The 72089-nt window shown below is 38.6% G+C and overlaps 1 protein-coding gene across 1 annotated transcript; it reads left to right on the top strand.

Moving 5' to 3' along the window:
- The first annotated feature begins 24731 nt into the window (after positions 1 to 24731).
- Positions 24732 to 48787, top strand: LOC121296928 (reticulon-4 receptor-like). The gene is made up of 2 exons (XM_041222862.1): positions 24732 to 25795; positions 47010 to 48787. The coding sequence occupies exons 1-2, from the start codon at positions 25774 to 25776 to the stop codon at positions 48416 to 48418; spliced, it is 1431 nt and encodes a 476-aa protein (XP_041078796.1). The 5' UTR covers positions 24732 to 25773; the 3' UTR covers positions 48419 to 48787.
- The last annotated feature ends 23302 nt before the right edge of the window (positions 48788 to 72089 follow it).

Here is a 72089-nt window from a genome sequence, read left to right as displayed (position 1 = left end):
ACATAACAGATGGGACAAAGTTGCAAAACCCACCCAGGGGAAAGCACCACAAAGAGAATTTTAATTACCCTTGATCCCTGGGAATTTCTTTCTAATCAGCCAGCGTGATCACAAAGCCATCACATCAGCTCCACCTACGGCTCTTTATTCAAGTGATTGGTGGCTTGGCAGCAAATGAAACGTCTAACCAGCTTGTCAGGAACACATCTGGCTGTCTGTTTGCGTTCAGGTGCAATGTTTACCTCCTGGTATTACAGCTCCTCATTGCAGCTTGTAATGGCTTGTTATAATGATTAGCGAGGCAGGGTTTAGGCGAATTGGAATCACCATTCAATACTGTTGCTATAGTAACTGTGTTTCAATTGTGTAATGACCAAGTCTCTTCACTTACCGCTCTCAACAACTGACTTCGTTACTTGAACATTAGCAACCCCACTGACAGCTATCTTGAACTTTACTCTAACAAAGGACTGCAGTGGCTTACCCATCAATGGCATTGCATAAGGAAATTGCATTACTAGAGCAGCTGTAATGGGATATGCCATTGGTATAATATAGCTACAGTGTTACCCATGGCATTTCAGCAGTATGAACAGACTGCAGTATTGCAGTACAATGGTACTGTTAAGCACTGCTGTGCAGTGTGTGTTTAAGTTGCTTTTTGTTGCCATTGCTGTCAGTGTTGAGGTCCCTGCGGGGCAGTCTGCCCTGGTATTGCTTTCACATTCATCTGCAAAGACTGTAATACTGCAGCCTTGCAAACAGAACCATTACAATCAAATGATTTCCAGCCTCATTTATTTGTTTTGTTTGGTAGCACTGTATGCAATCCCCTTATGCATTAATAAAAGCAGATTTGGCAATGGCTATGGCAGCAGAGGGCATCAGAGGGAGGAATGAGAAGAAGCCAGAGGGGAAAGCAAAGGGAAGGACAGCATTGATTTCCATCCGGAATTGATTATCATGTCTTCCTCCGGGGGACAGTTAGAACAAAGACGGGTACAATCGATGGCTTCACTGTGTAGCTCAGCGAGGAAATTGGATAGGTTTGGTTCATTTGATCAGGTGCACTGAGGGGGAGTGGCGGCAGATCTCAAGGGTCAGGGACAGTAATAAACTAGGCATGGCAGCAGGCAAAGCTTGTCATAATGTGATTGAGCCATCACAGGAATGTATCTTACATGAAACGCTTCAGCAGTTTGCAAAGAAGCTTGATTGACCAGGTACTGCACTCTTGCTAAAGATCGACTAGACTTTAAAAAAAAAACTTTTTAAAAGATCTCCATAACATCAATACAAGTTGGAATTTTGTTAAAAGGAGCTGCAGTTCAAATACTGCGTCTCAACCAGACCATTCACTTCTTAGTCAACGTGCATTGGGGGATACAATCTAAAAGAAATTTGAAAAATCTGCCATGCTCTTCTCCTCTGTAGAGTTCAAGCTCCAATACTTTTATTTTGAAAACTGAGCTGAGGGAAATAGGTTTTCACATGATTTTGTATGTATTATTTTGTAATGGAAATATAAAGCCAATATTAATCCTTAGTGCCCCAGGCACTTGTGCAGTGTTCCAGACCTTCAGAGGGGAGTTTAGAAGTTCAATATAGAGTCCTGGCAGACTTTATTGTAAACAAACACTGGTAAATTCACTGTCTAGAGGGCTAATTTCTAGTTTCAAACAGAGAAAGGAGAAAATGTTTGTGTGTCTGCTATAAGAAGACAAACAGCAAGACGGAGTGAAATACTGTATATTTTCCTCCTAAAGCTTTGTAATGATGGTCAGGCTGGTTTGATGTTAATCCAGGACAGAAAGCAGTATAGGAAATCCAGACATGGATTGTGGGTACAAATGCTTTAGATCATCCACTAGTTCAACAGGTGTAGAACTGAACCTGTGTTGTAGGGGCTGGTAAACTTCTATTGAAGTGATTGCACAGTTTGGGACCAGGGGAAGGTCCTGTAAATGGGAATTCTAACAGCGTTTCATCATCTTCCCCACTGTAGCCTCTCATTTCAATAGCGTGTGCACCTCCAGTAATTAATCAAGCCTCACACTGGTTTCAAGGAATATTGAGATTTGGCAAGCAAGGTAGATGAATGAGCCATTACCAGGGATTTCAATTAATCTTGGCTTTCAAGACATGTTGTGCAATATATATGGAAAAAAAAAACAATTAAAAATCCATTATCTGTAGTCCTTAATATCAAAACTCATTTTAATACCTGGGATTCATATTCGGAGAGATAAGCAGCAATATACTACTGCAATATCAATATCAATATCAATGGTTGTTTTTTTTTTGCATATCTGAGGCTTTTTAAATCCCCTCAGGATTTAAAAATGTTTTATGTGGAAAGCAAAAATGAAACACATTTATTAATACGCTTGCTGATATTGATGAATTTCTCCACAGTTTATGACTTGCGTTGTTGTTTAGTTTCTTTGTTGTTGTTGATTTTCTTCTATATTTACTTCCTTTGATACTACCAGTAGCGTCAAGAGATTATTCTTTTATACAGGACATATATCTTATTTAATCTTTTACTGTAATAGTTTTTTTTTCCCTGAACATGTTGCTATTTTTTTCTGCAAAATTTAAGCTTGTATTTAATTATGCTACAAAATAGAAATGTTGAGGAAGAATCCAAATCCTCTGCTTAGTTCAAATGAGTTGTCACAGGCCCAAACCCAACTGACACATTGCTGTTATTGCAGATAAGACATTTTATATGGAGCATTTTAAAAGTGATTTAATTTGATGTGTTTATTTTCTTTAGGCTTCACAGTATGTTTATAAATGGCAGGTCTACGAGCATTGGCATGACTGGCTCTAAGAGTCATTAAGTATAGTCACACAAAAGCTGTCTGCACTATTGAAATTACAAGATACAAGAAGAACCATCATTTAAAAAAATATAATCCAACCCTGACCAGCGTTGGATTACAATCCTTGTGTAACGAGCACCTCTTCTGTATATAATAGGAATTCTATAGAGTACTACATAGAATACTACTTAACAGTATGGTATACACCTTGTGCATTACACGCACACCGCAGAAATTCTACAGAAATGTGTAAAATAATGCATGCTGTATGCCAAGCATTATGATAATAAACTTTTAGATTCAAGAATAAGTATGTCACCATCTTCATAGAAATTACATTTTATCATGTACTACCCACCAAAGAGACATCCAGGAACTTTATCAATGTTAGATTGGATAACTTGCAGTAGTGATGTATATTGGATCATGCTGATTGCCATGCATGTGCTGCAAAGATAAAGATTTTCTTTTATCAAGTGCAAAGCCAGCTCAGGGACTCAATATTTTAGTGAGCCTCTTTTCGGACAAAATTGGGAGTGTTTTTAATTTCGGCTCACGTTCTTAATCCCAGACCCATATGGCCTCTAAGGATAAGGGAATGATGATCTGTGAGGGAATAAAAATTATTACCAGCCCTTTCACTACCAAATACTAAACAGTATTTAGTGGCATAGGAATGATTAATGAATTCAGCTCTAAAACTTGTGTAGCTGCTACCATTGTCTCTTAGTACAGAACCATAGCACTGCCATAACATTCCAGTGACACTAAAAATCCTTTTGGGAAATGTAAGAATGATATACTACACACACCAGCACATGTTAAAAAAAACAAAACCTTATTGTGGAGAATAATCAGCACAATCTGATGGAGAGTGCTGTATACATAGACACTAGCAGCTTAAACTAAGACAGTGGTAATGCCATCCCTCCCTTCCACCACCTTCCATTTTTGCATTTCTATTCACTTGAAAGGTAATATTTACTTCACATGTGGAGCATCTATTTTTCATTTGCCCGCAAGAGACTGAAGGACTCTAGTGCCCGACCTCCTGAAAACAAATTAAATTTGAAGCAAGCATTTCAGGGGTCATTGATACGCTTGTCCTAAATTTCATTTTGAAAGGATGCAAAACAACAGTGCCCTGTCCGTGTCCCACAAGACAAACAACACTTCAGAGTGCAGAGGAAATTGACAGAACCGTTTGGAAGTTGGTTTCTGTTCCAGTGCTGTGAATATACATTTTTCTATCCATTATGTATACGTTACAAGAGGCACACGCACACACACACACACACACACACACACACACACACACACACACACACACACACACACACACACACACACACACACACACACACACACACACACACACACACACACACACACACACACACACACACACACACACACACACACACACACACACACACACACACACACACACACACACACACACACACACACACACACACACACACACACACACACACACACACACACACACACACACACACTCACACACACACACACACACACACACACACACACACACACACACACTCACACACACACACACACACTCACACAGAAATGTGTATATCGTACAGATATTAACACAGAATGTTCCCCTGCCATTAGCTGAAGTGGATTAAAGTAGAACTGACAATGATACAGCCCACCTTGTATGAGACATGGATTCATTTTTTACAGTTTTCTTGACCGGCTTTTCCTGGTGCTGTCAGCCAGGTAATGATCAGTAATGTTGTGTTTAAATGATCCGTTTAAATTTTTTGTCGCAAATATTGCTCTATTTAAACAGCACTGTTTATTTTTTTTCTATAACGCATATTGACCATACCATATATTAATAGAATTCAACAGTTTGACTTTGTTATGCAAGCATGGTTCAAACACTTCGGTTGGGAAAAACAAACTTGGCAACAAACAAAAGTAGATTAGCGTAACAACATCCAACAACCCAACAATCCTCTGCTTACAGGATGACTGGTCCCTGCCTTTATCTGGGTGTCAAAGCCACACAATCAATGGCAGTGATTTATCCCTTGAGCAAAAGAGGCTTCTGGAGCCAGCCCTCTAATTTATCAGGTGGGTCGCATTTGTTAGACAAGGCACTAGGCGCTGACAGGAAATTCAATAGAAGGCAGAGCATTTTACAACTGAGGATACCAGCCTCTGTCTGATACTGTCAGGCTAATCCCACTCTGGCTGTTAAAATAAAGGTCCTGAGCTTTCCAAGCTGCACAGGCTTTCTTTTATGTCTCACAGGTATAAAACGGCTGGCCCTCTCCTGACTGCTAATTTTCTCAGAGAGTAATTTGGAGTTATGAGTTTTATCTGGCTGCTATGTAGGCTGGATTTAGAGCTGGGGGACATAAAGACAGAGAAACACCGCCTGCTGAGCACATTCAGAGGTCACATTGCCTGGAGAATGGCACCCAGATTTGATTCTCTGTATAGGGCCACACAGCCCAGCATGAAATTCATCATGAGGAAAGATTTATTAAGGTAATAGAAGAGTTGGTCTTACACACATTGCGGTAGTACAGAGAACTTCTACCATTGAATGGTACATAGGGTTTAATGTATGCTTCTTGTAAGACACTGAATGCTTAAATACAGTATGCACACTGGTGAACGCACAAGCTTGGGAGCACAATGCATTATATCATTTGTAATCAGGGTGTTAGTGTGTCTCTTAAATGGATAGTGAAACCCACGTTTTCCGCACACCCATACAGTAGATTGGGAGGGTTTGATTGGCATTATGATTTCCATTACATGAGAGTAGGCCCTCATTTTAAATCCACACATCCCATTGACATGTTAAGACTGTAAATAGCAAAGTAGCAATGTCATACTAATTGGTCTATAATTTAAAATAGCACTTTGTAATCCTTTTGAGACTAGTCAATTCTGGAGATGGTTTCAAAATCCTGTCTCTGTGCCTGTTTCTGAAGAGGGATTTTTTGTATTATCCTTCACGTCCAGAGAAAACAAAAGAAAGGCTTAATTTGAGTGTCTGTCCTTTAATGCTAAAGCTGTTGCAAGATTTTAATGGGCTGCGTAATACATTGATCATGCTTATTCTTAGTACCAGTGTGTATTCTAAAATGCACATTTATTTTATGTGCATTTTCTCCATCTCCATCGCAAAGTCTCCATCAATACCTCTCTTTGTCCTTTATTAAAAATACTCCCCGAGAGAGAGAGAGAGAGAGAGATATTGTGATGGCTATGGTTGACTAATGCAGGTGGGTAAGCAGAAAGTCAAGATACTAACTGCACACTGACACTAGCCTTGTCAGATAACATGCAAAACAACCTTGTCTCCTTCAACCCAGACCAAAATAAAATAAAGGAAGCAATAAAATGAAATAAATGGATAATAAGAAAAAAAGCCTCAGAGAGCAGTGATTCATTGATCATGTATGATGAGAAAAGCTCAGTCCAGGGATAGAAGAGCGTGCGGCTCAGCAGGGTTAGCCCATCACAAACATCAAGACTTACTCCTGAGCAAAGACAATTACTGCAGATCATTTGATGGTTCAAATTAGCTAGCACATCTTACTTTGATCCTTTCTAATGCCGAGTGGTAAGCTTTGTATTAAATCTGGAGTTCTCAGGGAAGTGTACCTGCTGCACTTGTTTTTCAGCTTGTGATATATTCTCTAGAACACCAATCCCTAGACACACCCTGACACTAGAATTCACAGCCTCCAGTCTTTACCTTATTTCATAGTCATCAGCAGGCTCTTGTGTCTCTTGTCTGTATTATCATCATCTTTTCCTACACTTTCGTTGATCAAGTCAAGTCAAATTGTCGTTTAGAAATAATTCGGTGAAACTCAAAGATCCCTTCAAATACTTCCAATCTTCCTTTCAAAGACATCCCATGAATATTTCAAGTGGCATTTAAATATTTCAGGATATATTTCAATATTATAGCCTCTGTATTTTGAGATACGTTTGTTAAGAATTTATGAAATCTCTAAATTACTGTGCGGGTTTTCTTAACTGCTCATCAGTACAATTCCTCCTTTGAAATTGCTTTGACAGAAGGAGTACGTTTCATCACTACCAACCCTAGATTTGAAGGTTAACCCAGATTTCATCACATGGAGTCCGAAAAGTAGACAGGTCAATGATTTAAACAGCAGCAGAACTAAACAGAGCTCCCTTAAACTTCTACACCTGCTCTTTCCACTGTGTTCTGTGTTACCAACGTCTGTAAGCATTCAGAGTAGCTTTGCTCCAGTACTGTGTTCCTTTCATTCATTTTTTTTGTATCTCTAAATCTTGTATCTCTAAATTTACCTGGCTTTCAATTTGCTTTGAGCTTGTTGAGAAAATCCTAACTGCCGGGACTGTAATATGACCTTTCAACACCGCTAGCCCCACCTGCCCTCTCTCTATATAAAAGGACAAGAGAGGGGGAAGATGGGGTTGGCAGAGTTGAAGTCATTGCCACAGGGTTTGGATAGAAGGAAAGCTGTTCAGTACCAGATTCTCTAGATTTGGGCAGATTTAGAGAAACATTATAACAACTCAATAGTAAGCATAACCCAGAACGACACCATTAAATAGAAAAGGAATGTGAATAACAACCCATTCTAGAAGGTACTGAAGTTAGGCTGGCTGAGCTGGTAAAAATCTGCTATAATCTACAAATCTTTGGTGCTCTGCCTCTTTGTGAAGTTTAATCACTGAATACTTACTGAGAATGGAGCTGTGAGCATTTAAAAAAACATTTCAGAAAAATAAAGAGAAAAACTATACCTTGGTACTAATAGGATGTGCTGGTCCGTTTCCAATTGGAACTAGAGAGCAAGACTGTGAACACTGACAAGCCATAGTGAGACTTGGTTCTAATTTTAGGTACAGTAAACGGGCTTGCTTTCCATGCAGCTCTGCTATGGTGGTCTGACTTACCCCGGACCCCCAAAAACCGGAGAAAACATTTATCTCAATAATTGATCCCACTGTGATAGCGAGCTCCAGCTTCCCATCCTGCCGAAGTGGACACCTTTTCAGACTTTGCAGACAAGCTCACACTAGAAGTGTTACCATGTCAAAGCCATTAGGGCATCCCTTGATCTTACACTTGGAGGAGTGGGGCCCTAGTTCAAGAGGTAGTTTAATGACCGAGACAATGACAGTGGCAACGGTATGACTGAGACAGTGGTTCAGAGCTATTTACTCCAAACCAGTATAAAAACAATTCAGACATTTCCAGTCAGTGGCTTGTGAGGAGTCCTACACTGTTTCTTACTTGTTTTAGAATTGTAAAATGGTGTCTTTCCTTTCAGACCAAAATTTCACCAATGCCTATTTAGAGTAAAATATTTAGAGGTTTGAGAATCTAGCCTGTAGCGTTCACAAGAGCACGTCTTTCACAAACAAGAAAGAGTAAAATATCTCATGGAAACTTCATCATCTTGTTCGACAATTCTGATCATTTCAACGACGCCTCCTTTTAAAAGAAATTGCCTCAAACGTTTCTCCTTGCTTATTAACACCCTTTGAATAATTAAATATAGAGAAAGAACTCAGCTAAGTTGAGTTCCAGCAAACATTAAACCAAACCTTAAATGATCCACCAATAGAAGTGGCATGATAAATCATTAGCTGCCTGGGTTAATTGGTCTTGACTCACAAATATCTAACAGCAAACATAAAATAAAATAAAAATTCCCTAAAGGTCCAATTTGCTCTAACAAGAAATCCAAAAACTTTCTTGCTTCACCGCAGAGCCAGAAATGTTAAAAGGTTGATTAGCGACTTGCAATGTTTTGGATTGATAATGTCTTCTGGTCTTGATTTAGGCTTGTGAGAACTCAACCTTTTATGATGCATCCTGCAGTGTAAGCTAACAGGCTTCCCAAGTCAATGAAACGGCAGGGATAAGTACACAGGTGTGTTCTCTCTGGGACCTGGGGCTCAGTCTCGCTCATGCATGTGTGACAGGCATTTGGCTTGCTTCTGATGGTGCGCAGTTAGAGCCTCTCCTTATCAAAATCAATGAGCTCCCTTGTCTTTAAACCCTGGGATGTAATGTATGTTTTGTCCATGTTTCTTTGCTTCTGCACCTCTTCTCACCAATGGTGGAACAGAGGGGGACCCCTGTGCTTTAAGCATTGCTCCTGCCATGAATACATGCATTAGGAACGCTTCAGCAGTTCTACTGACGTAAGCAATAGTATGTAAGTATTAAGATCCTACTGTTAGGGTGGCCCATCTGTTTTTGGAGGTCTCTGTTTTAAGATGATGCTCATCCTGCCTCAAACTAGGGTTGTAATAAAGAACAGCATGCTTGGCAATTCACATGGGTGGATCCTATGTATTTTTCTTTATTTAATAATTAAGTAAGTACATGCAAACGTTTGAACTTTAGAACAACCGTTTAATTGAAATGGAATTACGTTTGCACAATTTGAAGTATGCATTCATTTGAGATGCATTCAATACTTATTGGTGGTAAAGTATGTTTAGTTCATTTGAATGTCATAGTAAATCCTACATGTGTTCATATTGTATATTATTACAGTACATTCAAATTACAGACACTTATTATAAAGTGTTAGCAAATAGGCTTTAAATGCAAAATGCCTCTTTCTAAAAGATACTGTACCAGAATTGCGTTTCATCAAATATGTTATTCTACCCATTCTAATGCCTGTTGAAGTTTTTTCCATCTTTTAAAAGCCACATCACAGCTTGTATAGTCTGATGAAACACACCTGAAATAATTGAATTATGTCCAGTTGGCCTCTGTTTAGCAGTAGGAATCACATTTTGTTTTTGCATAATCACAGTTGTGGAGGGCTAGTCCTCTCCAGCACGCAATGCCAATTGATATTTCAACAGGACCTGATGCTTAAACATCCACAGCATCTGTGGCTCTCTGTGTGGTCTAACCAGGATTAATATAAACACGAATGGACACCTGCACAGCAGTTGCCAGTCCTCATTAGTCACTGAATTAGAATCTGAGACTGCCAGTGTGTTCCCGGTACATGGAGACATGCCATGACGCCATTCTTTACAGGCCAGGAAGCCAAAGGGACAGGAATATCTAATAATTGAGTGAGCCCTGGATAACCTGACCCCCTTGAATTTACCAAGCCCAGCAGAGCAGAGTGACAACTGATCAATAGCTGTGATAAATGAACTTCTAATGAACTCATCTGAGCGTGTAGTGCTAGGGAGAAGAAGACACCCTAGTCAGACAGTATGACCAAGCTCTTTGACAAGCTTTTCCTTACCAGAAATCAATCATTCTACAACCCAGTAAGTATGGATTTTTGCATTTATTCAGGTGTATTAAAATTTAAAAGTGTATTATTTATTTTATTATTAGCTATTGGGTACGACATGTGATGTGACCTCAAACTGCAGACACTATCCTAATGTACTTAATGCACAGAATTGAAGGTTTAAAAACCTCACTGTAGCACTTTATATTAAGCATCTTTAACTACTCTGCAATTATACTATAATTACACAGATGGTTACATACCAATTGCATTCAAAATACATTCTGTCAAACTTTTGTGTAACTACAAAACAGGCTAGCAATTAACAACATTTTTCATGTTGTAATTAAGCATGTTCTTGCATTGTAATGGCACAGCCATGTGCACCATTACTGTGTTACTACACTGTAAGGACAGTGTGGGTTGAGACACTTAATGTAATGCGTTACCAATGTCACTCTTATTGGTGTTATAGCAAATTGAATCTTACCAGTCATGCACTTATTTAGCAAACGTGGACTTTCATTTTAAAATACAATACCTGGTGACATATCAGGTTAAAGGAGTCTTCAATGTCTTTGGCTTGTCATAAGGAGAAGACGCTGGTTGGTTAAGGAAGTGGTGGAGATCATTTCACTGGGAATGATCTATAAAGTGCAAGTGTAACCTATTATATGAAAGATAAGTCATTGAAACAGAGCTTTCTTTAAAAGGATATCATGCTTATCATCACTTGAAGTACATTTCTGCTAAAACATGTCCTTCTTTCAAAACTGCACGTGGGACCAACATTATGGAAGTGCATGAGAGGTAAGATTTATATGGAAATATTGAATTATCTACGACCCCCTTTAAAACGCCAATTAAATACATGCAGTTTGGCATTTAATCATCTCACTCACCCAGAGGTTTAAAGGTTGGCACCTAAATTTATAAATGAGTTGCAAAATAATCTCCCATTATTTCCAATGGAAACGTTCCTGATTAAAAAGGTAACTGTCTGTTATGTATCCAGTGTATGCTGCTTGATGCAGATCCTCACCATAATGCAGCTCCTTGTGGAAGGCCAGCATTAACACATGCATTAAGTGTATCTAATTACACTAATTGCAAGTTTAGTTACATTCTAATTACACAAATACAGTTATCAATACCACAAAAGATGCTAGCAACGGCCCCATGTTTTCATTCTGTAAATATCCTTTCAGTAGTGCGGGACGAACCCTGCAGTGTGAAAACTTTTATTGATGATTATGCCATGTATCTGAAAAACAATTTGCCATCAGACCGGTCTGGTTTGAGGGTCCACCACTACAATCATAGATTGTATGTAGAGAAGCTGCTGGGGCGGAGCTGGGGGAAGAGGAGGGATGAGAGTGAATCAAACGCTAGAAAGGGGTGAGATACATGGATATGTATATATGTATTTGATAGGTTACAATTAGATAACGTGTTGGGACTGTCCCTCATCCCAAACATATTAAACTCCATGAGACACCTATGAAAACAGAGACAGATCAGCTAAACTTTTGCTGTAAAGTGTGCACCATGCACCAGGTTAGGTCAACCCATAAGTGCAGGCTGAGTCACATAATCAGGAGCACTCTGGTTAAAATCCTGAGAGCTGAGTTGCTGATCTTGGCTGGGGGCTCGCAGGGAGCTCTGCATTAGCCTTCGCACTCCTGCAAGTTGGGCTAGAGAACCTTAGTTTTAGTTTAGGCTGAGTTCACCTTATCATGCTTCTGTGGCCCCAGTGGTAATGTGCCCCACAAGTCCAGGTCAAAATTGCTCAGGTTAGACCCTCATCTCCAAGGGTCAGTAGCTCGGTAACATCTGTTTTGAGACTCTGTTGGTGAAAAGAGTAGATTACCTTGACAACAGGAATGCTGAGGTCCATGAAAATTCATACCAAAAAAACAATGTCCTCTTTAACCCTGAACAAACTATCAAGCCCACCAAAAAGTTAAAATGGAAAGGAAGAAGAAGCAATTACATTGGGATTAAACAGATTAATGAGGATCTAGCTGTGCCATGGCACACATTAATTTAGAGAGTTTCAGGAGATTAAATAAGGCAACACAGGGGATTGGACTGCATGGAATTCTGTACCTCTGTCCTGTCTTTTCCAAAGGCACCAGTACTGAATTTCAATACAATGTATTATTTAATATCAACCATTGTAAATTAGAGTAATCTTAAAATACCAGTACAGCAATTGCTTGGAAACAAACATCGTTGCTCAAACATCTTTACATTTGAATTGTTTTATTTTTATTATTATTATTATTATTATTATTATTATTATTATTATTATTATTATTATTATTATTATTATTATTATTATTAATAGATTTACCTGGCTGAACTCTTCATTCTGTCCCCAGAAGAGCTTCAGATTATGTGAGTTTTGTTGAGAGGAGGCTATGCATTTTCTGGCTGTATGCATTGCATTTATGACAAATTGACATAAATGCAATTCCCCTTTTTATTGCATTACCCGTCTAATTTATAAAGTCCTGAAGGAGTCACTCTGTGCAGCAGTTGAGTAAGAGGCAGGGATGGAAGCACTTGACCTATTGTTGTGAATCATCTCTTTTTTTTGGTGCAAATAATGGAGCTTCTCTTTGAAAAGGGAAATGACCTTTGTGTGTTTCATAGTCCTTGGTAAGCTTGGATTCACAATACAGTAAATGAGACACGGCAGTGTTTTAAGTGAAAAAAAAAAACAACTTCAGCAAGTAATCTGGCAGGGTAGAATTAATACAGCCAGAAATTGGAACACTTTTCAGCAGCAGAGAAACTTAAGAATTTCATTTCTTATAATTAACAGCTCTGCACAGGGCTTAGAATCTGATCCCTTCCAGAAAGGTCCTTGGAGTTTTAGCTTGGGGCACTGGGTAATCAAAATCTAGGTATTGTGCATAGGTCTTACCAGGGGTGCAAATCATTCAGAAAATTGGTGCTAAACTTTCAAAACTATTTTTAGCATTTTGTGTTACAGTAAATATTTTTTAACAAAATGTTAAAAATCATGGTTTACCGCTTAACTTTAAGAACCCTAAGAGAGCAGACCTGAGTAGTTTGACATTAATGCAACAATAGCTCATGAATTCAGCTACATTAATGGATTACACTTACAATAGCTGCAACAACTGATTTGGTTTTAGCATAGAATCAAGCACCTATAATCTAGCGTCATAGCACCACATTTGCACCCCTGGGTCTTACGCAGGTCTTAATGGAAGTGACTTGTGGAAGGGAAGGGCTGTGATTTACAGGTAAGTTGCATAGTGACGAGGTTCACTGAGGAGAGTCAGGCCACAAGCCAATGTGATGTGTACGGCAGTGTGAAAAATGTTCTCAACTGTAAAGAAAAATAACCAATCTGATTCGTTTCCAGATCATTTTGAAGTCATATAGCATTCTCTTTGAAGGCAAAGTAAAAATAGACATTTAGACATTTAATCCTGTGTCTGCATGATAGTACATAATCAAAAGTAAGCCTCTGCATGCTGATCCTGATGAAAGCCATCATTGTGGAGGTACCCAGTATGTGGGAGGAAGGTTAATTAAATTAAAAGACTCATGAAAGGCCTGCCAATTCAGCCATCCACCACGAAGAGTGCAAACTTAATTGGGTATGCAGATATTGACATCTCCCCTAATCAATAAACCAACACACCTTCAAAGCGTTCCTCCAGCGTAGGCAGAAGAAGACCTCGGGTCAGACGTGACGCTTCTTTTCATGTTTTGTCAACACTCTGCAGCAGCTGCCAGTATATTTCTTTCAAACGGCTGAGGAGCGAGATTTCAGGTGATACACACAAGACCCAGTTTCCATAGCTTCAACTGATAAATGAACAACTTGCTGCAGCTTTCCAGTTTCTGTACATTGACTGTGCTGTGTGCACACATGTCAGATTTCAAATCTGACATACAGACAGCTGCCTTCACATACAGTAACCCCAGGTGACTATGAACAACTTGTGCTAAAGAATGTCCAAACCAAGTTTCATCAAAATTAAACAAGTGCTTATCTAGACAGGAGGACAGAGAGACTGACAGACAGGGTGCCACTATATACCCTGAGAAGCTCCAAATTCTGGCGGTGAAGAGCTGAAAACCTAATTGAACTGGCGAATTATGCCATTATTCTGAAATTGGCTCATCATATAAACAGTATACAAGAAACATATTTTTTTTTTTTGCGATTAATAACACCGTGTAACAAAAATATATATATATATATATATATATATATATATATATATATATATATATATATATATATATTTTTTTTTTTTTTTCCTGGGTAGTAAGTGTTATTTCCTAATTGCTTATGCCTCAAAAGTATAGGAAATGGCTATTATTCCCCACAAACTTTGCTTTTGTGACCAGGACAGGTAAATTTCAAAATATCACTATTTCCAATGAGAAAACGGGAGCTTTTGTGTCTTTTCGTTCACATAAAGTCAGAAAAAAACAACATATGGATCCAAATTAACATGTATTTATACTAAAGTAATAGAATCTACAAAATATTTAGAAGTGAGTAGTTTTTCGAGAGTTACGATTATACTGTAAATTTCAATCACTGGTTATAAATCGCCTAATAAGGCTGATCTAGCAGACATTGGTCTTTAGCTGTTGCCCTGTTTGGCATTCGAAATTGTAACTTGGAACTAGCCAGGGACAGCAGTGTGTGTTGCAATTCCTAACTAGAAGTACAAAAGCATTTTGACAAAAATCCTAATTTACGTCAAGCAGACAAGTGTGTTGGCTAATGTCTTCGTTGGTATTTTTGTAAAAAAATAATACACTGATGAAGGCAAAGGTTATCGTATGGGTTTATCTGATCCTCTTATACCCCACTGGGATAAGATAGAGTTGGCATTTTACAGCACTGGGGAATCACCCTGGTTTGGATCAATTGCCTGGCTATGATTATCCAGGGATAAGTGGTTGATGCAGTCCAAGGGAATTCCTTATTACTGTAAAATGCTCTTGATGTGTCAAAGGATACCACTCCAGGTCTATTTTTGTTCTTGTTCTGTAGACTTGCAATCATAGTCCGGATTAATGAACATGGAGGTTAATCTATTTTGTCATTGTTTGCATGAAACTGATGTTTTATCTGTTAATTTTTTTTAATGGAAGAAAAATTATTTTATTAACAATGTTCGCCTGCAGTAAAACAGAGATCGCTGATCAAACATCTTGCCAAAATGACAATAAAAAGGGCTCGTCGAACGATGGAAGACAAGGCAACCAAGAACAGCAAAGACTGAATATTTTTGAAAGACTGAGCCTCTGAGAATGAGATTGTTTGAACTGAAGAGTTTGGCTTATCCTGTGCTAATCTTTCATTGCTTGATGTGTCTCGCTGATCTTGTCACTGGGGTACTTCGTGTACCGAAGAGGAAGGTAGAAAGAGAACAAGCTAAGAAAAGGTGGTTGGGGGTGTTTAAAGCACAGGCTGTTCCCTGTAAACATCACATACTGTATGATTACCTGAGGGGAGACTGGAACACTGCGATACCAATAGTCTGTCTTCAAATCACTGAACATCCTGAATGTGTTTGACATCTATTATGTAAAACCTTATACTCTCTGAATTTGTATTCTATTTAATGTGTTATCACAATGAGAAGTGTTCTTAATCATCATTTACTAATGATTCAGCACTCTTGAATATTTGCAATGCTTATTAGTCACAAGGAGGGGGCTGGCTGTGAGCAAGCATGGGCAAGGTAGAATTTCTGTAATGAGACCAGTCTAAAAATTACCACCAGGGGTGCAATTGGGTTGTGCACCAGTAATGACTTTTATCAGAAGTCCATTTAGCATTAATTTGAGCTCAACGCTTGGAGAGAATGAACTTATTGGGAACTTTATCAAGTTTAGCCAGCACAGTATTCTCACTGGAATTGCTTTTGTGGGATAAACCGCAATAAATCAATGATTCCTGGAGTCCGTAGGATTCCTTCCCTTTGTATGCAAGGAGTAACTTTATGTATGAGTGTTAGATAATGCCTGCTCAGAGCCATTCATTGTACAATCCTCCCATTGAAATACCCCATGAGTGTCAGTGACCCACTTTCCTACAAGATGTGACCTGAGTTCCGCAAGACATAATGAGAAAAGAGTGCGTTCACCTTTACAAATCAAAGAGCCACACCCTGTCGTGCACGTCCAGTGTATCATCTTGTTCTTAATCCTTCACACAAATAGATATCAGGATGTTAATAATTGCATGCTTTTCCCGTTGGTGTTGCTGTTCATGACAGACACACACAGATAATAAACACTGGGAATCGAAAATGATTTCCTCCTTATCGGTTTGATGTCCCAGATAGATAGAGCACACATGTTCATTTCCGTAGATGACTGTAAATAACTGTGCTTAAAGGATTTCTGTTTTTCGATTTACTGTATATTGACCTGCATCTTATTAAGCACATTACTAAGTATAACCTTGCAGAAGGTTAAACACGTTTCTCCAAGTAACTGCCTAAAGTAACAAACATCCTTAATATACTTTTTAGGCAGAATATTCCAGCTGTGATCCATAATCTATTGATTTGAAGACAGATTGTTTTTACAGGTTGCATTAGCATAAGCTTGCATGAGCTGGGAGTTGAATTTAAAGCTAGAAAGAAACTTTTAAAAGGGAGAGGGGAGTGTGACCAACACATTCAAATAATGTATACATTTTTATATTACTTGTTGCATAGATATTTCACACTTGCCACACAGTTATGAATGATCACTTCTTGACTAAGAAAAAAAAGAAACAAATTAAACGATTGTTTAAATTAACTTCTCCATTATATTTCCGGGAATTTTTTTTTTTCCTTTTCACCTCTGCTAAATAATGCATAGCCCCAATTACTGTAATTGTTCATATTAATTAACTTCCCCCAATGCCTGAATCTGGCTCGTGCTGACCTTTCTCTGAGAGTCCTTAATCATGCACCCTACCAGCATCAAGCCAATCCAGGAGTAATCAGAGAGGATGGTAACAGCTTGAGTGAGGGCCCCTTAATAGCACCCAGGCTGTGCTATGAGGGTATCAGGAATATTAGAGATCACATCAAAGAGACTGCACAGTGTCCACAGCTCAGGCTTCTGCCAAGCAGATTTCTGCCAGTTTCTACTGACATAACCTGTTATTGATGTACCCATTGAGATACCCGTGCTGGTTACTAGTGCTCAGCCTGGTGAGGTATTAATCAGAAACTCCAAGTGACAGAAAAAGAGAAAAAAAAAAAAAACATTCCCCCTGGACAGCATGCCCAGATTCATCTCTATATCACAAATCACAAAACAGAGACTCTGTCAAAATATTATCTGTCAATAAGAAACAACACAGTGAAAACATGCATGTATGATATGCTCTACAATGTATCCACACTGGTGGGCAATGTGTTTTATAAATATACCAGAGTACTCAGGGATCTAAATCTTTCATATGTTCTATAACTTGAAAGTGTGTAGAATGAGGTTTATCAATGTACCACCTATTGTAGTAATGCATACCAAGGACAATGAAAAAGAGTAGAGATTATGGGTATATACATATTTTTAAATATACATTGTGTGTATATATCTTTAATATATACATGTGTTTATAAATGTTTTTTAATTTTGTACGCAAATGAAGTAATTCCAGTTTTATTCTGTGTATAATCAGCTTTAACTTTCACTGTAAGGTATTAAAAACCTTAATAATCTGGAAAGAGAAGGATTTAAGGACCTTGAGTGTTGGAGGATCAAGGTGTGTTCAAAACATATCCTGTTGCCCTGCATTAGTCGAGTCATATCCCAAAGTCTAATCTTTCAAAACCACTCCTAAATTTTAAAAAATCTAAATCCCAGAGGGTTCGACCATGCTGCCTGTGGTGACCAGTAACTGGAGGGAATACACCCTCTATTTAACATCAGTATGTACAATAAAAACATTCCCTGGAAACTTTTATAAGGGCAGTGGTGTTATGATGCATTCCATTATCTTGTGTTGAAATCTGTTTAATGAATAAATAATGTACTTCAAGAGTCAGCTGACTGGGGAATTCTAAGCAGAAGAGGTGACAAAACCAGCATTTAAACCATCATAAAAACCACCATTTAAACCACCATAAAAACCATCATAAAAACCAGCATTTAAACCATCATAAAAACTCCTGAACCAACAAGACCTGCCACACCGACACTGAGAGGTGCACAAGTGGATCAGAAAGATTACAAGTTAGTCTTCGATATCGTGGAGAAAACCCAGAGAAGAACGATGCTTTGGGTAGCCTTGGCTGCCACTCCCTTCCAGCACTATCACTATCACCAGGCTCTGTCCTTCTGCCGCTCAAGGCTCTCAGTGCTGTTTTCCAGCACATAAAAAACCTACAACTCTATGTTACAGTATCCTCAAAGGTGAACCTTTTTGACCCGGGTTGCTATATTGTGCTTTATTATCTTTAGAGCACAGATTAGCAGATTAGCTACTATAGTGCCTGCCTTGCCAGTGCTTGTAAGATGTAAATGGCACCAGACAGTGACAGGAGAGCTGAGTGACTTTATCAGGTTGCCAGCTTTGCAGAGTGGATTAAACGCTTCTGATAACTATCTTCTCTCACCTCGGAACTGTGCAGTTCTCTCAGACCTGCACAAGTCCTTTTTGAGCTGGATATTAAACTTGCGCTTGATATTTTTATTCTGCAGCACAGACTCATTTTAATTAAAGCCACATGGTGTGACTTGCTGAACTGAAAAGAGCAGTGTTCCTGCTCATGCCATTGCAAAGAGAGGAATCCTAATTAATGACAATGAATGGGGGGCAGCTTTAAAGTTTAAACAAGGCTTTGATTTAGGACCAGGAATGATAGGGACACTAAGTAAAAAAGTTAGGAGAGTATGTTTTTATTAATAGGAGACATTAGGATGGTTATGAATAGGATAGCACAGGTTCTGAGGTTTATAACACTGTTATATTCCCATTGGCTTGTGTTGACACTACCGTATACACACGACACAGTAAGGCTGTTATTGAAACTCTTGGAAAATCCCAGGTTCCTCAGGCATGCCGAATTGATCCATACTACAGTAGTCTAACAGCATGAATATAAATACAATGTATGAGAATGCCTTATTTCAGCCAAAAGCCTTGCATTTTAAATGCACAATACTGCTATTTTGGAAGCGATTTCCATATTGCTTAAAAAACAACACAATAGGTTTAAACGCTGTCACAGGGATTAAGAACCTTAATTATTCAGACTTTCAAAGCATCACTTTTTTAATGATAGAGGCAAATGAATTTCCGGTAGACTGCCAGAATAATTTGACATAATCTGATCGAAAAAACTGAGTTTGAATCAGACTTCCCTGGAGCTACTGTGAGCCCTATTCACAACAGTTTTAACTCACTAGTCTCTTAAAGAATAACACTTAACCCTTACATTATGTTAAACCCTAACCCTAACCCTAACCATAACCCTAAACCTAACCTTAACCATACCTCTAACCCTAACCCTTTTCTGATACAATTGCATACTCACATATATCCTTCAAAAACATTTACTGTTAAGTTAATTGTACTATGCATAATACACATGTATTTACTAAGTAACTACACAGTACTATGTAAACACATAGTAATTAGAGACACTTAAGATATATGACATTTCCAAATCAGTTAGGTGCTGGTGGATTTCAATATTGCTGTTGTTTAAAACACTATTTAAATACTGAAATATTACTAGTTACTAAACAACCTTGCTGACGAAGCTATGAGGGTGCCTTGATGTCGAGCAAAAAAACATAAAAGCGAACTGAAATGGGAGCAGAGTGAAGGCATCACAAGTACAATGAAATCAGTGTGACCAGCAATATTAACGTTACCAAGTTTGACATTTAAATATCAGTCCTGCATATGCAAACCACAAGCGATGAGAACACACAAAGACTTGAAGTGCTGTTGCGGTTAAAATCCATTAACATATAAGCAACATTTCAGAACATTAATAGAATGCAGAACACAAACAGCAAAGTGTTCCAGTGAGTTCACTAACAGAGCACCAGACATTATGAAATACATGGTTTATTAATACAGCTTCTGAAGTGACGACTGCTCAACCTATTAGACTTGTACCTATTAAATTCTACTAAATAGTGATTCCACATGAATGAATAGTCAAATACACAATAACGGTTGCTCTTCAGGTAACCTTGGTTGCAGATCCCTCTAATTAACAATTTTCATTTGAATGAGCCTCAGCTATAATCCTTCCCCTGACCTCCTGCTGTAACATTAGTGACAATCTGTTTACTATGGGAATGCTTTGTTAAAGCTGCTGTCATTATGGATTTTATTTCAGATGCCAAAACAGACAAGCAAATACTACATTTAGCTGCAGTAGTTACAACATATATTTAAAAGTCAGTGCTAAGGAGGGGAACATCTGAGTTAGGGTTAGGGTTAGGGTTAGGGTTAGGTTAGGGATAGGGTTATTGTTAAGGTTAGGGTTAGGATTAGGTTTAGGGATAGCACAGTTTTTTCCTGCAATTCATTTGTATTTGTGTTTTTAGTTTTTATATCTGTATGTTTTCCTCATAACCTGAAGTGTACAGCATTGTTTTAATTAAATATACTTACATACTTTATACAGTGTTATCAAAGATATTGCTTTTCCAGGATGTAAATTTCAATATTGATTTACATTGGGTTTTACTGAAAAAGGTCTTGAAGAAGGAATACTCCAGCTTTATGTCTATGTTTTTTTTTAGGACTACCAATATTTAAATAATAAAAAAGTATCTGTAATTTTCTCCCAGTAATAATTTGTATACACTTTTAAAAGGCACATGGGTTGGGGTATAAATCTGCATACAATAATAATAATAATAATAATAATAATAATAATAATAATAATAATAATAATAATAATAATAATAATAATAGTTTTACATGTAATAATTATAGAGAGTGAGCAGTTCTAACATCCTGAGATTTGGAACAGAAATCAGAGGTGCGTTTATTTGATCACAAAAGAACAAGCTGTGTTGTCTCTTGTTCTTGCAGCAGCACTTTCATTTCTGCTTGCATGCAGAGACCACCTCTGTGTAATTGGGCTCACTTCCCTCCCACCACTGGGCTTTGGCTTGATCCCAAGACCTCTAGTTTAACTTCCGAGCTGAGCCTTTAACCATTCAGGGTACAAGGGACACATGTGTCCCGCAAATAAAAGGATGCTGACTGTCTTATTCTTCCACTGAGGTACTGACAGGGTGGATCTGGTTATCTAAATTGTCAGTTCTCCTTGTGATACTCGAGTTGCTCTCAAATGTCCTTTAAGAAGAAACCATTTGAACAAGCGCTCAATTCCTTGTGTACCTTAAGGGGTCAAACTCTATGCATGGGAATTACAGAATAGAATGTACTGGCATTTTGACAAATCATTAACTGTGATTAGTTGATTTGGATCGTCAGTGGATTTCCTTTTTCAGTGAACTACATGTGGACACAGACACTCAGACTCTCGTCTAAGATGTTAAACGTTTTTGTAATTGATTCCACCCTAACAAAAAAAAAAATTAATAAAGCAACCACATGGAATGTACAATTCAACTTCAAAAAGGCGTATCACGGTCTTGTCATCCCGCCTGCTAGATCTCAAGTTGACAGTTCAGTTCAGGTGTTTGTTGCAATGACTTCAAAACACATCACATTGGCAACATTGCTGCTCTTTGTCATCCATCATCCACTGTAAGGCGTAATAGTAAGGGTCCTTCTTTCAAAAAGAAATCATCTGGTCCAGATTTATAGATGATGGGATTAAGAGACCCTAGGACCTTTACCCCTGATGTGTGTTTGAACTGAATTCCAAATGTGGACTAAAACCATTTAATACGAAGTTTATTTTTCAAACTTACTGATAAACCAGCCTTTTTTCCATTTACATTGAAATATGTCACGTATAGTGCATGCAAACCATGTTAAGCACTCTAAATGCAGGCAATGAGAACCCTGTATACCCTGTGATCCAATTCTAAAGGCTTTTCCACTGAGGGCAAATTGCTCACCTAATACATTTACCACAGAGGAGATCTGATGGTGATTTCCCAATAGGGGTAAAAGTGGGCTCATGTTATGAAACTTTGAGAAGATGGCAAATGTTTTGTTTTTATTATTTCAGTTCCACCAGTGTAATGTCAACCTGTTCTGTTGAAGGTACATCTTTTAACATGTGCAAGATGCTCAAAGAAAGGGGTACCGTGCAGCTTTGTGTGGAAAGCAGCAATCATTACTGAAAACGACTGTTTCAGAAGTGTACTCCTGCATCTTATTCCCTGATGTATATTACATTTCTTAAATTGGTGAGAGGAAGCTGCTGGCACATATGTGTAATCGACAACACTGGAGATTTACTGAGGTTGACATGTGCTTCATAATCTAATAGGAAGAGGGAAAGGTGGAGCAAAGTGAAGATATGAAGTGATTTATTGTGTGCATGCAAGAGAGAGTGGTTTTATGCAACACACTGTTTTAAATCATTCTATATAACATTTGCTTGCGGGAAGGATAAGTATACAATGCAATTCAGGATCAATACATACCTGAATGAATGTGCTGCTGCATGTATAATAGATGATTGTGAATGAGAGAGTTAGTATATGATAGGGGGTAATTGATAAAGATGCAGGGAATGCAGCAGTCATTTAAGGTAGTAACTTTTGCAGGCTCTCGTTTTAAAGTAAATATGTAAGTCCTGAAGCACTTGATGCACAACATCCTTCTCATTGTTTGTACCTCCTTTAACAATACATTCATTTACTGTGCTCCAAAATCTGTGCAAAGCAATCTGGCAAAGTGTAATACAGCTCTCTCTGTCCAGATCTCCAGTAGGACACCTGTGACACAGCAAACAGCAGCTGGAGAGCAGGCATGGCAGTCGATGGTGAAGAAAGGGGAGTAAAAAAATAAACCTTTTCCTCCCTGCATGTCAATCAACGTCAACTGAGGGATAATAATTCATCAGACAGCATAGAGTTTTTTAAAAGGCGAGGCTTACCCCTTAGTAAACATCCTGGGCCTATAATTTGATGGGCACTGTGGCAGAGCAAAGCTCTGCCGTTTAGAAATTGGCAGGGATGGGGTTAATTTCCCCTACCTGCCTGGGTTTATTGTGTTCAGGTGGCTGGGGTTGATTAGTTGATTAAATGATTAACTTAATTAACGATCAATCAGCCCCCAGCCACCTGACATAAAAGGAGGCCTCTACTTCTCAGTTGGGGAGGAGGGAGCTGAGGAAGTATATTTTTTTGAACTGCAGTCGGCCTCTACCTACTTGCCAGCCTGCCACAGGCACATTACAAGCAAATTGCACCCATCCATAATAAATGCATTACATGGACAATTTGTTGAAAATCAGTCCCATTATTAAGACAAATATCATATTATGTACCATGCGGTTTATAATAATAATAATATAAATACATAAAATTGAAAACATTAACATAAATAAAAACCATCCTTATGTGCTTAGTATTTTTGCAGTTTTGGCAACGTTGACAACTACAGTTTTATGACCCAGCTTATTGAACACATTAGTGGGCTTGATTTTTCCATTGTGAACAATTTGCCACCTCCATATGTTTGCTACAGAGTGAACAATTGCATTGGAATTTGACCACAGTGGAAAATACAGGCAGCCTTTTCTTCTCAATTTTGCTGTCCATTGGAGCTAACGGTATTGATGGATTTGAAGCAAAAGGAGAAATGCCAGTTCGACTCTTGGCCACAGAATGGATTTCCCAGATTATCACTATAATTTTGTTGTTAAGGGGATGGGGGGTGCTTTAAAAGATACCTGGAAATACGTCAAAGACATGCTACACAAACCTAACGCTCCCTCGTCTAAACGAACCGTCTGCTAGCTCACAATGTGTAGTTGGGTTTAGAGCAAATGTACGCTGGAGTCAAATGTTAATATATTTTATACTAATCCGACTAATTGACATATTCTTATTATCTGAGGCAAAGATTGAAAGCCCACAAACATGCTTCTTATCCATACTCCAATGACGCACCGAGTTCAGTTGCCCTGTAAATAGGGAATATTTGGTTTGGACACCAAAATAAAATGAGTTTCCTTTACCATCAGTTATAAAGAACAAACACACTATATTTTACAAGTCGGGGATATTATATATGTGCCATCTAGTCTTCAAGGGCTTAAGGGGAAAGAGGCTTTTAAAGTACAGGTGATTGTAATTCAAGAACCTAACTTGTAAATGTGCGCCACCACACGTGTATGCTATTTAACCATGAACCACTAGGTGGCATTTCTCCCTTACTAATAACCCAACTCCCCGACCCACCCCACCCCACCCCTTGGGTCTACCTTGACGCAAGTACAGTCAGCAGTGACAATCCAGACTAGTCTCTCCGACTGCCACAGCAACTTGCTGGTGTGCGTCAAGCTTTCACTTGTGTCCTTCTCTGCCTAAAACTGGAACTACTCTGCTTTTATCTCGTCTGTTTTCAGAACGTCTGCATTTGATATAGCCTGCTTAAACATTTGTTTCGTGTAAGAAACAATATTTTAACCGTGGCTTTTAAAAACTAAAAAGATAACTATGCGTAATCATAGAAAACGAGGCCTTACAATATAGGTCTTTTTCTTTATATAAATCCAAATCATTCGTGGGTCTAATATCAATTTTATTATGCAGCATTCTGATTTTCTCTTTGAAATTACTAAAATTATTAAAATGCTATTGTCTGCTAAAAACATTCCGCCGTGCACCTCAACATTTATTCAATATTTAATAACTTGCTGCGTCTACCGCAGAATGCTGCAGGCACCACCTCACGACAGATTCACCTGAGAACCTGGCCGTTCGGTGTTACACTGCTCGATACCTACGAGGCTCCCCCTCGCATATTTTGTTCTGTCTAGTTGATTCTCTCGCTCCCTATCTCACTCACGATTTCATTTTGTGTGTGTGTGTGTGCAAATCTGATCCAGTTTGAATCCCCTCAAGTCAAACCACATGATCCCATAAAACATTCATCAGCTCTCAATCCCCGACCCAGCCCCATAAAACATTCATCTCCGCTTTCCCACTCACAAGCCCCCGCCTTCTCCTCCTATTCAATCCTGAGCAAAGGCTTATTGTGAGTAACACTATGGTCAAAGTCCCGCAGCAAGCGCAGGATACACATACTCTGGGATATCTCCACTTTAGAATCACACCGAGGCGATTGGATCTGTCTTTCTTAACTCAGTGGATTGCTGTCCTGTTGTTGCCACTCGTTCGAGGTTTCGTTACTCCCTGGATTGGTTTATTTTTGTTTTTTTTTGGGGGGCTATAACCATTTTCAAAAAGGGATTCTCCATCTGAATGTTTGCTACAGCCTTTGCACTGCCTGCCTCCCCAAATGACTGAGCGCGCTTTACCGGGGAGACTTGGTTCTCCAGTCTGTATCTTTAAAAAACCTCTTGCTAAAGTTTTCATGGACCGTTTGCCAGTGATTTTCATGGATTTGTGATTATTCTTTTTTTTTTTGGTATATTTCTTTTAATTCCTGCTTTATTTAAGTGGCACCGATCAAGTATCCTGCTCGCGTTAACAGGGTGCATTCTGTGGGAGTGTGTTGCTTTTAAAACATGAAGATCACAGTTGTTGACGGTAGGTAACATTTAGTTCAAGATTTCTTAAAAAATAAAAATTAAAAATACACTTTCGTTTAAAATGTAGGTGCATGTACCATATATGATCTTTGTATGGTGACGAGGGCAACATATAAAAGAAAGACGAGGTTTGCTGATCTTCTAAACCTAAGTTTTATAATAAAATGTTACTTCATCGGCACATAGATTAACTCAATCTGACCATACAAATGTACATTTAAACCTAGTTGTGTAGCTAGGGTGCTGTCTCAGAATTATTGCATTTAATCTTTTAAAGGGCACAATAGTATCTCAAGTGACAGTATATTGCAGAAGACGAAGAGACTCCCTTTACTTTATCTTCACAGTCCAATCGCATGATACTCCTTCCACATACAAGTCAAGTTTATATGCATTATTTGTGTTTCATTCTGTTTTTTAACACCTGCATACATAGGCAATAACGAGGTAGTGTCGATCATTTACTGCACATTTCCTAAAGGCTTTGGAAAAGGTCTGCATATCGGTCGGTTTGATTTTCACTCAGATTAAACGTTGATTTGTTATTGTAAGTGCCATTTAGTGTTATTTATTTATCACACTATAGTGATCTAACCATGTCCCTATATACATATATTGTACATCAGCTCCCTTTGCATTATTATTATGTGCAGAGGTCTGACTTGGATACATGTAGTTATCGCAAAGGGAGATTGTGGATGCCTTGATAATGTGTACTTATCTATTTTAATGCTGTGTTGTAAAAACAAATTGATCTATCTATCTATCTATCTATCTATCTATCTATCTATCTATCTATCTATCTATCTATCTATCTATCTATCTAAATCCACGTTTTTAAAAGCAGGACAGCAATCTTGGAGTATACCTCAGCTGAAACAAGTTTCCAATGCAAGCGATAATACTGTATATCATGCAGTTATACAAGAGTAGCGCAATACAATAAGCATTCGATAAGTGCATGACTCTCATACTTCCACTGTACTTCTGCTAGGAAATTAATATTGAAGGACTCATTCTTGATATAAATTCCGATAATGTAGTGTGTTCACACAAGCATAACCTTTACTCAGCATGCAACCTTTAAATGCCCCTTTACTGAAACATACAGAAGAAGCTGTTCTTATCTGTCTAACTCACGCTTTTGAGATCTTTTTTGTGGGAGGATCGATTATTTAAAAAAAAAAAAACATCTAAAATGATGTATTTATATTTCTTGCGTAGATTACAATTGTATATTAGTTTCAATAGGTACTATTTCATTTTTATTTTCTTGTTTTCTAGGATTAAAAAATAGATATTAAAACGGACAAGTGGTCTATAGAATTAGGATACATATAAAGAAGCGTGGCAAAGAATAAAATCGATGTGAATCAAGCACCCAGACCAGCTCCCTTATTATAGAGCGCCAGTACATCCCTAATGACTGATTAAAATCCGAGGCGCCTGTAGAATTATAAGTCTTGGAAATAGCATGCACTGACTTAAAAGGAGCTTCCTTCTCTTTCTATTATAAACACGAGAATAGATATGAAAGGGGTTGGCATTAAGAATGCATCCCATGACCTGCCTGGTGTATGGGGCTCCTGTCTCAACAGCAATACCTATAGAAACTATACAAGCTTTAAAACCATACTCTCAAAACAAGCTCCCTGTGCGTTCTAGAACCTCAGTGTTTCAATATGAAACTAAAGGCGTCTGAATAGAACCATTATCATTGGTGTTTTTAGAAATAAACAAAATCAGGTTTACAGAAAAAAGCCCTAGTGAGCCATATGGTGCAATCTACAGTAGAAAAGGGGCAGTGCAGTACTGCCACACCAGGGACTTTTTGAAATAATAGTGATGGCAATCCAAGATCTTCTTACAGTATAGCCCATTCTCATGTCAGGCTCAGGGACAAGAGACACTGCAGGCTTGCTATGCATGGTGATAAATAATTAGGCTACTGCATGTTATTTGTTGTGCACTGTGTCCATTGTGCATGTTGAGACACTTTTTTTATAAAACAACATGCCAAAGTCTGCATACACAATATTAAGCCTGTAAAGATGAAACTGCAAGCATGTGTTATATATGATGCAACAATGAGAAAAATGTATAATTTATGTGATAATAATAATAATAATAATAATAATAATAATAATAATAATAATAATAATAATAATAATAATGGTTATTAAAACCAAAATATATTGTTAAAAAAAAAGCAAAACAAAAACAAGATCTGGTCCGCATCTTAAATCATGCTAGGGCGGAGATACATTGATTTGCATTACTTTAGGCACTTAACCTGTCAACACAGTAGTTGGATTGTACCAGAATCAGACATTCACTTTATATATTCCAAAACATCTGTCTTAAAAACGCCAGGAAGTCTGTTGTGTGTGTACTGTAGAGCCATGAGTAGAAAAGCCATATTTTGGGCACACAATACTGGTACCAGTCACTACCATCTACCAACTGGACTAAAATTTAGCCACTGGAAAGGAGGAACATACGAGTATGAGCAGAATACATAATAAGGGAAGGGTTTTCAAGGGGTTACAGATAACTTGTTTAAATGAAGGTGACAGAGTCATCTATACACTGTATTAATCAGTTCATGTTCAACGTGTGTCAATGTTGACATTCAAGGTCTCAAACCGCACTGCAGTAACACTGTCATTGCATGTGTGCTTACATGGCAACTACAATGTAAATGAATTCCCCGTGTGTAAAGACGCTAGCAACTGACAACATTTGTTATTTTGCAATGTATGCATGGCACTGAATTGTAACTGCTCAACCTGATGTGTTATTACATTGTTATTACACTGTAGTACTGTGTACATAGTTACATACTCTTATTATTACATGATTTAGTGATATAGCTTTTACCAACCACAAATGGACACTGATCTGCTGCAGCTCCAGTTAATTGTCTGTGGATTTAGAGCTCAAAAAAAAAAGAGGAACCATCATATCTTCCAATTGGTCTATAGCATTGTACTGTACATGTGATGACAGCATTAGAACTGTTTGCACCAATTCAAATGCTATAACTTGCTTGCAATGTGCAAGTATCAGTCCTGTTTCTGTCAACCGAAATAAAGGCATTTCTATCAAAATCAGGCTGCCTAAAATACATCAAAAGATTTCTAGCTAAGAGAAACCTCTGATGCTCACACACCAGTCCCTAAAGGATAAGCATCTTGCTGATAAAAAGGTTGCATATTCTCAAGCTCTGATTGAAGCTGTGAACATATGATGGATCTAATTTTCTGCTTGTACACGGCAATGTTATATAAAAAATGTATATGTGTACATTTCTCTGTGTTTGCGATAGTCCAAAGCTTTTCAGATTGTATCCGACTGATCAGTTGAGGAAGTCCTGGGATTTTATAAATAAGAATGAGCTCCTGAGGGAGGATGCAGATGCTAAGTGGATGAATAAGGGGGATTTGGAAAACTAATTTATTTGCATGGGAAGAAAACACAATGGTTTTTGTGCTGTAATAAAAATGATGATGATGAAAAGACAGATTGGAGCATGCATTCTCAGTGGCCTAATTTAATAGGTGGAGGTGCAATATAGCATTTCAAAAAGAAACAACCAAACAAAGCAAATGATTATAGACAGGGATTATGTTGAAGTTGTAGTGGCTTGATAATGGTTTGCTAGACTGATAGAATGGATTATCAGGATTTAGACCCCTTTCCAAACGCACCACACATAAATCTTTTAACTAATTGTTGAGCCAGCTCATCTCTCACTCATTTAGATGTCCATTAGCTGCACACAATCAATTGGATTAAGACTAATTGTCAAAGGACTAAATGCCTCCTGTATTCTTGAACGGTTGTGTAGGACAGCCCCTGTCAGCACCTCTCTATGTCCTACATAAAATTTTAATCATTTAATCATTTAACCGATGGACAGTGTGTCGGGAGGGGGCGGGGTTATCTTCGTTTTACTGATTATGATATAGCAGAGAAGCAGACTGCAGGGGTTATAAATTGCTAATTGGATGGGATAAAAAAAACAGGGCTTAATTAACTAGTTGACTAAAGCGTCAGGAGAGTTGATAATCTATTGTTTTTCTTTTTGAAGGAAGGGGACTCTGGGGTAATTTTCAAACTACAGCAAACTAAAAGTCAGTGGGAGCCTCGATTGATTTTCATCTTACACTCATTGGCAAACAGAGCCTCTGTATCTATTGATGGGCTGGCTCAGTGTCCTATTGTGAGTGACTCTGCATATAATGCACAGTTCACATCCTACCTCTGTAAAGCGCTTTGTGATGGTGGTCCACTAGTAGCCCGACCCGAGTCAACAGGAACCACTGCACTGAAATATTACGTCAAGTGTAGGGGGATCTGTAAGCGCTATATATATATATATATATATATAACTTATATACGAATATATATAATATATATATAATATATATATATAATATTCTGGTCTATGACATACAGTGCTGTGTTGTCAAACCCAACTATGCTTAGCGTTTGCTTCTTGGGTTGGTTGGTGACTTTACCCATCAGTCATGGTGTGTTATCCTTAGACACCAATGATTATGGACATAATGAATGGTAGGATTGGAAAATGTGTATTACCTCACTGTATAAGAACCAAGTAAGTTTCTACTACACATAAATGTACCCTGTTCCAGAGGAGAAGCAAACAGTTGTAAAGGTTGTAAACAGTACTCTGTGTCCATGTATTGACATCAAACTGATGCCTGCTAACCCTTTCCCAAGTATATCTGTCTGAATCAGAATAGTCTTTAACAACCGTCTGGCTCTGATTATTTTTTATGTTCGATCAGCACTGGTGGCTTAATAGATGGTTGTGGCTCTGTCAGTGGATCACCAGTTTGTGTAATCCTTTCCCATCGATCCATATCAGAAACTAGTGGAAGATCAAATAGATACAGGCAGCAAATAAAACACAATCACCTCATACAAAGCCAGGAGGAATTCTGGGTCCTCTAAGGGTAAAGTGCTTATTTAACCTTTTTACAGTCCACTTGAAGCTCTGCATGACTTTATTTTTCTGTGTCCCTACTGGATCCTCATGAATGTGTCTATCCGGATTGAATTATTCCAGGTTATAGTGATATTGCCAAGAAGACTAGCGAAGAGGCTTTGTGAGGAAACATTGCAATCCCCAATGAAAATTCAATGAATTAAGCATTTCACCAGAACACGAAAACACAGGAATTATAAAATAATAAATGTGTCTTAGGGAAACCCTGTCTGCATTTCAGAATAGTAACACCTAATTAACAACCAGAGGGTCTGCATACAATATACTACGACTACAACTAATCTTTGAGTCCTGAGCATTGTCCTCTTGTCTCCTGTAGGTCAGCATCTCCATTTATTCTACCTGTGTGTGTTCTCAAGGATTCGTATTTTGGATGAGCATGTTGAATTGAATTGGATATGGATATTTTTCAGTTGGCTTGATATAGCTGCTGTACTCTTTGTTTCCTACAGTGATAATTATTTGTCCCTTTTTGATCTGCACCCATGTCCTATTCAATTTTCATTTGCTTTACACAAGCTAAAACACTCCTAACACTTTCTATGCACACTTGAACATATGAGACCCGCTGTGATATAGAGAGAGCCAGCAGACTGGAAAAATACAAGAATTTTAAAAGCATCCTTAACAGAGCCTGAAAGTTCTAGCATCAAATGATGTGCAGAATGTATCAGGGGTTGCAAATCAAACATTATTAATCCAAGTGTTATGAATAATATAGAAACACAACGTAGGACAAGAAGTAGGACAACCTATTTCCCTGTTACAAACCATAGTGTTACTGTATGGCTTCTTTGTTAATAAATTAACGCATAGTGCAATTGAATTTAATTGGTTCTATGATGCAATTTCAATAGACACATGTAACAAATGCTTCCATTCACAACATGGTCAGACTTAGATTAGAAGCAGCCCATAACTGACTTTATCTTAAAACCCAGGTCCTCAAAAAAGAAAAGCCCACTGCATTTTTCACATAATAGCTATAACTGAAGGATTCATTGAGTGTTCTTGGCGACAACCTTCTCCCTTGCCACTATAAAAACCCTGACTTGTCTTGGATTGTCTCCTCATGTTAGGCTAGTTATCGTTTAAATAGCACATTGAAGCCTCATTGAAACTAATGAGCTATTGATTGTACACATACTTTGACATGCCATACAACTCATTGTTGCAGTTGAGATGTGCTACACAAATCCAATAATTTCCTATTCTTATTATTTTCTCAGCTGGAAGATGTCTGTGTCACGCATTGCAATTCCATCCTGTTAGTTGCGGCTATCAGAATTTACAAGCTCCTCTGTAGAGGTTTTTAGTGGAACATCATCTGCCTAAGTTAATCTATAAAAATGCAATTGCAATAATACCAAATGAATCATGTTTTCATTGGCTGGGTCCAATTTGAGATGGCAGACCAAGGTTCCTTTGGCAAAATCAAAGGTTTGAAAATGTGTTTCTAAATTTAAGATAATTATTATTTAATGATCTGACAGCCCGGCTAATGGCTGCAGGACTTGTAATTAAAAATGTACTAGCATTAAGGTCACTGGAGTACAAAATACAGGCTGGTATAGATATCAACAGCTTTGTTTTTTCTATTTATTTTGCTGCTAGTAAACTCTTGTTTATTATGCATTGCTTGTCCTTCCAGTCTAGATTGTATTACTCTATTACACAACACAGTTTGGCTATTGTAGTTCACTAATGCTGAAAATTATAATAATCAAGTTGTCTTTCTTGACAAAAATATATTCAAATAGTCTTGAGCCTTTCCTAAATGGAAGACTGTGTTCATTAGTTATGCCAAGGACAACTATAAGCAGCCATCAACGAAATGACTACATTTCAGCAAGGAGTAGAAAAAGCAAATAAAGATTGGATGCAGTTTTCAAAGACTTCGGCTTTCACTTCAGTGCTACACATCAGTGAATTCAATCTGTTGACATCCATGCTACATGCAGAAAAGAAGAAGCTAAAAATAACAAAAAAGGTCATGCAAATGGCTCTGATTGGTTTATGGCATAATGCGAAGAAAACTGAGGGGCATTTTCACCGAGGAATTCAATTGAAACACGCTTCTGTGCCCGTGTAATGAGATAAATGCAGGTGTCTGATGTTTCTCACGACGTAAACAGGGAACCCAAGTGGTTTCACACTAATATGGAGTGAGAGTTCTTACCTGAGACTTCAATGATTCAATCAGCAGCAGATGTGGAAAAGTGATGCCTTGAATTTACCACTAAAGTTGCTATCAGGCCCTGGTGGAAATACCAGCAATGACCAGCAGTGGTTTCAACATGCCATGCTGGTGCAAGAAGCTTTAGGTCAAAGAGCACAAGGGGGAAAAAAAAAATCAATTTAAAATAAATCACTGCCAGTGATACTCTGAAATGAATCTCCCGATAATTGTTTATTTATTTATTTATTTATTTTTAACTAGCTATGTATATAGTAAAACACCTGTAAACGTGTGCTTTAATTCCTATTTCTTGGTGGTCACCATCTGTAGGGGCTGGATAGGGTTGTATTGTATGGGTAGCTTTTCTGTTGCTGGCCTGTGTGGAATGACACAGGACTAATCGGCACTGATCGCCTTTCAGGAGAAGCACATTTACCATTGAAATACACTATATTGAAAGAAAATAAACAGAACTTGATCTCCTTACCATCCACCGCATGGCGCCAAGATGTAACCAATAGTCCCTAATGGAGTCAGTTCCCTTCATAACAAAAAAACAGCCTTTCAGGTTTATAATTCAAACAGATGCTGCTTTTAGTTTTATATTGTGTATATATATATATATATATATATATATATATATATATATATATATATATATATATATATATATATATATATGTGTGTGTGTGTGTGTGTGTGTGTGTGTGTGTGTGTGTGTGTGTGTGTGTGTGTGTGTGTGTGTGTGTGTGTGTGTGTGTGTGTGTTGTTGTGTTTTTCTGACCTGCTGTGCTGGTCTTGTTTTAAAGTCTGATGTGTTGCAACCGTTGCATTTTCGGAGTAATTTTGCCTTTAAACTAGGTTACCTTGTGTAAGGAAAAACACTGCTGTCAGCTATATAGTCCTCCAGAGAACACTACTGTGTTGTGCAGGCTTTCCATGTGCATTGAATAGGCAGGGAAACCTTTGTGTTTAGAACGCTTAAATGGTGTAGGACAAGGAATTGCTGTAGCTGGAATAAAACTTAATGCATTTATTTCACACTGGAAATTAGGAATCGATATTTTGGCTGCGATAGCCTTCTGTCCACATGCACTAACAGTCAGTGTGTACAGTTTCTCTTACAAAATGATCATGCTAAATGCAGTTTCTGTTTTGTTGCTCAAGTGTCATATATACGTATGATATGGATTGCATCTCTGATGTGTCAGCCACAATTAATCTCACATGCTGTTGCACGCGTTTCCCTTTCAGGATGGAAGGTTGAAAGGACAAAAAAAAAGACTACTAAGACACCATTCAAACTCAGTCACACAGAACAGTGATGCATTGAATGTGAAGCGCCTTTTGCTTTTACTTGTAAAAAGAGAAAAAAAAAAAAAAACCCAAACATGTTATGTCAACACTTAAAAGGCTTGTTTTTTGTTTCAAGTTTAAGAACGTGTGTTGAGTGGAGGGGCCTGCAGACCCTTTCAGGGACAGTCACGCACGGTCTGTACTCTTTCAAAAGCAGGATGTTTCTCCCTGCAGAGGGAGTCGATGTCCCCCCCTTCATCAGACATCTGTTTTGTATTGTATCTTCCTGAAAACATTGATGCCAGGTTTGTATTGTTATAGGAAAGACACATTAGTCTTAGCAGCTATAGATTAGCATATAGATGGATGCAGTAATTGTATAAAATTAAATATGTGATTAAAAGCAAAATTAACTGAGATTATTTTTTTAAATCTCACAATGAATCGCTTGACAGCCCTAGTAATAACAGTGTAATTATGTGTAAGTACACATGTATTTACTAAGTAACTACTATGTAAATGCACAGTAATTAGGGCCAAATAATGTAAACTGTTACCTAATCATGCAAAGAGGTGCATGCGATTATACTTGGGCACACATTGGTTTCTGTGAAAATGCAGTAAGCCCTTTGATTTCATGTATAAACCCAGCTGGGGTCCTGTTCCTTAGTATACTGTACATCTTCCCATCGTTGAAGATGAGAGCAAATGCAAGATGTGGATGCTAAGATGTTTATACACCTGTATTCGTTGACAACAGTATAGCAAGTTGTGTTACTAACACTGATAAAATACCATATTAACACCCTGTAGGTGAATTTCCAATATAGTCCTGCATGCAAGCTCATGCACTTACCTAGCTTATAAGTGCCTCTCCTCAACATAGGCGCAAGCGATTATAAAGTACTCGATTTTTCAAAGGGAAACCTTATCATGAGAAAAAATATATATTTCCAAACTTCTCTAAACAACAAAAAACCCCAATGTCCCCCGGCTATCACCCGGCACGGCTCTACCCCCACCACCACACCTTGTTTATGCTTAACAAACGTTGACTGTGTGATCAGTGTCCATACCCTCACCAAATAAACTATAGATAACCATACATTTGAAAGAACCAGGATTGCTAAGCGCAGTGTGAAAAGCATCCCAAAAGTTGTGCAGCCACAAGATTATTGCTTACCTATTGCTAGAGAATGCAGCATCCCAAAGAGCAAAAAAAAAAGTGATCAACACTCCATGGAAGTCAATGAGAAGGTCTTAACAGCTCAATAAGGAGCGCATGTGCGTGTCTGACTTTTACTGTAATCTGAGCTGTGGAAATGTGCGTTTGCATGTGTTGAAGAGCTATCAAATTGAAATGAAAGAATAAAGATACACTGAGTAACGAGAGCTTTCGTAATGCAGTCTGAAAGAACTCATCACAATTTATTCATCGTGGGGAGATTGTGAAAAAAAAACCATCAAATTATGTATCAAAGCATGCATGAACATGAATATCCTCTGTCCTTATGGATGCTGTTAGGTAGTCAAGGAGTCTGTTGCATGAATTTGACGTGTTATACTGTAGCACACAGCTAAGGGGGGAGGTTTAACCTGCAAATGGACCAGACAACTATTATAACAGCTTCTGACTAAAAGAAAAAAAATACTCAAATGGGCATTAGCCAAAACATTGGCTTTCTTGACTGTTGTATCTGTTTATTGCTGTATGCTGGATAATACCACTCTGCTAGTCTTAATGTGCTAAGCTTGGGCTTTCAGGTTTCAACAGCATCTGTCAGTATCCTTCAGAACCTGGCTTTAAGGCATCGTATGAGCAGAAAAATAAAAAAAGAACAGAGTTCTGCAGCTCTACACTGAACCGGGGGCGTGTCTAGAACACATATTTGCTATTTAAAGGTTATGCCGGATACTGTTTTGGAAATGATGAGTCTGAAGGAAGATAATCCGCGTTGATCAGCTGCGAGGATACTGTAGGAATGTGTTGCAAGACAATGTAATGTTGAGTAATATTTAAAACATACCTGTTTAAAAATCACGCTTTCGTCGCGGGGTGAACACTTAAGGTGACCTCATCTCAATTAGGCAGACCTCGGAATACTAAGTCTCAATTCACCCGAGGCAGCAGAGCTATGCTGATTCTCTTCTCAGTTAGCCACAGACATCCCCTACGCCTTTCCTCTCAGGGCCTGCAGGCTCTTCCAGCACAGCTTACATACAAATGCAAAACTGGATAATGCATGACAATAACCTCTGAAGTCAGATGTGACGGTAATTGGAGCTTCTGCTTGCCATGTTTTTGAGCACGCCTGACATCTTGACAGTGCAATACACTACTAGAGAATGGGGGATCGATCTAGCTAGCAATTGTGAAAGGCTCTGTAACTACCCCCTATGGAACAAATATTTATTTTTAATATATGGTAGAAAAGTATGATCCTTATACTTTCCATATAGAGAAATGACCAATTTTTTATATATTTAAAATATATGGGATATATTTAAAATATATTTTGGTCTGTAATCCATATATTTATTTTATATGGATCACAGACTAATGAAATTATATTGTGCACCATATATTTTCAACATATAAATATATGGATTACAGACTAATATTTTAAATATATCCCATATATTTTAAATATATAAAAAAGGGCCACTTTCTATATATATGAAAAATATAAGGATCACACTTTTCTATCATATTTTAAAAATATATGTTACCTTAACGATATTTCAGACAACCCTAGAGATGAAAAGCTGCTGCAGCTTCTTGTGGCCTTCAATCAGACCATCTGCTCAACAGTTAAGTTACCAGGATGCAGCAGTTCATCAATAAAGTTGCATTCGAAAAATTATAACAACCCATCGCCACAAATATTCTTCACACAATAAAAAGGGGACCTGTGATTATATAATACAGTTAATAGAAGGTAAGAAGGCATTGCAAAGCATTGGGTTTCATTCCTTTAAGCCAGGTGCCTTTCTAACAAAGTACCATTGGTGAGCATGTAATTAAATATGTTATTAACAGTAAGAGATTATTATCAGAAATAATAACACTGAATTACAATATGCTTCAGATTGTTTTTGCAAGGCTATTTTATAACACAATTCATTTATATAACCACTTCCAAAGTGTTGTGTATAACTATCGTATATAACTAACAATCTATTAACTCACTAAATGTTTACTCATAAATCACATCATTTTAAGTGAAACCGTTTATCTAAGGTTGATGCTCCAAAGTCTCATGGGATACCTGTACAGAGAGTCTGTACAAAGGGAGCTTGCCAATAAACAATCAAATACATAAATAAATCCACATCTGTAAGATAATCCCTTTTCTAGGTCGTTATAAAATCAATTTTCCACTGAGCTGTTATACATCTGAGCTCAAATAATTACCATAGGAAGAAACAAACAAACATGGAATCCTTCCAAGGAATCTTGTGAATACTGGCGCTAAAAAGCTTGTCCGTGTGCTTGTTGGGGCATATCTTGAAGTGTTGATTGCTGGCAGAGGTGCAGTCCTTCCTTGCATGCTGGTGATACCCAGGGGATCAGTCTGAACACTAGGGGGCAGGATTGTGTCATGTTATATATTGACTACATTGAAAAAAAGGTTCAGTATTAATATTAGTGGATCATTTTGTATTCCCTGTTGATTCAGTAATGTCTTTATTGCAGCACTCAAGACATAACCAAACTAACCATTGGAATTTCTTGTAAAGCTGTAACAGAGTTCTTCAATTTTAACAGCGAGGGTAAAAAAACCCCCAAAAAACAAAAAAAACCTTGTTGCTAATAGCGTGCATCTTCTTGTGTATTGCGTTACATCATATTGGATTCCTATTTTTGTTACGCTTGCTTGGGATGCGGTTATCACTGCTGGGATTAGATCTATGCTTAGTTTCTTCCAAGAGGCTGCTACAGTATCTGTTTTGAGATGTAGGAGTTTAGCAGGTTGGTGTTTGGTCCCATTTAAAATAAAATACACATACACATTCTGATTTAGACTTCACTGTGGAAACAGATAACTCGTCCGACATTTTGGTTCAAGCCTTACTTTCCCTAATAAAAAAAAAAAAAAACATAAACTATTAGTGAATTAGCATCACATTTTTTAAGCCCTGATATAAAAACACTGATGCTGATGTTACAGCTGAAAACGAAGAGAAACTGAGCTGTAGTGTTAATATGCTGTTATCCTCCAGGCCTGCTTAGTCTGTGGTGTGTTGAGCTATTTTTAGTTTGCCTGCTATGCTTGTGGTTCTGGAGAGCAGATTCAGACCTGCCAAGGCTGCTGTTGTTTTTTGCCATGAACACAATTTAAAGTTGATATCATTGCCATGTTCTTATATTTCATTTCTTACCAGGTTAGTGTCCTATTGCGTGTGTTCTGTATGTTGTTTTTTTTATTTATATCATTATACAAACTACTATTCCAGCAACATTTTGCTTATAAAAGGACCCTTAAAGTTGTTTGTGGGAAAGCATATCAGTGTTGCATAAGTTTGACTAACCCCAACCCCAACCCTAACTGTGTAGACATTGTTTTTACATGAATAGTTACAAAGCATGGTATTTTCTGGCATATGAATGGTACCATCATTGTATAAACCAACTGCACAGCGGTAAGCCATTGCTGTGCCACACACTTTTTAATTGGTGTTACATGGCCAATCATAAAAGCCACCAACCTTTATAGAATGAAGAGAAAAAAGCTCCTTTTCATATCAGCTCCGTGTTTCCTGAGGTCTCTCTTTTTAATGCAGTCTCCATTTCCTAATTGAGTTTCATTGTGCTAATAGCGTTTCTTAGATTTCACACTGGGAAGGCACAGATGGGGTTATTTCTGAAAATGATGCCAACATCTGAACAGGACTCTTGGCAGGGATTTTGGCTTCATCATTAATCACAATTAATAAAGGAACGGATTTGAAGATTTGAAGATTTTTAAGCAAGTCTGTTTGGCTCAACGACTGTTATTTATTATTTATCTATTTATTTATTTATTTATTTATTTATTTCTTAGCAGACACCCTTATCCAGGGTGACTTACAATTGTTACAAGATATACATTAGGTCTGGGTCCTGCCCCCTTTGGGTATGTTAGTAAATAAACTGGTCAAAAACCCTTAGACATGTGTCTGTGATTAAATAGTGCCAAATCAATGTGAACACTGTGCTTGTGTGTTTCTTCTTGGAGTTGGCAGTTTCAGAGGTGCAAATCATTTTGAAAATTGCCTACAGGGGCTACATTTTCAAGCTCCCCTCCGCTGCTCCTCAATTCGTTTTTAGTGTTTCGTGGGTGGGTGGGTGCGAGTAGGCCATGTGAGTAAAATAAATAAATAAATAAATAAAATAAACATGTCTACTGGTGCCAGAGTGTGAGCTCTATATGAGGTACCCTGGCACGAGAAGCCAGAGGAGATGTAATAAAGAGGCTTTGTGGAGCAGCATTGGGGTGGTACGCTGTGAATGCACTTTGTAATATTGCCATGAAAGTTTACTGTGTACATCTTCAACTGTGCATTTCCCACACTTTTGGTTTTTACCATGCTTTACCGTACTGCTTTGAGATTAGATTTAGAAAGCCTAGTAACCTTGCATTGTGATACTGTATGCAGACAGCAAATGTAAATGCTTTATAGATTTGATCATATTTATTGCGAGTTTAAACGTTACTGTAGTTTTTTCTTTCTACTCCACTACTGCATGCTTATGACCCCCAAGGAACACCATTTGATATTCTGGGAACTCCCTTGAATAGGATATAACTGGAAAGAAATACCAGTGCAATTTGAATGGTTAACACAATTGTGGCATGGTCAAGACCTTAGCACAGCACTAATGGCTTTTTGGGTAGGAAGCCAACCTTTAATTTAAGGACTGCTATGTCTACATCAGTTGTTTAAATCATAGTTCTATATATAATATTACCAGCACTGCATAACTGTGCACATTAAAACCTTGGTTTATCTTGCATATAAGATCATTTGCCTTTTTGCATGATTATACGATATTACGGTAGTTTTATCATTTCAGAATTTATTTTACAAACTTTACACTGGAATAAAGTATTTTGGAACCTTAGCATTTTCGACTTATTCCCCTCATGTCAAATTGCCAGCTTGAACTCCTCAAACCCTGCTTTTGATGCTCTCCTGTTGAATAGAGTTGGCAGGTCTGCAGAGTATATGGGTACACCGTCGTTTCAGTGCACAAATGCCTTCTGAATTCGATTCTCCTTATCATGATTCAATGGGGATTCAATCCTACCCTGTAACTGCTTTTTATACTTGTCATACATTCAGTACATTTATGTTTCCTGCATTCTGCCTGCTATCTGTTTGATTATAGCTCTTCCACAACAGCAAATAAATGCAAACTCCACATGGGCTGGTTGAAAGACACCGATAATAGTGAACCGTTTCACCGCAAGAGATAGGGATGCATGGACATGCCCCTTAAATGAAAAGGCAATAGATCAATGGCTGGCTTATGTACAGCGACTGCTTATCAGCACACCAACGAGGCTGAAGCATAACTTTAACACTGAGCAGAGGTATCAGAGTTCATTGACCCGGTGTTATCTCATCCCTCTGCTGCAAATCGATTTTCTCCAGTGGGTCTCGATTTTCTCTAGTGGGTCTCGCGCTAGGGAGTTCTGAGCCCTTAGGTAAGGCTAGAATGTAATGCTTTTCCTAAAGTCAGACCATAAATAAATATAAAATAATTGAGTGCCTTTTCACTCAGCTAGAACAGAGCTCTTTGAATACAAATGCTGAGTTCCCAGAGATCTTTCCTTTGGCGTCACAAAACCACTGCCACAGATCACAAGATGTGACTTTTAAATAGTTATTATCACTTTAAAAAAATGCCATAGATTATCTATTAATAAAGCTTAAACTACATAAGTTACTAGACAATACTGTCCTATGTTTTCCTGTATTAGGACCCCTGACTAATTCACTATGTTCAATATTTCGCATTTGTTTGATGTGTAAATCAGATAGTGAAATAAAAGGGGAGCACTGTGCTTGTATTTTAGGGGGCTTCTCATCTGTTTTCCAAGGGGGTTCTGTTTTTGTCTGTGTGGTAGCATGACTCCAGTAAATGTAGACAGAAATTGCCAGGGATCTACAGAAAGTTCGTATTCACTTTGTAATAAATGTATTAGTTTCAGTTTATTGGATTCTAGAGTATTGTGATCTCAGGTTGCATCAATCTATTGAGTCGTGGACAGCTGCTCTGCATTACTGGAAAAGGTTTATTATAAGCACATATCATTTCAATACATCAGTTATACAGCCTGTCACAGTGTGCATGAGTTATATATAGTACAGTCTTAAACTGCTGCCCTGTTTATTGGATTACGATGCCTGGTGGTACTCAATAGATTATGCTTTCTTTTGTAATCTCAGACTGGATGAAAATGGTTTAGCAGAGTTCATGCATTTATCCTGCTTAGAAACATTATGAATTTGACCTAAACTGTCCTTTGTGTCTAAATGATCTATTATTAAATGGTATATATGCACTACAATCTAGTTTCCTCAATGCAAAACTGAGATTATGAATACAAAAATGTACTATTACAACTGACAAAAACAATACCAAAAAACAATTTTTTTTTTTTTTTATCAGCAGTGGTGTCGTCTTCTTCTGGTTATCATGTTGGTGAGCCCGCTGCTGCTATTGTAATGTTAAAACATGGCTAGACAAAGGTCAACAGCTACCAACACCAACAGAGGGCACAAAATCCACAAGCAGACGAGAACTTCAAGCATATATGAAAGATACTAGACCTAGTCAATCAAAATCGGTTGAGCAGGTCTAGAAACAACAATGCTGTCCCACTTCCCCATTATCAGATCTGGTGCCTTTATTACAGTTAAGCAGTATATTATAGTCGTGGGAGCACATACAGTGCCTCTGCATTCAGCCTCTGTTAGATCCTAGGCTTATATTCCTACTGTGTACTGCCCACATTTTGGTCTTCTTGCCTTTAAAATCTGTACCAGAAAGTCATCTAATTGATATACTCATACTGCTCGACTCACTAGGAAAGCTGAAACGTATCCTAATGGGTTTAATGCATGTTTATCATCCCTGTCTTTTACTGCAGAATATGAGAGAACATTAAACAAGATCATTTCTGACACATCTGTTGTGAGCCCTCTGCATTGCAGGCTTTTAAAAAATGAATAACCAGTTCTTACCAGCCACTCAGCCAGCTGGAGACTAAATGCATTCTTTCAAGACGTTATCTTCTTTTGCTAAATGTACAATTTATCCTTTCAGTATAGAAAGAAAACGTAGGGCTGTGCTTCAAATATTGTACCATAGCACATCATGGTATGCTATTATAAATATACTTCTCCACATGTGCTCTTTAGTAAGTATTACACTGTGTAATAAAAAGTAATGAACTCCAGTAGTTAATTTCCTAATATGTTTCACTTCTTATGTTATGGTAGAAAAGATTGCTATTGAAACCCTTGACCTTGTCAGCCACCACTGCTTCGAAGTTGCCACTGAGTCTGCGGTCGTTAGGGGGAAAAAAAAAAAAACCATCAAAGGAACATTTGATTTAGCTGAAATAATGGATGGTGTTAAAACAAAACAAAAAAGCCTAAGACCTGTTTCATATGTCCACAGGTCCAAGAATAAAGAAGAAATGTGCAAATTGGACATTTGCATGTAGAGCAGCTACCGGTTGTGAAAAATCTACCAGAAATAATTAGGAGTGAAGGCAGAGAGCAGTACATTAGGCACTTTATTAAATGTCTTGAAGGCGGAGCCATTAAGAAACTATTCCTGCTTATCGTTTTCACTCCTCTCCAAATCACTGTGAAGATGAAAGGGACACACTTGCTTTTTTCCCTTAAAGATTTTATTTTGTTATTTTACCTTTTTTAATGTTTCCATTATTATCACTGGCCTTTTTTCGTAGTCACATGTCCTCAATGCAGTTAGATTACGGCTGATTAGGTACCAGGACGCATTATCAAATTAGTTTCTAATGATTATTCCTCTTTTTTTAGTCCATTTGAGCTCGAGCTTAAAATACACAGCAAACTTGATATAACACTGTACAATTCAAAACAGTGCATGCATATACAACAGCACCTTTCAAGTGCATGTCAAGGAACCCAGCATCTCATTTAAATGCATGATTAACAATGAAACCTAAAGATATCTATTGAATTTGCATCCTTGATGCCACCCAATGGCAAGTTCCACAGCTGTAAAACATCTCAGAAACAAGCTCTCCTACCAGCAGAATGTAATTAGTATGTCAGAACTAAGTGTTTTATGCATATTGTAAGACTGGTAAAGCAAAAAAGACCATAACACGGGGAAATCTGAAGAGTACCGTCCATTTACAATTGTCCTTGTACAAGTTTTCAATTCAAAAACAACACATGATCTCCCGTGTCTTCTTTGATGTGGATTTGTGCATGGTCCTCGCTGTGATAAAAATAGACCTGATCTGAAGGCTTTTCTTTTGTAGTTTTTCAATTTGCACCCTTCTTCTCCCTCCCTCACTTTCCCACTTATTAATGAGCCATCTGTTCTCAGGAGTACAGTGTCAGATATGAAGCAGGCGCTAAAGCTGAGCCCTCGTTAGCTTATTTATTAATTGTGTACTAGTCGGCATTCAAGACATTTGCCACTCTCCTCTGTCAACTGGCTGTACGTTCGTTTTTATGTGAGCCAGTCTGTCTAACATCTAAGTTGACAGCTTAATGGGGAAGATGTGTGCATGCATTTCTGTCACAGGTGCTGGCTTTGAGAAGGATTGTAATGTTGCCAGCCATCATTTTATTCCAGCTTTATTTTGCATTTCACCCATAGATAAGCTCCATATTGAATGACCTCTAGAACTGTTAAACTGATTAGCACTGTGATAGGGTGGGGGGTGGGGTGGGGGGGGGGGGGGGGGGGGGGGTTAATGATCAGCACTGTGATTAGGCAGGGTTTGGTGGGAGGTTAATGATCAGCACTGTGATTAGGCAGGGTTTGGTGGGGGGTTAATGATCAGCACTGTGATTAGGTAGGGTTTGGTGGGGGGTTAATGATTAGCACTGTGATTAGACAGTGTGGGGTGGGGGTGGGGGGATTCAACTCCCAGCACCATTAGGCAACAACCTTTGAAACACTTGGAGCCAGAAACTATAGTACAGTTGATATGGTTAGGGCTAATTGTGGTTCCTTACAATAGAATCAACGGTTCTATAAAAAAAATCACCATGGCAAAGTACAGAAATGCTAAACATTTCAGTGTTTAAGGGCTTTTGTTTTTATTCAGTGGAGTACATTTTACTTGTAGATAGGCAGACGGAGGTGAATTGAACAGAGCCTCTATCTTACAAGAATCGACCAGCAAAATGGAGGTGGAATAATACTGCCGACTCTGATTCAGTTAAACAGCCATCTCCCATGAAATCCATACCCCTGCCCATCTGATCCCATCCACAGTGGATTAAAATTTTATTTAAAAAAAAAACTCCAACACCGACAGACAAAAGCATACGTATATATGCATTATAAAATAGATACATAGATAGGAAACTAATACAGTTATGCACGCAGTGACTGAAGTCAGAAGTGTATAAGCATCAACCACGCACTGGTCAAAGGATTAACTAATGGTTAAAACATAACGATGCTGAAAGTACAATGTAGATTCCACACAATTGCTTGGTGATAACTATCTGTATAATAACTATGTAATAAATGTAGAGTATATAACTGAAAGTGTGTAGGGTACATTCAAACAATACTAGCAGGCAGGTAATCTATAGAGACAATATAGAATCTATATAGACTATTGAACATCCCTAGTTCGTGAGAGTTTTTGACAAATTCAAGCTTAATATTAACTGGCAGGACAGTCTTTGATTGATTTCATGTGATCATGGCTGTATTACACAGCTACGTTTGAACAACACAGCCACTTTAAGGGGTAAGTTGGTTAATCTTTGAGCTTTGCATCTAGGTTTTAGTCATCCCAGTCTTTGAGACACTATTGGTCATCAATATTTATTTTAAATCTGACCAGGGTTGCAAGTCCTGTAAATATTGACCATGCCCAGGATCGTGTAAATTGGAATTGTTCTATTTTGCTTGCTTTCATTTTTTATTACAGTATGGTTGGAAAATGTGTTGAATCATCCAGATAATTGCGTGTGGGTCTAGAAATGCCTGCATCAAATAAATCATTTACTAGAGAGAAAGCAAATGGAATGGCATTGAACCATGTGAAGAAATAATCATTACGATTCAACAGCATGTTCATATTGCTGAAGGAAGGCTGGTGTTGGGCAGGTGTACGTTCATTTCACCCTTTACATGCAGAGTTTTATTTGATGTACTCCATCAATAGGCTGCCTGCGTCAACCTTCTCTTTGGTATCTATGTGAATGTACAGCAGTCTCTTTGGTCCACTTCCCTTTAACATTGAAGCTAAATAACACTTAACACAAGTCTTTCAAAAGCAGTTCTCTTTTTCAAACTACATTTAAAAGCAGCTCAGAATTTTTAATGCAGAACTTTGCCTGCTGAACGGCTGTTGTAGAAAAGTTAATCAGTTGTATATTTTGCTGAAAACCTGGTCTTATATTTTGGCACAACATTGGCATTGGGGTGTTCTCTACTGTAAACAAGGTGGAGGATAACCTGACCAAGGTTATGGTGGTGTATTCTGAATTTAAATGGATCTTGCAGCAGAGTGAGAGAGACTGCATGGCATTTCTGTGCGTGTCGCTAGCCGTGTTGTGTGATGCCCTGACATTACAGACCTGACCCCTGTCAGTGAGACAAGGTAAAGAGCCCAATAATGAATGCAGACCAGCCTGGCTCTTTTGAATAGTAATGTAAAATGTAGGCTTCAACACATTATAACATGTAAACCCCAGTGCAGTTCTTCTTCTTCTTCTTCTTCTTCTTCTTCTTCTTCTTCTTCATTACCTAAAAGTTAATTATTTGTGATACTCTGCTCTATACAATATGGAGTTTAAGTTTGCTCTTAATGAAAATCTAATCATCTGTTGCTGGTAATCAAATTAGTTGACAGTAGACCAAATCTTTTTTTTTTTTCACTTTTTCAACACATCCTCATTGAGGTGCTACCCCTCTACCACTAAACACCCTAATAATACTTCACTATGTCACTGCTGCCCAACCAAAGAAAAAAAAGGCTTTACTTCTCAGTGCTAATCTGAAAAGGATGCCCTGAGTTTTCTGTCTGATTCCACATTTCTGTTAGCGACTCTTCTCCTGGCCTCATTCCTGCCCCTCTTATGCCTTTTTTTTAAGCAAATTATTATTTATTTTTTTGTTGCAGGGATTGCTTTAGCGCTAATGTGTTTAAGAGGAGTCAGACATTCGGAAAATGACAAGGCCTGCTAAGCAATCCGATGGGCTGGAAAGGTTGCGATGTCAGACAGTTGCTCTTGTTTGATTGGCTTTCTGTTTTATTTTATGTTAATCTACGCATTTACAGTGTAGTCAGAAAACTGTTGCAAATCATGATTCAAATTTAAAAGATCAGTGAGACTCTACTGTGTGTCCTTATGAAACATAAAGAGATTATTATCGAAATGCAATATATTACTGATCTTCTTTCTCTCTCTCTCTCTCTCTCTCTCTCTCTCTCTCTCTCTCTCTCTCATACTCTTTAGGGAGCAGACTCCTTTTCCTGGCGCTGTGGCTGAATTCCATAACCCAAGTTAAGTCCTGCCCAGGGGTCTGTGTGTGCTACAGTGAACCCAAGACGTCAGTGGCATGTCAGCAACAAGGACTGGTCTCCATCCCTACGGATATCCCCATTCGAAGCCAGCGGATTTTCCTCCAGAGCAACAAGCTGACGGTGGTGAAGTCAACCAGCTTCAGTTCCTGCCACAACCTAACAGTGCTCTGGCTTTACTCCAACAACATCACTCACATTGAGGCGGGGGCCTTTTATGGACTGGAGAGGCTTGAGGAGCTGGACATTGGTGACAACGGCAACCTGAGGACCATCAGCCCCACAGCCTTCCGAGGACTGTCCAGGCTGCACACACTGCACCTGCACAGGTGCGGGCTGTCCGAGTTGTCGGTGGGGGTTTTCCGGGGATTGTTTTCTTTACAATACCTTTTCCTGCAGGACAACAACCTGCTAGCCCTGCATGATGACATATTCCTGGACTTGGCTAACCTGACCTATCTTTTCCTGCACAGCAACAAAATCCAGACCTTGTCTGAAAACATCTTACGCGGCCCGATCAGCCTGGATCGGCTGCTTTTGCATGAGAATCGGGTGGCCTTTGTGCACCGTAGGGCTTTCCATGACCTGGGAAAGCTGACCACATTGTACCTGTTCAAAAACAACCTGACGGTGCTGTCAGGAGAGGTCATGAGCCCGCTAGTATCCCTGCAGTACCTCCGTCTCAATGATAACCAGTGGATCTGTGACTGCAGAGCCAGGTCGCTATGGGAATGGTTCAAACGCTTTAAGGGATCCAGTTCTGAGCTGGAGTGCCATGTTCCTGCAAGTCTGGCTGGGAAGGACCTCAAAAAGCTAAAGAGCAGTGACCTGGAGGGATGTCTGGATACCTCCCAGCAGATCAGAACTAGCATCTTCAGCACCAAGACCCGATCAGGGAAGCTGCCCAGCACTGACACTCCACAGAGGGAAGGGTCTCCCGGCTGCTGCGAGTCTGACAGCGATAAGTCCTCTATCTACAACAAAGGCATTCCCGACCCTTCCTCTTACAACAGCCGGCAAATAACCAACAATCCACTCAAGGAGAAAGAGAACATCGCCAAGACCAAATTCCTGGAAATAGATCCAACCAAGAATGTGACTCACAAAAAACAGAGGCTGAATGACGCCCCAGTCGGGACCTTTTCCAATAGTCCGGACAATTCCCTTGGCAAGTTGAAGCCAGAGTTCATAGACAACTTGGAGCCTTCAATGGCCCCCTCAAAGAAAAAGTGCTCCAAAAAGGCCAAGTTGGATTCCCAGTGTCCTAAAGGGAATGGATCCCAAGCCCTGGGACTGAACCTACTGGTGCTGCCCATCCTCTGGCTCTCCTTAGCCATCTGTTAGGATACGACAGACTGAACTCATCCTTTCATAGAAAGAGCAGTGACCTCCACAAACTGGATCCTAAGAACAAAAAGCTATGTTAAACCATGAAGTCAAAAACTCAATTAACTGGATGCCTTTATAGAATACATCAAATCTAATGTATATATTAATTGGTGCCCAAATAGTTTCCGTTCTATGTGCTGTGTTTGGACCACACTTCTGCAGCCTCCCCCCCAAGGCTTTTGCTGTAAAGCAATCAACATTTCACATAGTAAATGATGAATATCAAAATGAACAGGGAAGAGAAAAATAAAAGGAACTCTCATAGATGCTTCTAAAACCGAGAATGTTATGACGTTTTCTAATAACTACTTGAACCTGAAGATGTGGCAGATTTTTTTTATTTGCAAAAAAAAGAAAAAGTAATGCTGTTTTGGTTCTTATGTTTATAAATATAAATAAACTAAAAAAGTGTATTCTCTTTTTTTTCTTTATACTATTATTATTATTATTATTATTATTATTATTATTATTATTTTATTATTTTTTTTTTTTTGTCACACCGTGGTTACAGGTAGCATTTGCTAAAGAATGCTGTCTCTTCGTTCACTAAGATTGCAGTATATATAGATATGCATTTTATTTTACTTGTGTACATGTACAAATATATTATAAATAAAGTCTTCTTTTTCATAGATTTGACTCTGCTATGCTTTCTTACCTTGCAAGCTAGGAGATAGAAGAGTCACAGAATGGAGTACAATATGTGCTTCTTTGCTTGGTAGATGTCAGAGTATCATCCTATGCTTTCTGTACTGCCTGTAAAGTGAATCTGAGGGTGAATGGGTGAATGCCCTGCAATATAAGTCTTATCTCCATCCCTGTACTTGATGAGCACTAGTCTAGCTGAACCCCTCCCCTGATAGCAACCCAACAGCCCTGCATGTAGCCCTGCATTGTGTTAACTAGGTGCAGCATGGCTGTGACCTCTGCTTCCCCGCAGCGGCCTCACATTCCAGGAGAGCAAGGAATAGGGTTCCACTTGCTTTCTCCAAGCTTAGCACTAGAGGGCTGCACGTTACAATGTTATTTTAAGTGTGGAGTGTGACTGTCACACACTCTCTCTCTCTCTCTCTCTCTCTCTCTCTCTCTCTCTCTCTCTCTCTCTCTCTCTCTCTCTCTATCTCTATATATATATATATATATATCTATATATATATATATATATATATATATATATCTACATCTCTATATCTATAACTATATCTATGTATTTAAAGAAAAGTGTTGTCTGGAACAAAAGCAACAGACCAAAACATCACAAGATTTCATGCAGAATTGTTTTTTAAACATTATTTTTAAATCTTATTGTGAGGACAATGATAAGATCAGTGTTATATCTCATTTCATGAGGGTCCTGAAAGACAGCACAAGTGGACATGGAATAGACAGACATGTACGACACAAATAAAGGCAAAAGAGGTTTTTTGGAGCTGGCGCTTTTTCATGATCCCAACCTCGTATTTTATAACACAGATTGTATGCTCTATTTATGAAAACCGAACGGTATGTTCTGGCATATTCAATGTTTTACTGATAATGGATTATTTAACAATAAAAGCTCACATGTTCACAGATTACAAATAACCTTTCATGTGAATATTGAGGGATTTAAACATAAGAACATAAGAACATAAGAAAGTTTACAAACGAGAGGAGGCCATTCGGCCCATCTTGCTCGTTTGGTTGTTAGTAGCTTATTGATCCCAAAATCTCATCAAGCAGCTTCTTGAAGGATCCCAGGGTGTCAGCTTCAACAACATTACTGGGGAGTTGATTCCAGACCCTCACAATTCTCTGTGTAAAAAAGTGTCTCCTATTTTCTGTTCTGAATGCCCCTTTTTCTAAACTCCATTTGTGACCCCTGGTCCTTGTTTCTTTTTTCAGGCTGAAAAAGTCCCTTGCGTCGACACTGTCAATACCTTTTAGAATTTTGAATGCTTGAATTAGGTCGCCACGTAGTCTTCTTTGTTCAAGACTGAACAGATTCAATTCTTTTAGCCTGTCTGCATATGACATGCCTTTTAAGCCCGGAATAATTCTGGTCGCTCTTCTTTGCACTCTTTCTAGAGCAGCAATATCTTTTTTATAGCGAGGTGACCAGAACTGCACACAATATTCAAGATGAGGTCTTACTATTGCATTGTACAGTTTTAACATTACTTCCCTTGATTTAAATTCAACACTTTTCACAATGTATCCGAGTATCTTGTTAGCCTTTTTTATAGCTTCCCCACATTGCCTAGATGAAGACATTTCTGAGTCAACAAAAACTCCTAGGTCTTTTTCATAGATTCCTTCTCCAATTTCAATATCTCCCATATGATATTTATAATGTACATTTTTATTTCCTGCGTGCAGTACCTTACACTTTTCTCTATTAAATGTCATTTGCCATGTGTCTGCCCAGTTCTGAATCTTGTCTAGATCATTTTGAATGACCTTTGCTGCTGCAACAGTGTTTGCCACTCCTCCTACTTTTGTGTCGTCTGCAAATTTAACAAGTTTGCTTACTATACCAGAATCTAAATCATTAATGTAGATTAGGAATAGCAGAGGACCTAATACTGATCCCTGTGGTACACCGCTGGTTACCACACTCCATTCTGAGGTTTTTCCTCTAATCAGTACTTTCTGTTTTCTACATGTTAACCACTCCCTAATCCATGTACATGTGTTTCCTTGAATCCCAACTGCGTTCAGTTTGAGAATTAATCTTTTGTGCGGGACTTTGTCAAAAGCTTTCTGGAAATCTAAATAAACCATGTCATATGCTTTGCAATTATCCATTATCGATGTTGCATCCTCAAAAAAATCAAGCAAGTTAGTTAGGCACGATCTCCCTTTCCTAAAACCATGTTGACTGTCTCCCAGTACCCTGTTACCATATAGGTAATTTTCCATTTTGGATCTTATTATAGTTTCCATAAGTTTGCATATAATAGAAGTCAGGCTTACTGGTCTGTAGTTACCTGGTTCAGTTTTGTTTCCCTTTTTGTGGATCGGTATTACGTTTGCAATTTTCCAGTCTGTCGGTACCACCCCTGTGTCAAGAGACTGCTGCATGATCTTGGTTAGCGGTTTGTAAATTACTTCTTTCATTTCTTTGAGTACTACTGGGAGGATCTCATCCGGCCCAGGGGATTTGTTTATTTTAAGAGCTCCTAGTCCCTTTAACACTTCTGCCTCAGTTATGCTAAAGTTATTTAAAACTGGATAGGAACTGGATGACATGTGGGGCATGTTGTCAGTATCTTCCTTTGTAAAAACTTGTGAAAAGTAATCATTTAACATATTTGCTATTTTTTTTTCTTCCTCTATGATTTTGCCATTTGTATCTCTTAAACATTTAATCTCCTCTTTGAATGTTCTCTTGCTGTTGTAATATTGGAAAAACATTTTGGAATTGGTTTTAGCTTCTTTAGCAATGTTCATTTCTATTTCTCTCTTGGCCTTTCTAACTTCCTTTTTGACTTGCATTTGCAGTTCTGTGTACTCTTTCTGTGTACTTTCTTTTTGGTCCTTTTTTAATGCTCTGTAAAGTGCCTTTTTTCGCTGAATATTTTTTTTAATTGATCTATTAAACCATTTTGGCAATTTAGTTTTACATTTAGATTTGTCTACTTTAGGGATATAATTGTTTTGCGCCTCTAGTACTACATTTTTGAAGAACAACCATCCTTCTTCTGTGGGTGTTTTCTCTATTTTACTCCAATCTACTTCTGTTAGTCTCTGTTTCATGCCTTCATAGTTTGCTTTTCTAAAATTGTAAACCTTAGCTTTAGTCTTTACTTTTGAGGATTTAAAAAACACTTCAAATGAGACCATGTTGTGGTCTGAGTTTGTAATGGTTCTCTGACCTCTGTTTTAGTTATTCTATCTTCGTTATTTGAAAAGACTAAATCAAGGCATGCCTCCCCTCTAGTCGGTGCCTTGACAAATTGTGTTAGGAAGCAGTCATTTGTCATTTCCACCATTTCTATTTCATCCTTCGCGCTACCCACCGGGTTTTCCCATTTTATTTGGGGGAAGTTGAAATCCCCCATTAGTATGGCTTCTCCTTTGCTACACACATTTCTAATGTCATTGTATAACAGATTATTTTGCTCACCGTCTGAATCTGGCGGTCTATAGCATGCTCCTATTATTATGCCTTTTGAATTTTTGTCTGTTATTCTGACCCATATTGATTCGGTTTTATTTTCTTTGTCCAGGTTTAACACCTGGGCTTCAAGACTGTTTCTTATGTATAGCGCTACCCCTCCTCCTCTTCTGTCCTGCCTGTCTTTCCTATACAGTGTATACCCACAAATATTATATTCGTCCCCATCACTCTCAGATAACCACGTTTCTGTAACACCTATCACATCATAGTTACCTGTTAGTGCAGTAGCTTCAAGTTCTAGAATTTTGTTTCTGATACTTCTAGCATTTAGATAAATACATTTAATGGTTGTCTTACCTGAGTTGTTGTTCTTGTTTTGATGCGGTCTCCCTTCTGTTTTTTTGTTGATTTCTCCCCCCTTCCTTTCTAGTTTAAATGCTTCCGAACCTGCTCGAGGATCTTTTCTCCAAGTAGACTAGTTCCCTTGTTATTTAAATGCAGTCCATCCCGTCTATACAGATAGTCCTCGTTGTAGAAAGTGGTCCAATGATCAAGATAGGTGAAGCCTTCCCGTGTGCACCACGTCTTCAGCCATTCGTTTTGATTTATTATTTCCAGCTGTCCATATGGTCCTTTGCAAGGTGCCGGTAGTATACCAGAAAATACCACAGTTTTGGTTTTCTCTTTTAATTTCCTTCCTAGCTCTCTGAATTTGTTTTGCAGGGATTTTGGTCTGTCTCTTCCAATGTTGTTTGTACCGATGTGGACGACTACTACCGGGTCGTCTCCTGTTCGTTCTAGGAGCCTGTCCACGTTCTCAGTGATGTGCTTGACCGAGGCTCCCGGAAGGCAGCACACTGTTGTAGTAAGGGGGTCCAAACTGCGAACTGAACTTGCTGTGTTTCTCAATATGGAGTCCCCAACAATCATGACCTCCCTTCTTTTTACTGTCTTGTCACCACTGTCAATAGGGTCCTGGATGTTGTTCCTTTCATTCTCTTGTTGTTGGTTCTGCTCATCACCATTCTGAAGTGACTCAAATCTGTTGGTTGTTTTGATTTCTGGTGGTTGTGTTTGACGAAGTTTCTTTTTTTTCCCTGCTTCTGCCTACCTGAACCCAGCTGTTCTGACCTTCTATCTCCCTGGTGGCTTTCAGTCATGCAGACTTCCATGAATTGTGGGTGTGCCAGTTCCTCAAGATCCTGTTGCTGTCTCACTTCCTCCAGCTCCATTTCTAGCATACTTACTAGTTTAGCAAATCCTGGATCGCGCGGCACTTTACGCACACAGCTCCGCTGGGTTTTCTCGGATTTCCCACATCAAGCAGGTGTCACAGATTACTGGCTTGAAGACCATGTTCACTGTACTTCTCCCAACTCGCTGTCGCTGGGAAGACTGCCTCGTTTAACTGCGTTGTTCTGCTGTGCTGTCGGCTCCTCCCCTCGCCCGTGTCTCAAAACGGCGCTGAATTTGAATCAGCTGCTCCGAGTTTCAGCTTGTTTGTTATCAGAAAAAACACACGCGGCTGTGTTTCCCCAATGTCCTCTGTTTTCTGATTAAAGCAATTCAAGATGCAATTTCTCCTTTCTGCTTCTAAACTGCTCTGTACTTTTCCACGCCTGTACTTCTCCCACTCGCTGTCGCTTCCACTCGCTGTCGCTGGGAAGACTGCCTCGTTTAACTGCGTTGTTCTGCTGTGCTGTCGGCTCCTCCCCTCGCCCGTGTCTCAAAACGGCGCTGAACAGCTGCTGCAGCTTGTTTGTTATATCCCCAAGTCCTCTGTTTTCTGATTAAAGCAATTCAAGATGCAATTTCTCCTTTCTGCTTCGAAACTGCTTGTACTTTTCCACGCTGTACTTCTACTCGCTGTCGCTTCCACTCGCTGTCGCTGGGAAGACTGCCTCGTTTAACTTCTGTCGGCTCCTCCCCTCGCCCGTGTCTCAAAACGGCGCTGAATTTGAATCAGCTGCTCCGAGTTTCAGCTTGTTTGTTATCAGAAAAACACACGCGGCTGTGTTTCCCCAATGTCCTGCTGTTTTCTGATTAAACAATTCAAGATGCAATTTCTCCTTTCTGCTTCGAAACTGCTCTGTACTTTTCCACGCTGTACTTCTCCCACTCGCTGTCGCTTCCACTCGCTGTCGCTGGGAAGACTGCCTCGTTTGTCTATCCCCTCGCCCGTGTCTCAAAACGGCGCTGAATTTGAATCAGCTGCTCCGAGTTTCAGCTTGTTTGTTATCAGAAAAACACACGCGGCTGTGTTTCCCCAATGTGTTTTCTGATTAAAGCAATTCAAGATGCAATTTCTCCTTTCTGCTTCGAAACTGCTCTGTACTTTTCCACGCTGTACTTCTCCCACTCGCTGTCGCTTCCACTCGCTGTCGCTGGGAAGACTGCCTCGTTTAACTGCGTTGTTCTGCTGTGCTGTTGGCTCCTCCCCTCGCCCGTGTCTCAAAACGGCGCTGAATTTGAATCAGCTGCTCCGAGTTTCAGCTTGTTTGTTATCAGAAAAACACACGCGGCTGCTGCTGTGTTTCCCCAATGTCCTCTGTTTTCTGATTAAAGCAATTCAAGATGCAATTTCTCCTTTCTGCTTCGAAACTGCTCTGTAACGCCTGTACTTTCCCACACTCGCTGTCGCTGGGAAGACTGCCTCGTTTAATCAAAACGGCGCTGAATTTGAATCAGCTGCTCCGAAGCTTGTTTGTTATCAAACACACGCGGCTGTGTTTCCCCATGTCCTCTGTTTTCTGATTATTAGATGCAATTTCTCCTTATAAAACTTTTCCAGTACTTCTCCCACTCGCTGTCGCACTCGCTGTCGCTGGGAAGACTGCCTCGTTTAACTGCGTTGTTCTGCTGTGCTGTTGGCTCCTCCCCTCGCCCGTGTCTCAAAAGCTGAATTTGAATCAGCTCTGAGTTTCAGCTTGTTTGTTATCAGAAAAACGTTGCTGTGTTTCCCCAATGTCCTCTGTTTTCTGATTAAAGCAATTCAAGATGCAATTTCTCCTTTCTGCTTCGAAACTGCTCTGTACTTTTCCACGCTGTACTTCTCCCACTCGCTGTCGGGTCCAATAACGCAAAACGGCGCTGAATTTGAATCAAAGCTTGTTTGTTATCAGAAAAAACACGCGACTGTGTTTAACTGTTTTTCTGATTAAAAATTCAAGATGCAATTTCTCCTTTCTGCTTCGAAACTGCTCTGTACTTTTCACGCTGTACTTCTCCCACTCGCTGTCGCTTCCACTCGCTGTCGCTGGGAAGACTGCCTCGTTTAACTGCGTTGTTCTGCTGTGCTGTCGGCTCCTCCCCTCGCCCGTGTCTCAAAACGCGCTGAGATTTGAATCAGCTCTCCGAGTTTCAATTCGAATCAGCTGCTCCGACTTTCAGCTTGTTTGTTATTGTAGTTCCCCAATGTATTTTATAAAGCAATTCAAGATTCATGAAAACGCTGTACTTCTCCCACTCGCTGTTGCTTCCACTCGCTGTCGCTGGGAAGACTGCCTGTTTAACTGCGTTGTTCTGCTGTGCTGTCGGCTCCTCCCCTCGCCCGTGTCTCAAAACGGCGCTGAATTTGAATCAGCTGCTCCGAGTTTCAGCTTGTTTGTTATCAGAAAAACACACGCTGGCTGTGTTTCCCCAATGTTCTGTTTTTCTGATTAATTCAAGATGCAATTTCTCCTTTCTGCTTCGAAACTGCTCTGTACTTTTCCACGCTGTACTTCTCCCACTCGCTGTAGCTTCCATGGGAAGACATTTTGAGCGCATTCATATTTGAAGCTTTTCTTGTTGGCTCTCAGTAAGCATGCCTTTAAGAGTAATAATAATAATAATAATAATAATATAATAATAATAATTTTATTTTATAAAGCGCCTAAATGCACACATCTCAATGCGCTGTACGAACACAAAAACCATCATATTAATCATATAATAGAGCATATTAAGAGTATAAGTAATATACAAAGAAATTACACAAATCAAAAACCAAATCATGATAAAAATGCCTGAACGTAAAAAAAGTGTGTCTTTAACTGTTTTTTAAAAGCAGCAACAGTCTTAGCATCCCTGATAGATTGTTCCAAAGTATGGCCGCATGGTGGCAATAATTTAACATTACACGTCCCCACGTGTTGCTACAACTGCTTAAATAACGTACCTGTACAATCTCTTTTCATTGTTAACATCCTGACAGCTTTTTTACACTTCTAGCTTTAAAGTCTGTATCAAAGCTCTTTTCAAAATGGCCGCTCTAGTGCACTGAGGTTTGAGATCTGTCCACTAAATCACTGCAGGAAGCGAATAAAAAACCAAAACTAAAAAACAAACAAACATGACAACAAGTGCTTTGGCTTTTCTGTTGTTTATTACAAGTCATTACAGCAGTTTGCTGTTTGTAATGCCATTGCTTCTTAGTTCTTCCAGTAGGGTTGGGCACAATACCACATACATGGGTGCTTTGTGTTTGAGAAAACAGCTCATATCGGCTCAAAATGAAACTGAACTGAAGCCTCTGTGTTTTTGTTTTGTTTCCGTTAAACGTCCGTCAAATCCAAATCCAGTCCAGGTCTTACCCTTCCCTCAGATGCTTTCTGGTATTAAGTTTTTAAGCCTTTGATATTTTGCAACATTGCTCTCCAGGGTTTCACTGTAAGCCTCTGCCTGTCTTGCTCTGGGTACCAATTATTCTGAGCTGTAAAGAGAATGTACTACCAGCAGCAAGATAAAACACACCTTGTAACTCCTCAAATTCTGCACACGATCAGAAAGATAGAATATGCCTTGTAGATGCTCAAGCTCTGCACACGCTCAGAAAGATAGAACATGCCTTGTAGCTTCTCAAGCTCTGCACGTGCTTGGAAAGTGCCCAAGGCACTTTGGGTTTCCTGGAGAATTAGGGTACTGACCACCCAGTGACACTCTAGAAAGAAAAAAAAGGAAACCAGGAAAGAGAGAAAGAAAGGGTTGTATTGTATGTACTGAAAACATGTATGGGTTTATTATTTTTTTTTAAATAAAAAAGGGAATTAGTAAACATTCTAAAACAAATCGATGGGTCTAAACATCAAGAAAAGCAAGATGAATCTCAGGTGTCTGTAGCACATTGATGTTCCTAAAAACACAAAATGGCCAGTGGCATAACACTGATAAATGTAGGCAATTCTTTTATTTTAAGAAAATGTTTTTGATTTAGATAAATGTTGGTTAAGAAGCGTGAATTCTGACTTATGTTGATACATGGTGATATGAAATCAGGATTCAAGGGAAAAGATTAATAGCATCAATATCTTGAAAGCACCATCAATGTATTTCAAGTTTTTTTTCCTCTTCTCTGGATTCCCTGTTGCGCACTCTTTCATTGGATTCCAGGCAAAGGGGGTGTGATGAGGTACACCCTGCCCCTGTGTGTATTAAATTATCTGTTGTATTATTATTTAAAATGTTTTGTTTATGTGTGCTAAAACACATTATTTTACTGGTAATTGTTTTGCAGCATTGATGGGGTTAAACTTCTCCATCCATGCTAAACTCTAAACTCTCCAGATTGATTAATTTATTACTAATTTATTACTAATTTGGAGACGGTCTCATGTATGTAAAACCTCAATCAGGATTCATTCTTTTTGAAAAGCACTTAAATATGCTTTGCCTCCATTGGGTGGCCAGCTTGTTCTCTCATCAATGCTTCTACAGCAACCAAACTGACTGGATGACAGCTGATGTCACAACTAACATTTTTCTGCATGCTATCAATACTGATAATTTCTCTGCACCTTTCTGTAAATGAAGAATGCTACTGCTATTTTCCCATACATATACATAAGGAATACTATAAAAAATAAGGGGGGATGTGTGTGTGTGCGCGTTCGCGCGTGTGCGTGTGTGTTTGTGTGTGTGTGTGTGTGTGTGTGTGTATGTGTGTGTGTGTGTGTGTCAGGGGAAGATGCATATTTAGATTGCCTGTCTCTATGATTAATGCTCCAGATCACAGATTCTTTGAAGGGAAAAGTACAGGTAAATGATGCACTAGTGACCTATAATAACACTTGATGGTATTGTTTATTACCTTTCAGCTCAAAGTAGTAGCAGGACAATGGCTATTTGGTTCACAGTGTGAAATGGTGGCAAGTTGCTAAAACTACCTTCGGGGAATGAAAACAAACCGTACAGTCAACAAAGCTAGCAGAGTCAGACAGAAAGCTAATCTGCTGTGGGGCTTCAGCAGCTTGAATTGTTTCCAGTGTTGTATAGTTTTCAGGATGTGATTCTGGTGGCTTTTCTCACCACATGTGTCATTAAAGTAGATTTTCATGTTGTCACACGTTAGCTGTCAGAGATATAGCACACACAGCAAACTTCCCATCGCCTCCACACTGAATATGTAACAGCGTGATCTTTGCTAGGTTGAGACTTACCCAGGGGTTGTGTATAACAGTGAAATGTGCTTAGCGCTGTATGAGCAAGGGTGGTGAAACATTGGTACAGTCTTTTATCACATCTAATAACTTTCAGTGGGCCAAAGAAACAACTATAAATAACTGTAATGCATTCTGAAAAGGTTGCCCTGCAATGCAGCTTTAAAAAAGCAAATCATATTTTCTGATGCAATAGTTTCAACTGATAATAATCCATCATTAGCTAAAGTTTGGGGATTTGAGAAAAGGTCTAATAGATGACTTCAGTCTCGGGCAGATACATATGCACAAGGGAAGGGTCCATGGCATATTGACTGTCGGTTGGTTGACCCTCCAGCAAGATAAGGATAGAATCTCAAATCCCATCTGAGCGGATTAGGATGGGAGCTTGATGATACTGTGCAAGGGGGTCACCCGTCAGTGGGAGTGGTTACTTTCTCATCTTCAGCGAATGAGGAGCTAGGAATGGATCACAGATAACCCACCTGGCAGCGGGATTCCCCAGAAGATGTGTTACAGTAAAGAATGCCCTTTATAGAAATGATTTAGATTAATGTATTTTATCTGTAAGTCCTGGCCACAGTGACAGAATATTAACCCCCTTGTGTCCTGAACGATTACAAAAAAAAAAAATCAGCAGCTCACCTTATATACTCATCTTCAGCTCCTTTTGAGTTTTTATTTGAATCAGTAACTGTATTTTTTTTCTGTATTTTGAATGATTTAGCATAACGACATTTAAGTGTTCAAATCTGTTCTTCCTGTGTTAAACTACAGATGATCTGTCAACTGCTGTCTTTTCCATATAGTGAGATATACAGTTTAAATAACGTCCTTTTGCTCTTCAATAACTCATAGAATACATTTCATTACATTATTTGCCCAACTGCACAAGGAAAACAATTGCAATGTGTTACTACATGAATAGTTATACCGAAAAGCTCAACAAACTTACCAAACTGAAATAACTTAGACATCTCACTTGGGAACTTGTAAATAATCTTACATCTAATCATATTAGTTTTAAAGTGAGTATGTTTTATTCAAGGGAATAGGTTTTGCACCTATAACTTCACTGAAGGTCACTAATCATTGAAGAATGGAGATGGTGACCCTACCCAACTGTAAATGGATTGATTTTGACCGTATAAATACATTCATACTTTTGGAGTTTGTAGCCGGTATAAAATTGCGGTTTTAATATTTATGTGGATGTAATTGACTGCTGTGCAGACTAGAAAAAGAGATGGAAGTTTCAGGGGGTGTTTAATTAAAACATAAGGGGATAGTTAATGATGCAGATAGTATCAAGCCCCAGAAGATGTGTTACCACTTCAAACTATGTACGAAAAGACAGGACCAGGGGGCACTGACGGAAGATAAATTCAAAACAGAAGTCAGGAAGCCGTTTCTCACCAGGAGAATAATAAATGTCTGTATGAGTGTATTGTAGAGGCTCCAACACTGGGGTCATTCAAGAAGCAATTAGATAGCACCCTGGGGGAAATGATGTGCGGAAAATGGATGGACCTACAGTATGCTATGAAATGGCTTACCTCATCTCCAACACCCTACTACATACAAAGAAGGTGGTCCAGTAATATATTCTAGCCATGTATACTGCAATGCTGCGGTATTTTGAATAGTCTGTGTATGTAAACATGCTGAATGATTACTAATGTATAAAGACATAACAATCCAGCTACATGTGTCAACAAGAAGTAGCTTCATGTAGATTTTAGAAAGCGCTACAACAGGCTGCTGCTGCAATCTGCCCTCACAATAGCAGTCGCGTCTTTGCCGCTCCTGAGTCAGCGAGGGGAGTGGTAGCGGTGAGGTGAACCTAAAAATAATTGGCTGTTCCAATTTGGGGATTATCCTTAACATGGCAGCCATTACTAAGCCTATGCTTTGCTGTTTTTGTCAATCATTTCAGATTTTTAGAATGGGGCAGGTTGGTTTGGATTATACAGTCAGCCAGAAGATTGGTGTTCATGGTTCACAGAGCGCAACATTTCTCTAGGTTCCCATGATTGCTTTACTTCTCTCTTCCTATTTGATATCTAAGCAAGATGTATCCTTAGTGAATCAACCATAACCACAGGATTTTCTTTTCCTCTCGACTGGAGCTGACTTGATTTGTTAAAAGGAACAGGGTCACACCATCATTAATCTATCATGGCAGGTGCGCTATTTTTAAAGCTGTCTACTGCTCCAGTAGCCTCTCAGTAAAGAGGCAACATGAGTACCCACTTCATCTTCTTTTCCTCCAAAATATGCGGAAAGAAAGTAAATTAATCATGAAAAAAGGAAAGTCACTCCTTGTAGCGTGTACTGCTTTGAGGAACTTTCTATTTTATTTTGAAGTGCCAATATGAGGTTACATAGTTACAAATCATCAAGGATTACAGTGCCAGGCATCCCTTTATAATTTAGTATAATTTGAACAAGGAGTCGCTCAGTTTCCTCTAAGGGGCTGTACTGTTACTTACAAAAAATTCATTAGAAGTCAATTTCAGGCAAGTTTGTAGGCTTTAATGATAGAACACCCAAGTGGCCTACTGGAAACACAGAACAACACAGTAAAACCACTAGAACAACACAGTTTCACCTAACCTAGTTGTTCACGAATGGGTTCCTCACAGTTTAACCTAACCTAGTTGTTCATGAATGGGTTCTTTCAATCATCTGAATCTGACAGTGTTGTCATAGTTTCATTATTGGTCAAACTGTACCCATGTATCAGTGTTAGACACCTGTTTTAATCATGAGGGTAGTAAAGAAGCACTGGGGGAATGATATGTTGGAAAAATGGTACAGTAGATATTTTATGGAACTGGATTGAGAGTTAAATGGGATTTTGACAATATTACACGTTTGAAGGTCCGTCTTTCGGGTGAGACGCTGTTGTAAGTGACGCTGCAGCTGATGTACAGTCCACACACCCTAGTCTCGTATCTTGTAAAGCGCTATATGATGGTGGTGCACTATGAAAGGTGCTAGATAAAAATAAAGATTATTATTATTATTATTATTATTATTATTATTATTATTATGATTATTATTATTATGATCAGATTCAGCTACAGCGAGATGTCTGTACTGGAAGTGAGGTTACTTCAAGAAGTATCTCAGAAACAATATGCATATATCTGCATCCAGTATGATCTGATCTATAATTTTACCAGTGAGACAGTTTGCTTATAAAAGAGCTTGTTTTTTTTTTAAGGTTAAGACCTGTTATACTATTGACACTCCACACACTAATTAATAAAATCCAGCTTTATGATGGATAGGATTGCCAACAAAAAGAGATTCTAATTATGATTCATGAGGAAAGATTATGGATTAGCGATGGCATTTACTGAGCAGCATTTTCCCAGGTGTCCCCTTTTTCACCCGTCCCCTGGTCAGCTCTACTGCTTGCCAGTTATTAACAGCAGTGCTGAATTGCCTTCATATTTACACCTTCGACTGCCTCTGACAATTCTTTCATGCGCTCAGAGCGTCGCTGTCTTTACTGACTCAATCAGAGGTGATTCATCCCCTCCATCTGTCCATACTGGTGTTCATCACAGCCCTCAGAACCATTCCACTTGACTTTCCATCCAGAACCTGCACCAACAGACGACACCAAATAAACCATCAAGCTGACGCAATCTACAGCATGCAGCTTTATGCAATAGCGAGGACACAAAGGTCAAAACCAATAATCTTGCCTGCAGCAGATATCTCATTTGCCAAGACCACTTGCTAAACGCTGTAATGCTGCATCTTTTAACCAGTCCCATTTCAGATAACTTTGTCTGTCCCACTTTAGTTTAAGGATCATGCTGTAGCAAAGGACTTTTAACAATGGCATTACAAGGAATGTGGTAATTTTTTTTATGTGATTTCTACGAAAAGCATGTGATTAAAATGTTATAATGTGTTATCCTGTGTTATTAATCATCAATACAGTACCTTTTACAGATGTTTTCAACGTGCATATATAGAATCTATCTTTGATGTTCAAGCAGACCACAGCTGGATTCTTAACTGGGCAAATGGAGAACAGGCATGCTTGCTGAATCTAGGACATATCACGGACCTACATCTGCTCATAAGCCCCATGTTGATTTATTATGTAATTTTGGTTCCTTAGAAGTGCTTTATTCACCTAGGAATCTTTTTTTAATTATGATTTTTAGGTCACAAAAGAAATAAGGCAGATAAAATATGTACTTGTCTTGAAGATAAAATAAAATGTTAAAAGTAATGCAAGGCATATCCAACTAAGCTGCTCTTAGACACACACCTAGCACTACACTTTCCAGCAGTGGGGTTAAAGCTGTGAGTAATTAATAATACATTATATAAGTGTGTTACAAAGGTTTGGTAGTATCCAAAACATCCTGTGGTTATATGTCCTTTGATTAATGGATGCTGGATTCATACCGGCCATCTGATTTAAACAGTGTGAACCATGAGTCATCACTCCATGTGACACCTCTCCACTGCACCCACTGAGAGTGACACTGGCACTAGAGAAGGCACTGACTGGCATTAGTCTCATTTATGCCAGTAGCTCAACCATGGTAACGGAGCTCATAAATGGATTTTCATGCCGCCCTCAAGCAGACAGAGCCCCTTGATGCTTCGTAGATCCCTCTAAGATCTTGATATTGTCAACTTGGTAGAACCAAATCTAAATCTCAAACAGAAAGATGTACATTATTATGGTCTAAATACATGCTAAGTGTTGGTTTACATTGAATCCTAGTGCTGACAGGCAAATTAAATGTTTTGAAATCATTGAAAATAATTATAAGCCTTAGTGCTGGGGAACAATCCGCCCCCCCATTTCATATTGTAAATCATGCTTGTACGAACAATGTTTTAAAGGTCTCACAAGTATGCTTTAAAAATAGGAGGTAATTTGTAGATTTCACTTATATGAACCACTATACCCATTTAAATGCGTGTCTATTCTTCTTTTTAAAAGCCTGATCTGGACCCCTCAAGGGAGCGGCTTGGGGTAATAATTGATTGAAGACAAGGTGGGCTTTAACGAAATTACCAACCACTTTAAAATGAGGAATTCGGAAGGATCAATATTTTCCCAAACACAAACATGTGCAGGTGGGTTTCTAACTACCATAGCCTGTATTCTAAGTGTCTAAGAGTAGCTGTCTTCAGTCTACTTCTCCCAAGTGCCTGGATATTCATTTAGGGTCTCAGTGCTGCCTCGGAGAGGCACGTCTTGATCAGTATTTTTGACACATTGGTGTTTGTCTCATTTTATTGACTGATTGTTCAATTCGGAAAGGTTAATGAGTGTAAAATGCTATGCATTAATGTGCTGCTTCAAATCTTGAATTCTTCACTGCTCTGGATTCAGCTCACTGTAGGGCTCTGAACACTATGATGCTAATCTATTTGTTAGATTAAATATCTACTTGCTCTTGCTGTTGGCATCTCCCTGAATTACAGATTAGGTTGATCCTGTGATGTGAAATGTGATCCCTGCAGCACTGCAAGCTGTGGGAGCAGCATGACTACCAGAAATGGGGACAGGCAAAGATCTAACAGTCATATTTAAGCAGAGTAATTCCCTATTAAAACCCATGTTGCTTGGCAGGGACAGGCCTCCTCAATACGTTGTAAACAGAACTCCGTTCTAACAGGATCTGTTATAGGTGGAGAGCACCTGTATATATAGGGCAGTGTGATATAACAGACGCCTAGGACTCTTTTCAAACTGCTTTGGGAAAACATACAGTAAGGATTGATGATTCAAATCCGACACAATGTTATAGCAGCTGTGGATCCTTATGTGTTTCAGTGTTTATTCAAGAGAGATCAGTTTCACAAGCCTTAACATCCACTCTAAATTCAGTTGGTTGGGTAAGGATATAATTTCTACAGGTTTCACAACAAAGGCTTCCATGTGATAACCCTAACCCTAACCCTAACCCTAACCCTAACCCTAACTCTTTAGAAACTCCACACCCTATTTTACTTTTGCACACAATAAAGAACCATTGAGTGGAACACCAGCTACACAAAATCCCTACTGGACTAGAGAGAATATAATTACTGTATGTTATGACTGGCCTATTGACAATGCTAAAGCAATGCTACGTGGTACAGAGACAAAGCCCCCAGTAGAATGACCATCACTGAGATATCACTAATGATTGGTAAAGGAACAACAATAAAACCTTTTTTTTTTTGTCTTTTTAAAATTGAGAATTGGAATTTGTGCCCCTTATGATTTGTACTTTAACAACAAAAATAAAAATAAATAATAATAATAATAATAATAATAATAATAATAATAATAATAATAATAATAATAATAATAATAATAATAACAACTACACAACATTACATCACGCTTTCTTGTAATAACTTTTTCCAATCCATTTGTCAGCGCTGTCATTATATGTCGCGCCACTACAAACATCATTTCTCCAGTTCTACAAGAACTAGAGTGATCGTCAATGGCTCATTTGAAAGGTAAGAACTTTGACTAATTAGCTGTCATTTATGTATTTATTTTATTTTGTAAAATTTTAAAAAAAATGAAAAAATAATAATTTTTCCAAAACTGCTTCCAGGTGCCTTACTGACTCTCTGCCCCCCCCCCCCCCCCCCCCCCCCCCCCCCCCCCCCCCCCCCCCCATCCCTTGCTTTCCTCTGCAGAACTAAAGCACTGCAGATCACAGCAGTGATCACCCTGCCGAGGAATGATTGAGGATAGATTCCAGCCCACAAGAGCAGGTCCTGCCCACTCATGCACAGTAAGTGAGCAATTAAAAATTAATCTCAGTGGCTCGGCTTCCTAATTGACATTTAAGACTTGCCGTTTGGTGCAGGGATACAATATTTCCCGGATGGAATGAAAGTAATTTCTCGATTCCTTTCCTCGCTCCCATGCTACTAATTGCTCCACCCTGTACAATAACTGGCCAGAGTTATCAGAGTATGGTATTTCTACAATGTTAATACACTCTAAGGGCACGCACTCTGGTACTTGGCCCCAGTAATTCAGCAGGAGTGCTTTTGCTTTAATGGATGAAGCTTTTTGTGGTTTTAATAAAGTGTCAAGGTGGCCTTCATGCACAAATAAATTTCTGTCTGTTACTGTTCATTTTTCATAGCATGCTAATCTAATGTAACGGTAGGTGTCTGTTCCTTTCATTCCTTACCCATTCACTTCATGTATCTGTAAAGGCAATGATTCCTATCTAGTAACTTTTGAAATGTTTAATTCCCAATTGCTTCATCAACCAATACAAAGTCCAATTGAAATCCCCCCTCTGGCAGAATTTCAAATCTCTACCTTGACATAACAACGTGAAACTGTGAGAGTATAGCGCCTGTCCAATTGGAGATGAGGGCACACAGGCAAATACCTGGATGGTTTGAGTTATATACAGATGATTGAGAGCTATTCAAATTAGCTTTCACCTTAAGGGTTGCTGTCAGTCCCTGTTTAGCAATCCGCATCAATGAAATCTTATACCATAGATAGAAAGTGCTAAGTACGTTTTAGCCCAGTTGACTGGGAGACTGGGTTACAAGCCCAGTTTAGTCACTGGTGCTCTGTAATCCCTGTAATTTAATTTAGTATTCCAAATCAAATAACCACAATTCTATAACCAACAAACATCCTTCTCTAGATATGTCAATGAGAGTCATCCCAGGTTAACTGCCTTTCTTAAACTAATGTGCATTTTTTACCTTCAGTTTTGCAGCTTACTTTTCACTTAACTGAGCGCTCCTCTCATCAGCCTGTATTAAATTAAGGCTGGATTGGGTGCATTCTAGGGAGTTAGTGGGTATAGTGGAATAGCATTGACCTGAAGTGATTTAATTAAGTATAGATGTCATGGGTACAGCAGATAAGACAATCACAATTGGAGTCTCTTAATTCCTTATCCCCTGAGTTCCTCACAGCTGGGACTGGAGTCTCCATACCAAATCTGTTCAAATCAGACAGTCATATTTGGACTTGTGTAAAGCTCTTGTCTGAACCCTTCTTTCTTTAGGCTAAAACAATTCACTTGTGCTAAGGAAGTTTGCAAACAGCAGTATTTGCATATTCTTGATACGTTTGTACCTCAAAGCAGTAATCTGGCTGCTGCTTTTCCCTCTGTGTTTTAGGAAACAGCTTTGCTCTAACACTGCTTGCTTATTACCTCGGTTAATCATTTTCTGTGTCATTCCCACCGTCGGCAGCAGTCAGTCCTAAATGAGGTGCATTGTGATTGCTTATGACTTGCATCATGGCTTTGGAGGTTTATAATAATAAGGAAAACCTTTGCCGGTGAACCAGTCTTGTCAATGTGAATGGGAACCCTCTGTCCCAGTGAGTGTATGTAGAGCTTATACTGCTATTTCCACTGCTCAAATTTCATCACTATTGGTTTATGAGCCACAAACAGCCGTCAAGCCTTGCAGTGCTCCACGCTTTCCCTTCATTTACAATGAAACACACTTCTAGCTGAAATGTTTTTTTTTTTTTAGTATTTCTAAATTCAGCACTACTAGTATGAATGATTTGCATCATGTACTTTCTGTGAATGACCTTATCTGTCCTCTGCCTTGTTGCTCCATGCTTTAGGACAGGCTGCTGTGTTTTAACCATGGCATAATGCAGACCGCTTTTACAGCTGTCCTGCAGATTGCCAGTAACATGTGTCCTTTCAAGTGCAAACATTCTTTCAGTTGTTTTGGCCTCTAGCACTTTTTATACAAAGTCTAAAATATTAAAAGCTCTTTATAATCTTTGTGAGCCTCTTTCTTCTAAACAGGACAAAAAAAGATTAAAACATAGCCCCCCCCCCAAAGCTTTGATCATGAATATCTGCTAAATACGAAAGGCAGATGAAAAGAGACGTGCCAATTGACAAGAGAATTAATGTGCTTTTTTGTATCCAAGACTTTGTTTGAATAGAGCAATGTGGTTTGTGCATGTATAGTTCAAACAGTATATTATCTATTCCATCTCGCAATAGGGCTTATTTGAAAACACGCAAGCATGGAATGCAGCCCAGTTAAACTAACAATGACCTACTTCTGTTGACATCCAATCCATGGCTGAAACAAATGTGAATGGGCAGAATACAGTTCAAGTGCAATAATAATTATATAGTGCCACTAAAGTCTGAAATGTTCAGGAAATTGAGAGGGCAGCGCTGGACTCAAGCCAATGTCTCGAGGGATGCCACTGCAGTGTATGTGGGTATTAAATGCCTCTCACTACTAAAGCTTAGAAAAGCCATTTTGTGGGATTTCTGATGCTACTCCAAGGTAGTGGAAACCTCTGAGCACTTCTATTGCAGCTTAAGCAAAAAGACAAATAAAGTTAATAAGCCAGGGCTAGCCATAATCAGAGTACTGTGTGAAACTGAAATGTGTGTACAGTACGTATTGGTGTGTGTGTGTGTGTGTGTGTGTGTGTGTGTGTGTGTGTGTGTGTGTGTGTGTGTGTATGTGTGTGTTTGGAGTGCTTGTGTCTATGCACCCTGCACTTTAAAGGTGTAATAGCTAAAGCTAAAAAAAAAAAGACCTCTTATTAACAGAACAACTTTCTGGAAAGTCTCTTTTTGTTTTTATGTGGTTTGAGTTTGTTTAGTTTTCCAGTCTTTTTTTTTTTACATTGAATAATGTGAAGCCCATATATCCTGGTCTTAAGTCCTATGGGCAGCTAAGCCAGTTCAAAGTTTCAAAAATAGGGTTATAGGTTAAATTAGGATTAGGGTTAGGGTTAGGATTGGAGTTAGTTTTAGTGTTACTGTTACATTAAGCATTACAATTGCAGTTAGGGATTGGGGTAGGGTTACCATGACTCCATGTACAATGGACAGTTCAGGCTTTTCAACTCACACCCCAATGCATTCTGGTAAGTGTAGTCCTGGTGTGAAAGGTACCCGAGACAGGAAAAATGTACCATAATGCATTGCAATGTGAGTTGAGAAGCCTAAACTGTCCTTATGTACATGGAGTCATGTGGTAAGCCTAGATTTGGAAAAGGATAGGGTTAAGGTTAGGGTTATGGATAAGGGTAGCATTGGATTTAGGGTTAGAGATTGTAAAAAGGGCATAGGGTTAGCTTTAGTGTGAAAAAAGTTTGCAAAACCAAATGATCTACTGTATAAGCAATGTGTTTTGCTAATTTGTAATGAGTGGTGCATACCCAATAAAATCTTACCTCCAATTTCCATTGCTTTTCTCAATGTTTTGCATTCTATGCTGAGTCGCCTTGGTTTTCATAATGTATTAATGCCTCAGCAGAATTTATTAAAACCACATTCATGGTAACAACACCCACACACAAACGTCTTAGGCACCATTAGCTTCTATGCAGAAATCAATCAATCAATAGTTTTTGCGGACCTTGTCAAAAGTTAAAAAGAAGAATAAAAGACAATCAGGTTGTAAAGAAAAACAAAAACAAAAAAAATCTCTTTTCCCAAAGAATACATTGAGATGCACATAAAAAAAAGTTCCAGCACTAATTTTGTTATCATCATTAAAATTAGAGGGACTAACGGGTAACAGATGTTTGAGACAATTAACTCAGAAACCTTTTATGAGTCATTTGTAACTAACAATAATAATGACAGGTTTACATTTGACTTCATTATTAAAATTGAAAAAAAGGGCACAGATGTGAAGAATTAAGATGTAAGTGAAGAATTTGGAAGTTAACAGATTTGAAAGATGCATAATAAAAAAAAGGCCTTGGAATCACAACTGAATGGCTTGTGTTTTTGAAACATGCTCTTAAACAAAACACGACAAAACAGGAAGGTCCTTCCAGATATTCTATGTGTTTATAGGCAAATGGACAGTATTGTTGTGTTCAAACTCTAGGACTGGTCCATGCATATAGACAGCAATGGATATAGTGTGTCTAAAGTTGGTAACGACAAAATAATCAACTAGTAATGCAATATATAGCCACCTGTTAAGTACACTGTTATAACATAGCAATAACTACACAGTTAATAGTGTATTAGAACTGTTTCCAAAAACATGACTAAATACGGCAATGCATGGAGTCATGCGATCGCAGATGTAATACATCAACCTTCATACTGTGCATACCATGTGCTCAGTTCCTTTCCGGAGGGTTGCAGCTACACCTTCTCTTATCTGATTTGTCTCTTTGATGATGTAAGCAGGGAATTAAATTCACACAAAGCAAAATAAAGCCAATGTGTGTCGTCCTGGTAATTGTTGACTGCCAAACCTCAGAGCCTCATTTAAATGCATTTGAATTTTATGTTTAATCAACAATGTGCTTCGGGTGAATTGCCAGCCAAGGTAATTTGAGCCATAGCTCCGAATCGGTGTCCTGTTTTGGGTGCCTAGGACAATAGTTAATGGAAAAGATACAGCCTAAAGCATATATCTGCCCATATATACTTTATATTGCATATATTATGTTAAACTCTTCAACAAAGGTACAGTGTTTAAATTAGACATGAGATTTCTTCTTTCCATCTATATTTTTTAAAAAAGCATATCAACCAAATATGAAAGTGTAATCATGTAATGTAATCTAAAGTGTTTCTTACTGGAACTAGCCATTTCAACTAAGTGCATTTTAAAATCATCATCCCAGAAGAGGAATAATTTATAAGGGGAGAAAAACAAACTGCTTCATATTCGAACTATTAGCTTTTGAAAAGAGTATTGAATCTGACCCACTTCTCTTCAGTCATTTGCATACAGCTGATGAGCCCTCTTCAACCCACAGTGCAAAACACAGTCTATTAATCCTTTGTTATTTACTGACGTAATTGTCAATCCACTACCCTATGAATTAAGGTCTTTCGTTCTAATTCAAAGGACTTGAGGTTAATACATTAAAGTAAAACAAGCTTACCCTGAATTTTATTTTGTCTCATGCAGGGTGTTAAGCCCTGGGTAATACAAGAACCACACTTCTCGAGTCAGTTTGAAATATTATATATGTAAAAGCATGCACTGTGCGTCGTTGGCACCCTGTGTATAGCATGCATGACTGAGTTGTTACAGGTTAAAACCCACATATATAATTATCTTGAGTCCAGCACACATCTCTTGTATACATAAGGGTGTAAGGGAATTAATTTGATGTCTGCAAATGAGTGCACACAATATCAATTGCTATGTTAGTACATTTCCATTTATAGATTCCAATATTAAAAAGTTGCACACTTATAGCTTAAACATTTAGACACAGGAATGTGGCACCTAGTTATAAACAGAAATCAGGTAATAATCAGTTACCTAATGTTCTGGGAGAAAGCTCAGGTACGGCGATGATCTGGCATCAGGAGAGGATTCAGTTTGCTTTTCTCACTAGCACTAATGAGTGCCCGAATTATATAGATATTGCCTGACTGTGAGTGTACGGAGCTGAACTTTGTGAACTCTGTGTACACTCTTACTTCCTAACAATATCTAAACACTATCAATTTCTTTGCTGTGCTGCAATGTTGTTCCAGACAAAGAACATGCATCTCTTCTACACAAAGTCAAAGGTACCCCACTATATCAATCCCTTGTTCCTCTGTGTCCTGAGTTGGTTGAGTTGGAAAACATTCTCCCACCTTACAGCTGTGTTTGAGCACAGTGTGCTCACAATATTAGTTTAACCTTCGTTGACCCCTAGAAAGGATAATGACACTTGTGTTTTTAAATTAAAATAGGGCCCCAGTAAGTTATCAATGGTCCGTCTTTATATTGGATAATTCAAGATTGAGCTTTTGGACTTGAAACTTCAGGGTTATAAGTTTTGTAATGATAGTCTTCTGATTTTCTTTTTCATAATTCCAGATTGAGAAATTGCAGAGAATGTAGAATGCATTATATTCCCTATTTTTTTCAATAATGACAAATCACACAAGACAGTTGCTAAGAACATTTCAATCAGAAACTGCAGGATTCAATATATTTCAAAACAATTTCCAAATGAGACAGCACAGCTAGAATGAATGCTGTATGGGTGTATGTTTCATTGCTTCACTTCAGTTAATAGCTTTGTTTTTTCCTGCTTTATGCACATAAATTGACTCCCGGAATTATATTGTATTTTGTTATTTTGTTGCAAACTTGTATTCTTTAG

The sequence above is a fragment of the Polyodon spathula genome, chromosome 22 (genome assembly GCF_017654505.1).
Source record: "Polyodon spathula isolate WHYD16114869_AA chromosome 22, ASM1765450v1, whole genome shotgun sequence".
In the NCBI taxonomy this organism is placed as follows: domain Eukaryota; kingdom Metazoa; phylum Chordata; class Actinopteri; order Acipenseriformes; family Polyodontidae; genus Polyodon; species Polyodon spathula.
The sequence above is the reverse complement of the archived record's forward strand: the minus strand, read 5'-3'. Positions and strand labels throughout refer to the sequence as shown.

Coding starts and splice junctions, on each gene's coding strand:
- LOC121296928 (XM_041222862.1), top strand. CDS start 25,774: ATGAAGATCACAGTTGTTGACG. Junction 25,796..47,009: donor GAAGATCACAGTTGTTGACG/GTAGGTAACATT, acceptor CATACTCTTTAG/GGAGCAGACTCCTTTTCCTG.